This window comes from Crotalus tigris, unplaced genomic scaffold (genome assembly GCF_016545835.1).
Source record: "Crotalus tigris isolate CLP2741 ecotype Arizona unplaced genomic scaffold, ASM1654583v1 scf7180000017765.3138416, whole genome shotgun sequence".
NCBI lineage: Eukaryota > Metazoa > Chordata > Lepidosauria > Squamata > Viperidae > Crotalus > Crotalus tigris.
The window spans coordinates 345,729-417,817 of NW_024096620.1; positions in this window are offsets into that span (position 1 = coordinate 345,729).

Below are 72,089 nucleotides of genomic sequence, written 5' to 3' on the forward strand. Positions count from 1 at the left end.
CTTTTTTCTGTCTCTTTCTTCATCATCCTTAACAAGATAAAGGCTTTTAACGTGCAAAGAAAAAACTTTCTATAGCTCACTGAGGACATCTTGTGGCGAAAATATTTACTGCAATTGTAATGTCTTTGCTTTGGTGTTTGAAGATGGTTTTGACCTTCAGAAATTAACAAGAAGAAAAGATAAAGGCTTGGAAACAGCTGTGGGTTGTGTTTGTGATTTAAAAATTGTGGAGGCAGATGTATATGGACTCTTAATAAATATAGTTTCCACAAAAAGATTAAAAGACTTTTTTACTATGGAAATAGAAGACTTTTACCCACAGCTTGACTATGAGCTGATATTGTAAAAAATATTAGAAATAACAGAGGAGATGAAGTTGTGGAGAAAAACTAAAGATTATTTTGCAGAACCACAAGCTGAGCCTCAAACTTTAAAAGATCAACCTATAGGCCAAGAAGAAGCCTATATGCAACAGTGTACACAATCTGAGATGGAAGAAGAATTTACTGATCAATTGAATTCTGGACTGGATTATGAGCTGATATTGGAAAAAATATTGGAAATGACAGAGGAGATGAAGTCATGGAGAAAAACTAAAGACATCTTGTAGAATTACAAGCTGAGCCCCAAATTTTAAAATACCAATCTACAGGCCAAGAAGAAGCTTATATGCAACAGTGTACACAATCTGAGATGGAAGAACTCACTGATCAATTGAACTTTAGAAGAATTCTGGACCCAAAATCCCAGATTGAGGCTTTAAATGACTACTCTATAAATCAACTAACTACTACACAGGAGGATATTTCACAAGTCTATGTACAAACGGTGGAGAACTTTGAAGATAAAAAAATAATTATAAGTGAATTACTCCCATTGCTAAAATCAACAGGAATTGACAGCCAGACGCGATCGATTGAAAGTTATGACAACTTGGATAATCAAGCTGAAATTATAATATGGAATAAAATGGACTATATTGCTTACATGATATTGGAAGAAGGGGAAGAGAATTTTGATCAGATCGATTTTTTGATAAACATTAGTACTCAAATACTGAGATTTGAACATAGATGTGACATTACAGAAACCAGCTTGGTATAGAAAAAAAAGCCAGAGTTAGATTTAAAAATGTGATTTAAAATTTTAATTATTGGGTCAAAAAGGCTTTAGAGATTTGGACTGATTTGACAATCTAATTGAGTAAATGAAAGCAGTAAGATAATAATTGGTGTAATAATATGTTTGTCTTAGATACAATAGTTAATTTGGTTGAGATTTAAATTTTACTTAACAGGTCGAAATGATTCTTTTTTTGTTTTTTTTACTCTGTTTATATAGAAAACTATTTTGTAATAGCAGAAGAATTAGAGAGATTTATGATAAGAGAAGAAAGGGTATTAAATTAAGAGATGGAATATATGTGAAAATATTAGAATGTTATTCTTGGAATATTATGTGCGTTGTAGAAGGGTTATCCAAAGTTTTATTAATATGTTTGTTTAAGATTAATTGGAATATGTTAGTTGAAATTAGTGGAGCTTAAAAGCAGGAGTGATTTATGTAGATATAATATTAGGGATGATTCTGTGGATTGATTGAATTTTAAGAAGAAATAGATTAAACTAAATTTGTTATACCATGTGAGGGAAATAGAGGGGAATTTTTAAGGTATTAATTTTAGTTATATATATATATGACTTGTTTTGCTATGATTGATTACCCTTTCCCCACGGTGTTTTCCTGAGCACTTTGATGTAAAAATTAAAAAAAACAATAAAATGTGTATATATATAAAAAAGAAACTATAGTCAAATGTAGTAAAGAAACATAGACTCCATGGGGGGAGAAATAAGCTGACTTTGTATGATTCCCAGAAAGAAAGAGCACGTTTGTGCCAGTTTATATAGTCAAGGGCAAGATTAAACATACCTCATAACTGTTTGTCTATAATAATGTTTGGAATAAGATAATGTAAAATCTACAGGAAGATGATAATTATAAATATAATCTTTATACATAGCTTTATGGCAAGAACAAACATTTTTGATGAGGAAGGAGACCATTGAGCAAGGAATAACTTTAAAAGAATATACGGCTGAAGGATCTGACCTTCTTATACTACTTGGAGGAATAGGTTGCGAGTTTTAGGGCCTAAATGTAAGACCAATATGCTCAAGTGGAAGCTCTTAGAGGATAACAATCTGCTGTGTGAACATGGAAAGACACAGAGCCTGACCCATGTCAGCTACTACCAGAATCATGGACTGAGAATGACTTATTTTTGGCCCATGACAAAGCCAAGAAGGTGGCATCATTCTGGCAGTTTAAACTTTGATCTAGACACAGAAGAAGTAGATATACATGATATCTGTAATTGATAAAAATGCTTGCTTGGTTGTGAAGTTTGTTTTCATCTATGAGAGAACATCCTGTCATCATATTACAATACAATAAAGCAACTTCAAGGCACTCTTCGGCTATTGGACTGAAGTTAATTGGGAATAACCAAAAATCCTCTATATCATATTCTTTGAAACTTCTTTTCTGTCTACATGTTACAAAATAAACTTCATCCTCATTTTTTGTAGCATTCTTATGTGCATTTTCCTCTCATGCACAGTTTCCTTTATTTCATTATTCCACCAAGCATCTCTTTTCATATTTCTCATTAGTATAATTTCAAGTTACTTCTATGGCATCCAATAACATAATTTTGGCACTTTTGTTGCAAGCACTTTTCATGTCCTCTTTCCTTACATTCACTTTCCATTAACACTGTTGGGAATTTAATCCATTTTCTGATAGTTTTTCATACAGGACATTGTATATTTCCACTTCTTCCATTCATTCTGTTTTCATTCCAGTTTTCTTCACTGTTTTTATTTTGTTCCATATCTCCTTTTTCCCCAGATCCATTCTTGACAGTATGAAAAGATGATGCAATTTTAAATTCAACTTTGAAAGATCCCATGACATTTACCTTGTGAGTTCACAATTGCCAGTAAGAAACAAAACTTAATAAACTTTTATAAAATTTCCACATCTGGTATTTAATATTTATGATAAATGTAAAATGTATTCCAACCAATAATTTAAAATTTATTACATATAATTAGCAATACAGTGAATTTTAGCATATAAGGAAATTTGAGCCTTAAGAAAGATTACACTTTACATTGAGGCATAAGCACTCCAGTCACTGCAATGGGTTAATTAAGTACTGATTGTAGAAAGTTTGAAAATCTTACATTTTTGTTCTTGATTCCTTGAGTTTTATTGCCGATGACTGTAGTAGTAGTAGTAGTAGACTACTGTGAGGCAGGACACACAGGGCAAGGGAGTGAAGAATGAAAGAAGAAAATAACAAATACTTGGGAGGCTTTTATTGATAATATTAAGAACTGAACATACTTCAGAAACAGAAAGTCTACACTATATAAGTTTTATAATCAACCAAGAGGCTAGGAACTGATCAAGATGATCAAGAATGCAGTAATAGGGAGAAAGTCAACCTATACTCTGTATTTCCTAAAATAATTAAATGACTTGGGTCTCTGAATCATGTAGCGAAGGTGTTAAACAAACTGGGTGTCTTTCTTAATTATAACTAAATCATTCAACAGCCTTTCTTTCTTTTTTTTTTATTAAAAGTTTTATAAATTTTACAAAAAAGGAAAAAAACAAAACAATACAAAGACAAAAAACATATACAAGGAAAAAACTAAACATTACACAAAAAACCCTCCCTTCCCCAACCTCCCCCAAGCACCCACCCTTCCCCCCCCCGAGCTTCCCAGAGCAGAATATAGGCTTAATTAAAAAAACAATTAGAAAAATTATATTTTAATATATATATATATATATAAGAATAAAAATTAAGAAAAAGCTATATAATATGTTTTAATATCCATTTTAAACTGTATAAATTTTATCCATTTATCCCAAACAGCAAGAAATTTCTCTTGCGTTTGTTGCTTTAAAAAAGCCGAAATCTTTGCCATTTCCGCCAAATTAGACACTTTAAAAAACCATTCCTGCAGTGTAGGCAAAGATTCCTTCTTCCAATATTGTCCAACTAACAGCCTCGCGGCTGTAATCAAATTTAACATCAATATAACCTCCTTTGTATCACAATCAGTAACTATACCCAACAAAAATAATTGCGGAGTAAATTTTACCCTCCTTTTAAAAATTCTCTGGATATTCCACCATATCTTAATCCAAAATGCTTTTATCTCTCTGCATGACCACCAAATATGGTAATAAGTAGCATCCATACACCCACATCTCCAACATTTAGGTTGTAGGTCAGGGTACATAAAAGACATTTTTTGTGGATCAAGGTGCCATCTATAAAACATTTTATAAAAATTCTCCCTTAAATTCTGTGCTTGTGTAAATTTGACATTTCTAACCCAAATAGTTTCCCAGGTGTCCAATGGAACTGGCTCACCAAAATTCTGCGCCCATCTGATCATACAATCTTTAATTAGTTCCGTTTCTGAATCCAATTCAACTAAAACCCCATAAATTCTCTTAATGTGGGTTTGTCTTTGATCCTTCACTTGCTTAATAAAATTTTCATCTTCTCTAAGAAAACCCACCTTACAATCCACCTTCCATCTATCTGCTAATTGCCTGTATTGGAACCAAGAATAAATAATATTTTCTTGTGTTAACTCTTCCCGTGATTTTAACTGCCAGTTTTGTCCATCCCACCTAAGTAACTGTCTATAAGACACCATGTCCATTTTAGCCCCTCTTTTTATTCCTTCTATCGCATGCCAAGGTATAGCCCATAATGGTACTTTAAAATCACTTTTATAATATTTTCTCCAAGTCCTAAGTAAAGAAATTCTTAAAATATGAGATTTAAAAACCCAGTCGATCTTTTTATTAAATATTAAATAGGCATGCCATCCAAAAAGTAAATCCCATCCCTCTAGATGGAGTATCTCAGGATTTGTCAAATTTACCCAATCACTAATTAGTGTTAAAACCACCGCATCATAATATAATTTCAAATTCGGTACCTTGAGTCCACCCCTCTCACGAAAGTCTTGCATAATTTTAAACTTAACCCTTGGCTTTTTCCCTGCCCAAATAAATTTATTAAGGCCTTTCTGCCATTCACTTAAATTAATCTCATTCTTCAAAATCGGTAGCATCTGAAACAAAAAGAGGAACTTGGGTAGAATATTCATTTTTATCACTGCAATTCTTCCCATGAGGGATAATTGCAACTTCTCCCAATTCTTCAAATCATTCTGTACCCTAACCCACAACCTTTCATAATTATTTTTAAATAATTTTGCATTAGAAACAGATAACATCACCCCCAAATATTTTACCTTATTAACAATTTCAAAACCCGTCGAGATAGCCAAGGTCTGCTTCTCCTGACTAGTCATATTTTTAGGTAGAATTTTAGTCTTATTAACATTAATCTTGAAACCCGAGACCAAACCATAATAATGAATCAACTGTAATAGTTTTACTGCAGAATGAACAGGTTGCGACAAAGTAACAACCAAGTCATCCGCAAAGGCTCTTAACTTATATTCTTTTTTGTTAACTTCTATTCCTTTAATTTCCTGCGACTCTCGAATTTTAATCAACAATATTTCCAATGTTAAAACAAACAACAGTGGTGATAATGGACACCCCTGCCTAGTACCTTTCTCTATTGTAAAAACCTCTGACAAACCTCCATTAACAATCAGTTGCGCCGTTTGTTTTTGATATATTACCGTAAGAGCTTGTAATATATTTTCACCAAAATTCATCTCTTCCATTACTCTTAACATAAAATGCCAATTCAATTGATCAAATGCTTTTTCAGCATCTAAAAATATCAGCCCTGCAGAGACTTGGTTGTTCTTATATAAATATTCTAATACATTAATGATTTGTCTAACATTATTTTTCATATACCTTCCAGTTATAAACCCAGATTGATCTTTATGCACAAGATAAGGCACAACCCTCATAAACCTGTTTACCAAAATTTTAACAAATATCTTATAATCCACATTTAAAAGAGATATGGGCCTATAATTCTTTGGTAAAGTAAGATCTTGATCCTCCTTTGGAATCAATGATATAAAAGCACTACGCCATGAAGGAGGGATCTCTGAACCCTGTAAAATACCATTAAAAAGATCACCTAATGGTTGGATCATCTCCTCTATTAAAGCTTTATAATAAACAGCTGTTAACCCATCCGTACCCGGTGCTTTCCCTGATTTCAATTGTTGAATTGCTGACGCAATTTCCTCCTTAGTAATTATCCCATTAATTTCATGTTTCTGATCCTCTGTCAGTCTAGGGAAATTAACCTCACTTAAATATTTATTTATATCTAATATCTGCACATTAGTAGATTTATATAACTTTTGGTAATAGTCCAAAAAGGATTTCTTAATCCATTCCTTCTGAGAAACTATTTTACCCTTGTAGTTTATTTTCTCTATTATTCTCTGTCTCTGTTTCTTTCTTAATTGATAAGCCAACCACCTCCCTGGCTTATTGGCATTACAAAATGTATTTTGTTTCATAAACAACAAGTTAGTTGCAGCTTGATCTGCTAACAACATATTAAATTGTGACCTTAATAACTTTAAAGATTCTTTAATACTTTCATCAGAAGGATTTAAAATCAAGGACTTCTCTTTTGATTTAATTTCATCTTCCATTTCTTTACGTTTCTGAGTCTGCTTTCGCTTATAACAATTATTCATTTTTATCAAAACACCACGCATAAATGCTTTACCTGCATCCCATACCATTGAGATTGAAGTCCCCTTATACATATTCAAAACAAAATAATCCTTTAAACACTCCTTTAACTTTTGAACATTCTTCTCTTGTCTAAACAAATTTTCATTCACTCTCCAGGATCTTCTCTCCTCTTTTTCTTGAGTCAACTCCAGCCAAACTGGGCTATGATCCGTCAATGATCTAGGAAAAATCTTTACATTCTTTACTCTATTGTACAAGTCCGTTGTAATAAAAAAAAAGTCAATTCTTGAAAAGGATTGGTGTCTATCAGAAAAAAAAGTGAAATCTCTCTCCTCTTGGTTACATTCCCGCCAATAGTCCCTTAATTCCCAATCCTCCTTCATATCAAAAAAGGCTTTGGGTAATTTTGCTTGTTTAAAAAAAGGAGAAGAACCTTTCTTATCCCTTTGTATATCTAAGACACCATTCCAATCACCCATTAAAACCACGGATCTATAGTCCAGCAATGTTATTTTTTGATGTAACAACTTATAAAATTGTTCCTGTTGCTGATTTGGTGCATAAAGTCCCACTATAAGTACTTTCTTACCATATAAACCAAGTTCAAGCATCACATATCTTCCCTGGGGATCTGATTCCACCAGACAAGCTGGTAGATTTTGTTTAACATAAATAACAACTCCCCCCTTTTTCCCAGGAGCAGAAGATACAAAGTGAGATCCCAGACGAGCATTAACTAAATATTTCTGATCCTTAAGTAAAATATGAGTTTCCTGTAAGCAAATAACATCATTGTTGTGTTGCTTCAAATAATAAAAGATTTTTTTCCTTTTCTGAGGAGAGTTCAATCCATTAACATTCCAGGTCAGAAACTTTGCCATCACTCTTGGTCCGCAGCCTGGAGAAGACACCTTCAAGATCTGCCATTGCTGCATGTGTTGCATAACTCTTGGGTCTTGCTCCTCCCACCGGCGATGATGCACTTTCAGAAGAAGTTTCTTTAGCCTCTTTCTTACGTTGCTCCTTCTCTTTACGTCTATAAGCTGCACGAGTCATTCTCTGCTCTTTAACCTCCGTTTGGCGTTGCCATTCAGCTTGCAGCATCCCAGCGGAAACCAAACCTAATGCCTCGGATTGCTGCTCCACCTCTTTACCACTCAAAGATTTCTGAACAGGTAAAATTGAGCCTGCACCCAGGACCGTGTTATAAAACTCTCTAGCTTTATCAACCGTATTCAATCTGTGACGTGTCCCCGCATGGCTCAAAACAATACCCGTCGGGATTTCCCATCTAAATGGCATCAATCTAGCTTTAAGCTCATTAGCTAGAAAAGCAAAATCTTTCCTGCTTCTTAGAATTCTTGATGGGATTTCCTTTAAGATAATGACATCTTGGGCAGCGATCTGGAATCTTTTATTATAAAAGGCTTGTATAATCTCATTACGCAGAGACTTCTTTGTAAAATAAATCACCACATCTCTAGGCAAATTCTTCTGCTTAGCAATCCAAGAGTTAAGTCTATAAATTTTTTCCACTTCTCCACGCAATTCTCCTTTATCCATATTCAAAACCCCAGCTAAATCAGTAAGGACCACCTCCATCAAATCTTGATTCTTATCTTCCTTGAGGCCTCTGATCCTCAAGGCATACTCCATCTGTCTGTACTGAAACATCAAAATATCTTCTTGTGAAGTCTCCACCTTCCTTTCCACCTCTTGGATTTTGTCATCAAAAGAATCAACTTTATCTTCGACTTCCTCCAGTCTTGCATCCAGCTTCACCACCACCGTAGCCAAGCCTGAGACTGCTGCAAGTATATCTTGTCGCAAAATGTTGTTATTATCTTCCATTTGATCCTTTATCCCACTTATCTCTTCTTTAAAGTCAGATTTAATGTCTGATTTAATCTGTATAGCAAATTGCTTCATTTCCTCTCTCAGTTGAGCTACAGCATCTCCCATTATGCCTCTAACCTCTTGTGCTGAAAATCCTGGCAAAGGAGGAGAGGGTGGTGGCTGAGCCGGTGGTGCATGTTTAGATTGTTGTTGTGGTTGTGCAGTAGAGGTTATAGGAGAAGAAACCACCTTGGATATTGTAGAAGGCGGCTGTCTCTTTGAGGCCATTTTAAATCACTTCCCTTTCCCCCAAAAAAAGAAAGGAGGGGGAGAAAGAAAAAAAGTTTTTCCTTCTTTTAAAAGAGACAGCAAAAACACTATAATCCTTAGAAAGTGGCTCCAGAACATGATCATGTCAAATGATTTATTTCTATTTCAGCTGTTGTCTATTTGAAACCATTGTTGTCCATTCCTTACTTTTTTTCTGTCTCATCAACCTCTGAATCTGGACTTCAAATCTTTCAAAGAAAAACTTTTGCTTGATGCCTTTTCAGCTCCCCTTTTAGAAACTGTTTGAAGTGGGTTTTTTTCCTTGTCGGCAAATGTATACAACATCAAATAAACCTCTCTCTCTCTCTCTCTCTGTGTTTGTGTGTGTAAGCATTTATTTTATTTTCCTTTTCTATAAGAAAAGGTAAAGAGATTTTTTGTTACTGCTGGACCTGTCACAGAGGTATCTTTCTCAGCACTCTGAAGTAAGTAGAGAACAAAAGGATCTCATAGGGACTTTGTCATAATGTTAAATTTTTGAGAAACAAACTGAGAATGAGAAACAAGAGGAATGTCTCACATTGGTAAACCTCAACTGGCAACAGCATGCATAATATGTAGCAGATGTTTTATATATCTCTTTTACTTTCTGTTATGCTGGAGCATTGATAGAAATGTACTCTAAATCCTCTAGCTAAATTGGCTTTTTGAACTGGATCACATAGGTAAATACATTATTGGATCTCTCTCTATGTATTTTAAATATATGCTTGGTATTAAGATCTATGCTATACATCGTCAGAATTTGTTGATAATTGGGTGACCTAACTCAATTAAAAAGTATTGACAGATATTAGATATTAATTGATCTGTGATGATCCATTTACACAGTCCTCAAGTGCTGAACATACCAGCTTCAAGAAATTCAAGACTTCATGTTCACAAGGTGAATTTTTCTGCTGACCATTTGCCTTTCATAAGATACGGTAGTACCTGGGCAACAGTTTAGTGTAAAATAAATTAGCATGCATTTAGGAAATCCTGTGAATACTGAACAGGAGAGTGGGGTTAGGATAGGGAGGCCATAGCAAAAAAGTAATTAAAACATTTTAGTTAGCTTAGAATTGACAGTGTAGGGCATAAGAACATATATTCAAGTAATTTGGGATGGGGTGGGATGGGGTAGAAGGAAGGATGCATTATGACTTGCTTTTATGCCACATAATGGGACAAAATTCAATTTACAGCTATTGAAATAGGCATGTGAATGGTTAGACATTAGTGATTAGTAAGCGTGATTATTTGGAATGAAATAAGTGAATATTACAGAGTGTTATTTTCTTGGAACTGAAGATAAAAGTGGAGCAGACCTATAATTATCACTGTCTTACTTGAGGAAATGAGCAGAAAAATGCTAGATCATTTTGACCTACAAGAAGAAAAGTTATTTAAGCATTTTTTAAAGAGACTCAGTGACGGACCTTATCCTTGCTCCTTTTAACTTTTCCTAGTTCTGCAGCAGATGAAGCTCATGACCCAGGGCAACTTCTCTTCGTTGCTCTTATGTCCTGAGCCTTGCAAGTGGGCTCGGGGCGTTGCAGGCGGTCCTGGGCAGGTGCAAGCTGCCCGGGACCAGACAGGCTGTCGCCAGTGCTTGTGCGCTTGCGCAAGTGCTGGCATGCAAAAAGTAACACATTGACCCAGGAAAGTCCTATAAAAGGAGGCTGCGAGGTGTGGGCTTTTGTCGCCATATTCCAATGTAAGCTGAACTGAAGAATAAAGATTTCCTGAGAACTACAACTGCTTCTTGTGTCTTACCATTTCGCGATGGACTCAACAGTGGCGACGAAGGTGGGATTGCCTTACATCGAAGAAGAGAAGGTGTAAGCTTACCCGAGTGAGTCCGGAGTGGCAGGAACGGTGTTGACTTGGCAGCTACCCGCCAATCCAGCGTGCATTCGGGGTAGGCTGGCTGATAGACCCTTCCTGATACAAAATGGCGAAGATTGGAAGGCTTTCGGAATTCGACGTCTCACATCCAGAGAGGTGGGAGTCCTACGTAGCTAGGGTGGAAAACTACCTCAAGGTGAACCAGGTGAGGGAAGAGAGCTTGAAGGCTGCCACCGTGCTGTGCGTTTGTGGTCAAGATGCATTCGAAATTGCCGAGAATCTCACAGCACCTGTTCCTTTAGAGTCTGTCAGCTACACAGATCTAAAGAAGTTACTGAAGGAGCACTTCCAACCTAAGATGTCCGTCATCGCGTGGCGCCACACCTTCGAGCAGAGGGATGAACGACCCGGAGAATCGGCCAAGGAGTACATCGGTGCACTAAGGAAAGCCGCCAAACATTGCGAGTTCAAGGACCTCGAAGAACGACTGAGGGACTGATTTGTGTGCAGGCTAAGGCATCGAGAGTTGCAACAGAGACTTTTCGCCAAGGAGGACTTGTCTTCCCAAGATGCCTTGAGAGAGGTCACCGCAGAAGAAGCAGCGGGCGGAGCCATCAAGAACATGCGGCCGATCAGAAACAGTCCAGATGCTGCATCCGTGCACCAGGAAGAAGTCCAAAGGAACTCCGAGGAGGATCCGGACGAGGAAGTGTACCATCTCCACCCCACAAAGTAAGGAAAACCAAGAGGAAGCTCTTCAGCTCTCCCCAAGTGCATCGGTTGTGGAGGTCACCACAAGAGAGCCGACTGCAAGTTCCGCTCCGCTATCTGCCGGGCGTGCGGAAAACAAGGACACATTGCAGCTATGTGCCTGGGCCATCAGAAGGTACAACCTCAGGAAGAATTGCGCCTGAAAGGTACCAGGGTCCCCAGCCAGAATAGGGTGGGGTTTTGCGCTTCGCGAAGAAGCATCTACAGGACAGGCACACACAAGCCCATTAAGAAAAAGCTGTCACTTAAGGTGAAGCTACAAGGGGTTCCATTAAGTATGGAACTGGACACGGGGTCTGCACTTTCGATCATTTCTATGCACACATTTAGGAAGATTTGTTCCGGCAGTGGAACCCAGGCCAAGTTGAGGCCTTCTGACATTGTGCTAACGGATTTTCAAAACTCCAGAGTGTGTGTTAAGGGGGAGGCCACCCTTAACGTACAGTATAAGGATTTTGAGGGTCCACTAGACCTACTAGTAGTAGAGGGTGAACGAACGAGTCTCATAGGACTCGAGTGGTTTGAGGCCTTGGGGATACACATCACAGGGCTCAACAGCCTACAAACACTCGACCTACAGGAAGTCTGCAAAGAATTTGCAGACGTTTTCAGCCCCCAGCTGGGCACATTCCAAGGACCCCCTGTGTCATTAAAGTTAGACCCCACGGTCACTCCCATTAGAATTAAAGCAAGAAGGGTCCCTTTTGCTTTAAAGAGTAAAATTGACACTGAGTTGGACAAACTGATCCAACAAGGAATTCTAGAACCTGTTGACTCCAGTCCATGGGAGACCCCCATTGTCACGCCTCTTAAGGCAAATGGGGGCATTCGCATCTGTGCTGATTACAAATGCATTCTAAATAAGGCATTGCAGCAACATGCCTATCCTGTTCCTGTGGTCAGTCATATCCTGGCCTCCCTCAAGGGGGGGCGCGTTTTTGCAAAGCTTGACCTAGCTCAAGCATATCAACAGCGGCCTGTTGATGATGACGCTGCTATAGCTCAGACTATTATGACCCACAGAGGGGCTTTCAAGGTAAAGAGACTTCAATTTGTAGTAAATGTCGCTCCTGGGATTTTCCAAAGCGTAATAGAAAACACACTACGGGGTATACCAGGGGTTTGCCCCTATTTTGATGATGTCTTAATTGCAGGAGACTCCACACACATTCTAGCTGAAAGGCTAAGGGCTGTCCTGTTAAGGTTCAGGAAAATGGGACTCAAACTCAAGAAGGACAAATGTAAAATTGGAGTACCTTCTACTGAGTTTCTGGGGTTCAAAATTGATGCTGCTGGGATTCATCCTGCTGAATCCAAACTAAAAGCCATTATGCAAGCCCCTAGGCCAAAGTCTAAGGCCGAACTACAGGCTTTTCTGGGCCTTCTGAATTTCTACAATTCCTTTCTTCCACATAAGGCTAGTGTAGCTGAGCCTCTTCACAGGCTATTAGACAAACAGGCAGTGTGGCAGTGGTCTCAAACACATGAGGCTAGTTTCAATGAGGTCAAGGCCTTACTCACTTCTAACAGTGTACTTGCTCACTTCAATGAGTCCTTTCCTGTGTGCATCGCTTGTGATGCTTCCCCTTATGGGGTGGGTGCTGTACTGAGCCACCTCAGGGCTGATGGAACTCAGGTTCCTGTTGCATATTACTCCAGGACATTGTCTTCAGCTGAGTGCAACTATGCTCAAATAGACAGGGAGGCCTTAGCTGTTGTTGCTGGAATTAAAAAATTCCATGATTTTTTATATGAAAGGCATTTCACGGTCTTCACTGACCATAAGCCTTTGTTGGGACTGTTTACCACACGTAAACAAACTCCCCAAATCATCTCCCCCAGGATGCTCAGGTGGTCTATCTTTTTGTCTGCATATGATTTTTCCCTACTTCACAAGCCTGGAAAGGAAATGGGCCATGCTGATGGCCTCAGTAGATTACCCCTGCCGGTAATAGAGGCTGACCCCATGCCAGCCATCAATATTCTCTCCATTCAAGCCTTGACTGAGTCCCCCCTGAATGCCAGGGATGTAGCCGCTGAATCAGGCACAGATCACACACTCTCACGGGTCCTTTCTTGGGTTTTGTCTGGATGGCCTGAGCACTGCCCTAGTCCTGAGTTTCAGAGTTTCTGGTCTAAAAGGAACGAGTTGTCCACCTCTCAGGGTTGTCTGCCTTGGGGAAGCAGAGTTGTCATTCCCACCTCAATGAGGACTAGAGTCTTAGATTCCCTCCACGAGGGTCATCCTGTCATTGTACGAATGAAGGCTCTTGCACGCAGCCACTTGTGGTGGCCAGGTGTAAACAAAGACATAGAAGCTAAGGTGCATGCTTACCACCTTTGTCAACACTCATGCCCTGAAATGCCCCAAGCTCCTGTGCATAGATGGGAGGAAACACAGTCTCCATGGTCTAGGGTGCACATTGACTACGCTGGGCCCTTTCAGGGTCAATTCTTCTTGGTCCTCGTTGACAGCCATTCAAAATGGCTTGAGGTTGTACCTGTCTCTTCTACCACCACTGCAAAGACTATTCAGGTACTGAGGGGGATTTTTGCTGCACATGGGCTTCCAGACGTCATTGTGTCTGACAATGGCCCTCAATTCACTTCCTCCGAATTCCAAGCTTTCTTGCAGGCTAACATGATTTGTCATGCCACTTCTGCATCCACCAACGGTATGGCTGAACGCATGGTTCGCATCACCAAGGACGCCTTGAAGAGGCTCACCTACGGGGACTGGCATCACAGGTTGGCTGACTTCCTCCTTTCTTATCGCACCACACCGTCCACTTCTACAGGGAGGAGCCCAGCTGAACTTCGTTGGGGGCACAAACTGACTACCAAGCTTGACCGGTTGCATCCGGACAGACTGCCTCCTTCTGTCTCACACCCCAGGGCACCTAGGCAACTACTTGTGGGTGCCCCGGTTTGGACTCGTAATTACGGGCCTGGTCATACATGGGTCCCCGCTTCTATATCCAGAGTCACAGGTCCTCTATCCTACGAGGTATCCCTGGACAATGGTCGTGTCCTGCGTTGGCACATTGACCAACTTCGCCCTAGACGGGACATTCCCGCTGAGACTCCTGGGTCTTTTCCAGGGGGGGAGGGGGAGCCCTTTGGGCAAAGGGAGGGGCATGGAATGCTGCCCCTTACCAATGAGGGAGCCACAAACGGTCCATCCCAAAATTCCGCGAGTGCTCCAAACAGGAATTCTAGGAGCTTAACCAGTTATCAGGCATTCACACCTACTCCAGCCAGGGAGTCACCCCGGGGGCATGATCACTTTTCACCCGTATCACCCAGTACTCCAGTCAGAGAGAATACCCGGGAGCATCCCAACAATCCATTCCCTGCAAGAGAGCTGGCACACACTCCTCCTAGTTGGCCTGACTTTAACCCTGTCCCTAGAAGGTGGCAAACACACAGGGAGGTGGTCGAGGAACCAAATCCCGACTACAACACCTCTGACTACACTCAGGGGACAACTGAGTTTTGGGACAGTACTGAAACCCACACAAGCCCGGACACAGAACGGGATTCAGGGGATAGACAGCATCCTGACAGGTCTTGGACGGACCTAGGAGGTTCTACAGAAATGCCCAACAGTGACAGTCACTTAGAAAGGCCAGAGAGCCTACAGCTAGGCGGGACAACCAGGTCATACACTGGAAGAAGCCCTGGCCTGACGAGCCCGGTGGGCAAGCAAACAGGCCAGGCATTGGAGCACAGTCCTTGGGGATCACCAAGGCATAATGGAGGGAACAGACACATGTCACCCCTCAGTCAGGGAGTACCTAGCAAGCACCCAGAGCTTAGGAGGTCACAGAAAGCAAGGAAATCTCCTAAGTACTTAGAGGATTACATAACACTATTGGCTAAACAGAGCCAGTAGGAGGGTAGAAACACTGAGGCAATGGAAACGGGGGAACTCCGAACATGGAGGGGAGCAGAGCATTGTACTAAGAGTGGGTTGTGTATTATTTGGCATTGGTCGTAGTTTTAGCCCGGGGGAAAGGGGTGTTATGTCCTGAGCCTTGCAAGCGGGCTCGGAGCGTTGCAGGCGATCCCGGGCAGGTGCAAGCTGCCCGGGACCAGACAGGCTGTCGCCAGTGCTTGTGCGCATGCGCAAGCGCTGGCGTGCGAAAAGTAACACATTGACCCGGGAAAGTCCTATAAAAGGAGGCTGCGAGGTGTGGGCTTTTCCTGCCATATTCCAATGTAACCTGAACTGAAGAATAAAGGTTTCCTGGGAACTACAACTGCTTCTCATGTCTTACCATTTCGCGACGGACTCAACAGTTGCCATCTGACCATATTATGGCTTTGGCAGTAGGAGAGTTCAGACACTGAAGATGCCACCACGCATGTTCATTGTCACCCATCAGGGAATAGGTAGATTCCTTCTCTACCAAGTCTAGCAGTCCTGTGTTCTGGATTTGGATTTGTTCTCCCAAGGATCTCACTCTTAGAGTCTGTGTGGAAGAGCTGAAAACACTCAATGACCTTTAAAGTCACTTCTTTGGGATGTGGAAGAGTGGAGAGTTTGGAGGATTTTAGTGAGAGGAAGCTAGACAGTTACATTTTCTTTAAATAATATAATTATTCCAATCAATACCTGTTCAGGTTTTATTTTTCAGTAACAAATCTTGCCTAAAATATGGCAATGACATTATGCCTTTGCAAGGGCAATTTATTCCCCACAGTAATTTTGACTTCATTTGTTTTACATGGAGAGATATTTTAATCATCCTTTTGCTACTTATTGATGATGGTTTCTCTGCAATATGATGAGGATATTAGTTTAAAATTATCCCCAGCGAATTAGAAACAATAACAGGGAAATGAGCAGGCAGTAAAACAAATCAAGAAAAGTATTAGATTTAATAAAAACAATTTCATAATTCCTTGAATACATAACATTTTTATATTATTAACCATGGTAGGAAAGAATACAAAGAAAACATAACGTTACTTAATGGAAATTAATCAGGGAAGAATTTATCCATTTGGAATATAAAAGAAATGTATCAGAAATAGGACATTTTTTTAAAAAAAACACCACATGCTAGAATGTAAGTCACAATAGCCTACTTTGGAGGGCGGGATGCTAGCATTGGAATGTGTAGAAATTATCTGAAACAAGAAGTATAAACACTATTGGAATGAGGAAGAATTATGATTATGATATTATGATTATGATATTGGGCTCCAAAAGCCCAATATCAAGAGCCTCCCATCACAGTAAAGGGACAAAAGCTGCAAGCAGTGGACCAATTTACGTATCTTGGTAGTACCCTCTCCTGTGCAGTGACAATTGACATCGAGGTCAACTGTAGAATTGCCAAGGCAAGTTCTGCATTTGGCAGATTGCGGACTAACATGTGGGACTGCCGTTGAATAAGTCTTGCTACCAAGCTTAAAGTTTACCAAGCAGCAGTGCTAACTACCCTATCGTATGCTAGTGAGACCTGGACAGTGTACAGAAGGCATGTTAGGCAACTGAACTACTTCCACATGACTTGCCTTCGTAGAATTCTGAGGATCCGGTGGCAGGATAAGATACCAGACACAGATGTCCTCTCCAGAGCAGGTCTATCATCAGTTTACACTCTATTGATGAAAGCTCAGATGCACTGGGCGGGCCATGTTGTAAGGATGCCAGATCATCGCACCCCTAAACAGCACTTCTATGGTGAGCTATCTCAAGGAAAGCGATCACACGGGGGACAAAAGAAGCGATACAAAGACACGTTAAAAGCTTCTCTTAAGTCCCTGGATATTAACACCATCTCTTGGGAACTTCTGGAGCATGATCGACCGACATGGCGCACCTTGGTGTACCAGGGTTGCCAGACATATGAACACAGAAGGACAATCTTGACACAAGAAAAGCGAGCACTCCGCAAAGCTAGAGCTGCAAATGCTGAATTAACAGTGTCTACATTTCTTTGTTCAGTATGTGGCAGAACATTCCATGCTAACATCGGTCTTATTAGCCACCTACGGACACATCGTTGATGGCCCATAACCCACAAGATGTCAAGGTCTTCATCGAAATCGATGGACGAACAACAAGAGGATGAAGAATTTAGTTGGTTTGTTACTAAAATCCTTTAACTCTGGAATGAAAAATCTTTTACTGACTAGGAACCATAATTCACATTCTGGGAGGGGAGGAGCTACAATGTGTTAACAGCAAAAAGCAAATTGGGTGGACGTTTAAGTGCATTTATTCATTTTGAAATTATTTTATGCTTGTCTTACAGCTTACATGCAAATTTCTGTCTTGGTTCAGAATGGCAGGAAACTATACTATTAGTATTCGATAACTGTGCTGAGTGTGCTTTCGAGGGCTGTTAAAAAAAACAACTATGGAAGCTATGAGAGGGCAAACTTTTTTGGTTAAAGTTTATATTTCCTTCTCTGAAATATATTGAGAACTGCATTCTAGTTGTAGGCTGGACCACAACCAAAACAAAACAAATTCAATTCAGACCAAAGTGGGCAGAATTAACAAATTGGGTTGGACTTGTACATTTGAGCTGTGTGTCCTTGATAGTTTATTTAGTTAAAGATGGCAGGGCTTTAATCTGAAACTTAACAACTAATCAAGGTTTTATATCTGTGTTATGGGCTTTGTTCATCAGAGGTGAAGATGTCATTTCTGAATAAAGTCCAAAATGTGATGTTTTGTGTCAGCCAATTTTATTAATTTTCTTCTCTTCTTCTTGATTGTTTGAGAACAGATACAATCAAGTGAAGTTCTGCCGCTGAGTAGTAATCATTCTGCTGTATTTGCATAACCTTCTGAAAATTATTCTAAGAGCATGAGTGTAGCCAGTAGTAAGATTATGTATTTGTTAGAAAAATTATAATGTGCAGATGGAAACAACACATATGAATCTGACACAATGTCAGAAGAGCTACAAAGTTTAATTTTGTTGTTTTTCCTTTTCCTACATTTAACTGCAGTTAATTTTAAAATTGGGTTGGTGTCCTTTTTCACCTCCATGTATTGCTCTCTCTTATTTTGCACAAAAATGATTACACATGCCACTAATACTTTATTACTTCATTTGGTTCACTGATTGGATAAAGCTTGCAATCTTTATCAGTTAAACAGAAGCATTTTTTTAAAAAAAGTGCCTTATTAAAAATGAAATGAGTGGGAAATTAAGCAGATGAGATTTTTAGACCAAGGTGACTTCAAGATATTGCCTTGAAGATAAGAACTTCAGAAAGGATTACTGTAGATACTTTTATTTATTTCACATGCCATTACTTTGTATAAATATACTCATTGGTTTAAAGAGGTTGCCCACATAAACCTTCACCAATCCTTATGGGAAATACAAAGTCCAACCATAACAAAACAGAAATGTACAGTCTGAGGATGATGGCAAAATGTGACCTAGTTTATGTATTTTGAGAAGTAGGTAAAAGACAGCTGGTTAGGGCTCTTAATATGTCTCCATGTAGATACAGTCTTACATATCCTCAGGAAATTCTTTCACAGGTTGCTGTTATGGTGCTGTGGTTAAGATAATGGAACAGCTCATATTCCATGTATTCAATATCAGCTGGAATATCAGGTTTCATGTATTCAGAGCTATGCCACCTCTACTCCACCCTGCATGAAAGATACCACAAAACTTTTACAGTGACTGAAATCCATTGGCAACTGTCCCATAAACACAGTTTTAACTATTATGGATGTTGAGACATTATACACCAGCAATCCTCTCATTACACATGATTTCAAACCATCAGGAAAATCATTGATGTCAACACAGCATACTTATGTGACTTTGTATCCTCGACCTATGTCCACAATTGAGCTCCAAATTTCCATTGCTAAGCAAGACAGTTGTTAAGTGAGTTTTGCCCCATTTTACAGCCTTTCTTGTCACAATTGTTAAGTGAATCACTACAGTTGTTAAGTTAGTAATGCGATTGTTAAGTGAATCTGGCTTCCCTATTGAGTTTGCTTGTCAGAAGATCCCCAAAAGTGATCACATGACCCTGGGACACTGCAACCATCATAAATACATGCCAGTTGCCAAGCATCCAAATTTTGATCACATCACTACGGGGATGCTGCAATGGTCATAAGTGTGATAAACAGTCATAAGTCACTATTTTCAGTGCTCTTGTAACTTTTGACAGTCACTAAATGGATGGTTATAAATTGAGGACTGCTGCAATGCACCTTTAGCAACAAATAATATTTATTTATTTGTTTATTTATTTACAGGCTTTATATGGCTGTCTATCTCATATAATGACTCTAGGCAGTTTACAACTATTCATAAAACCATCGCTACAAACCAAAATATCCTTGACCCTAATCGGTACCACTCTGATCAGTGGCATTAGCATGAATATGTGGCTCCAGAATACGCTAACATCTTGGTTGGCTTAGAATGATACTTTAATTAATGACACTTTTATTATCTGGACCCATGAAAAAAGATCTCATCAAATTCCATCAAGATTGTAGTAACTTTCAGTTTCAGGCTTGGCTACTGTGGTGGTTAAGCTCGATGCAAGGCTTGAGGAAGTGGAAAACAAAGTTGATTCCTTTGATGATAAAATTCAAGATGTGGAAAGGAAGGTGGAGTCCTCACAAGAAGATATTTTGATGTTTCAGTACAGACAGATGGAGTATGCCCTGAGGATTAGAGGCCTCAAGGAAGATATGAATCAAGATTTGGTGGAGGTGGTCCTTACTGATCTGGCAGTGGCCTTGGATATGGATAAAGGAGAATTACATAGAGAAGTGGAAAAAATTTATAGACTTAACTCCTGGATTGCTAAGCAGAAGAATTTGCCTAGAGATGTGGTGATTTATTTTACAAAGAAGTCCCTGCGGAATGAGATTATACAAGCCTTTTACAATAAAAGATTTCAGATTGCTGCCCAAGATGTTATCATTCTAAAGGAAATCCCATCCAAAATTTTAAGTCGAGCAGCAATCTGAGGCATTAGGTTTGGTTTCCGCTGGGATGATACAAGCTGAAAGGCAACGCCAGATGGAGGTTAAAGAGCAGAGGATGACTCGTGCAGCTTATAAGCGTAAAGAGAAGGAGCAACGTAAAAAAGAGCCTAAAGAGAATTCTTCTGGAAGTGCATCATCGCCGGTGGGAGGAGCAAGACCCAAGAGTTATGCAACACATGCAGCTCTTTCAGATCTTGATGGTGTCTTCTCCAGGCTGCGTGCCAAGGGAGATGGCAAAGTTTTTGACCTGGAATGTTAATGGATTGAATTCTCCTCAGAAACGGAAAAAAATCTTTTATTATTTGAAGCAACATACCAATGATGTTATTTGCTTACAGGAAACTCATATTTTACTTAAAGATCAGAAATATTTAGTCAATGCTCGTTTGGGATCTCATTTTATATCTTCTGCTCCTGGGAAGAAAGGGGGAGTTGTTATATATGTTAAACAAAACCTACCAGCTTGTCTGGTAGAATCAGATCCCCAGGGGAGATATGTGATGATTGAACTTGGAATATATGGTAAGAAAGTACTTATAGTGGGACTTTATGCTCCAAATCAACAACAGGAACAATTTTATAAGCAGTTACATCAAAAAATAACATTGCTTGACTATAGATCAGTGGTATTAATGGGTGATTGGAATGGTGTCTTAGATATACAAAGGGACAAGAAAGGTTCCTCTCCTTTTCTTAAACAAGCAAGGTTACCTAAAGCTTTTTTTGATATGAAGGAAGACTGGGAATTAAGGGATTATTGGCGGGAATGTAATCAAGAGGAGAGAGATTTCACTTTTTTTTCTGATAGACACCAATCTTTTTCAAGAATTGACTTTTTTTTGATTACTACGGATTTGTATAATATTTGTATAATTACATTTGTAAAGAATGTAAAGATTTTTCCTAGATCACTGACGGATCATAGCCCAGTTTGGATGGAGCTGACTCAAGAGAAAGAGGAAAGGAGATCCTGGAGAGTTAATGAAAATTTGTTCAGACAAGAGAAGAATGTTCAAAAGTTAAAGGAGTGTTTAAAGGACTATTTTGCTTTGAACATGTATAAGGGGACTTCAATGTCAATGGTATGGGATGCAGGTAAAGCATTTATGCGTGGTGTTTTGATAAAAATGAATAATTGTCATAAGCGGAAGCAGATTCAGAAACGTAGAGAACTTGAAGATGAAATTAAATCAAAAGAAAGGGCCTTGATTCTAAATCCTTCTGATGAAAGTATTAAAGAATCTGTAAAGTTACTAAGGTCACAATTTAATATGTTGATAGCAGATCAAGCGGCAACCAATTTATTGTTTATGAAACAAAATACATTTTGTAATGCTAATAAGCCTGGGAGATGGTTGGCTTATCAATTAAGAAAGAAACAGAGACAGAGAATAATAGAGAAAATAAATTACAAGGGTAAATTAGTTTCTCAGAAGGAATTGATTAAAAAATCTTTTTTGGATTATTATCAAAAGTTATACAAATCTACTAATGTGCAACTGCTAGATATAAATAAATATCTAGCTGAGGCAAGTTTTCCTAAACTGACTGAGGATCAGAAACATGAAATTAATGGCTTAATTACTAAGGAGGAAATTGCCTCAGCAATTCAACAATTGAAACTAGGGAAAGCACCGGGTACGGATGGGTTAACAGCTGTTTATTATAAAGCTTTAATGGAGGAGATGATCCAACCATTAAATGATCTTTTTAATGGTATCTTACAGGGTTTAGAGATTCCTCCTTCATGGCGTAGTGCTTTTATATCATTGATTCCAAAGGAGGATCAAGATCTTACTTTACCAAAAAATTATAGGCCTATATCTCTTTTAAATGTGGATTATAAGATATTTGTAAAAATCTTGGTAAATAGGCTTATGAGGGTGGCGCATCATCTTGTGCATAAAGATCAATCAGGGTTTATAACAGGAAGGTATATGAAAAATAATGTTAGACAAATTATTAATCTATTAGAATATTTAGACAAGAACAACCAAGTTCCTGCAGGGCTCATATTTTTAGATGCTGAAAAAGCATTTGATCAATTGAATTGGCATTTTATGCTAAGAGTAATGGAAGAAATGAATTTTGGCGAAAAGATATTACAAGCTCTTACGGTAATATATCAAAAACAAATGGCACAACTTATTGTTAATGGAGGTTTGTCGGAGGTTTTTACAATAGAGAAAGGTACTAGACAGGGGTGTCCTTTATCGCCATTGTTGTTTGTTTTAACACTGGAAATATTATTGATCAAAATTCGAGAGTCTCAGGAAATTAAAGGAATAGAAGTTAACAAAAAAGAATATAAGTTGAGAGCTTTTGCGGATGACTTGGTTGTTACTTTGTCGCAACCTGATTATTCTGCAGTAAACTTATTACAGTTGATTCATCATTATGGTTTGGTTTCGGGTTTCAAGATTAATGTAAATAAGACTAAAATCTTACCTAAAAATATGTCTAGTCAGGAGAAGCAGATTTTGGCTAACTTGACGGGTTTTGAGATTGTTAATAAGGTAAAATATTTGGGGGTGATGTTGTCTGTTTCTAATGTAAAATTATTTAAAAATAACTATGAAAGGTTGTGGGTCAGGGTACAGAAGGACTTGAAGAATTGGGAGAAGTTGCAATTATCCCTCATGGGAAGAATTGCAGTGATAAAAATGAATATTCTACCCAAGTTTCTTTTTTTGTTTCAAATGTTACCGATTTTGAAAAATGAGATTAATTTAAGTGAGTGGCAGAAGGGTCTTAATAAATTTATTTGGGCAGGGAAAAAGCCAAGGGTTAAGTTTAAAATTATGCAAGACTTCCGTGAGAGGGGTGGACTTAAGGTACCAAATTTGAAATTATATTACGATGCGGTGGTCTTAACACTAATCAGTGATTGGGTAAATTTGACAAATCCTGAGATACTTCATTTAGAGGGATGGGATTTACTTTATGGGTGGCATGCCTATTTAATATTTAATAAAAAAATGGACTGGGTTTTAAATCTCATATTTTAAGAATTTCTTTACTTAGGATTTGGAGAAAATATTATAAAAGTGATTTTAAAGTTCCATTATGGGCTATACCTTGGCATGCGATAGAAGGAATAAAAAGAGGAGTAAAAATGGACATGGTGTCTTATAGTCAGTTACTTAGATGGGATGGGCAAAACTGGCAGTTAAGATTACGGGAAGATTTAGCGCAAGAAAATATTATTTATTCTTGGTTTCAATATAGGCAACTAGTAGATAAATGGAAGGTGGATTGTAAATTGGGTTTTCTTAGAGAAGATGGAAATCTTATTAAGCAAGTCAAGGATCAAAGACAAACCCATATCAAGAGAATTTATGGGGTATTAGTTGAAATGGACTCAGAAACGGAATTAATTAAAGATTGTATGATTAGATGGGCGCAGAATTTTGGTGTCCCAGTCTCATTGGACATTTGGGAAACCATTTGGGTGAGAAATGTCAAATTTACACAAGCACAGAACCTTAGGGAGAATTTTTATAAAATGTTTTATAGATGGCACCTTGATCCACAAAAAATGTCTCTTATGTACCCTGACGTGCAACCCAAATGTTGGAGATGTGGTTATAAGGATGCTTCCTATTATCATATTTGGTGGTCATGCAGAGAGATAAAAGCATTTTGGATCAAAATATGGTGGAATATCCAGAGAATTTTTAGAAGGAGGGTAAAATTTACTCCGCAATTATTTTTGTTAGGCATTGTTACAGATTGTGATACAAAGGAGGTTGTATTGATGTTAAATTTGATTACAGCCGCTAGGCTGTTAGTAGGACAATATTGGAAGAAGGAATCTTTGCCTACATTGCAGGAATGGTTTCTTAAAGTAGCTTATCTGGCGGAAATGGCAAAGATTTCGGCTTTCTTAAAGCAACAAACGCAAGAGAAGTTCCTTGCTGTTTGGGACAAATGGATAAAATTTATACAATTTAGATTGGGTATACAAAAATATCACATAGCTTTTTTATAAGTTTTATTTTTATATATATATATAGATATTTTTTTTATATATATATATAAATATAAATTTTTTAATTTAATTTTTTATTTTTATTTCTTAATTTTTAATTAAGCCTATATTCTGCTCTGGGAAGCTCAGGGGGGGGGAAGGGAGGGTTTTTGTGAGGGGTGGGGGATGGGTTTTTTTTTTTTTTATATATATATATGTAATGCTTAGTTTCTTTTTTGTATATGTTGCCTTTTGTTTTGTATTGTTTTTCTCTTTTTGTAAAATTTATAAAACTTTCAATAAAAAAAGATTGTAGTAACTTTCACCCGATCCTTAGCCTTAGTACTGACCTTTCTAAAGAACAAGTCCACTCTTACTGATGTCAAGGTAAAACTATACAACACAGAAACTAAATTAAACTAAATAATGGACCACATTATATAGGAAATCTATAGATTTTCATGCATGCAATCTTTGAGACTTGAAATTTGAAAGATTGATGACAGCCTTGTAAGGTAGTCCAGATAGAAACCATGCCCAGATGAACTAATCATATAATTGTAACATTTCATTAATAGAATCTTGGAAGTCTAAAAGTACATTTCTCCCCTGTTGCCTTTACAGCCCAGAAACTCTTCTGGGACGTTTGCTACACTCACCTTGCTTCTATGTTGCCTCTTATCTAACTATTCCCATACACTGTTATACCTTTAAACATATTCTCTATAGTTAGCCTCTATGCTACAACCACATTTGTTCTGATCCACTCAAAAAAGACGCTTTCCGGTGGAATTAAACTAGGCATTCAGAGACTAAACTATTCACTCAAAAAGATCAATAGATAAATTAATAGTCAAATCAATAGAGTCAATTTCATTTCCAGGGAAGACCTACTATAAGATAAACTTTAAAAAAGGATCTACAGCTCAGCTCAGGCCACTCAAGTATCTTATTAATAAGCCACAATCCGAACAACTCAACTACACTTCACTTTCTCAGGTATGGGAACCATCCATGACAACCATGCAACCCGAGACAGATTTTGATTAAGTAAAGAGAAACAACAAACCTATGATGCCAACACAGGAATCAAATCCTATAACCTAGGTATCTACTTTGCCCCAGAGCACTACCAGAGACCTCAAGAATTTCACACTGAAAAATAGAGGCCTCTTCACATAGAGTTTTCTTCCTCTAATGTGATAATTGCTGCCATTATCTGCCAGCAATACCAGGCTAGATTCTATATAGGACAAATGGAATGAACTTTGGGTAAAAAATTAATGGACACAAGTTTTACATCAGGACTCAAAGCAAGAACAAAGCAATATTAAAGCATTTTAACCTCCCAGGACACTGAATTAAGCTAGCTGTTTTAGAACAAAGAAATTTTACTTGCACCACTGAGTGAAAGATTGCTGAAGACACATACATCAAAAGTTTTGGACCATCTCAGAAGATACAAATGCAATGAGTTTTTAATATAATACAATGTTAATTGATAAATTACTTGTAATTTGTCTTACTTGTAGCCTGCATCTGTGTAAGCACTTATTCTTCTCCTTTTCCCTTGTCTCCTCCTACATCAGTTTATACATTCCATTTATCTGAGGAACTAAATTGTAGTTCACAAACATTATGCGTTTTAATAAAACTTTTTAGTCTTAAAAGGTACTACCAGAATCCTTCTGATCATATGAAAATTGCAATTGATTTTTACAAAAGAAAAAAACGAAAAAGGGTTAATAGTATCCTAGAAACTGTTATTCAACATGTTAGAAATGAAATCAACTTTCTCAACATTGCTAGTATTTCCTCCCCTTTGGCAAATAAGAATTTATTTTCTACATGACTATAATATTCCATATTTTTAATTACCATTCTGAAATCAGGGGAGCATTACCTTTTCTCCCTGTTGCAGCCAGATATCCACATATTAGTTGCTCTTAATAAATTAATTTTATATGTATTTGAAAACAAGACCATCCTCCCTCCCGATCAATATTTAATCATTAAAATAGGAAAACCATCTTAAATTCTTTTAGAACACACTAAAAGGGCTATGCAAGCTTCCCCCCCCCTCCTGAATCTTCTTCTTTCTTGGGAAGAGAACAATAACTCTCAGAACTTTTCTTCAATTGGTACAGTAAGGAAACAGATGCCTTTATTTAAAAGTGATAACCAATGCAGTTAACAATCACATTTCTTTAAAAATGCCAATCAATTGTCAACCTAATTATTACATTCCCTTAATATAATATTGAAAAGCTATCCTAAAGTAATGGACACCTTTAATATTGCTGTAATATCTGGAAGAATTTAAGAAAAACAGTCTAGGAAGAATTTATGTGAACTTTTTTTTTTTTACATTTAATTCGTTTGCTTTTATACAGTTTCTCAAACTGTTAATCTGTTTGTGGATACTGTTGCATTTTTATTATAATAAAAATATCATTGGTTCATGGTATCAACTATTCTTCTTGCTCCTTAGATAATATTTTCCTAACTTCTTATTACTTTGATTGCCTAACTTACATTTCTCCTAATAACTTTCATTGTTGTTACAAAGAGTGAAATGTTGCCTGAGAAGACTTGCGACTATGCAGTGAGATTTCTCTCCTTCTTCCAACCCTGCAGATCTTTATGGGGTCTTTGCTTTGGAGACTAGGAGAAGGGAAGGGAATTTGGAGGGCACTGAAAGGCCATTGGGAGGGGAACATCTGTCTTCTTCCATTCTGTCAATACAAACTACATTTTGTTAATGGGACCATACTGCTAGACTCTACTTTACATATATGTTTTGTTGCTTATTTCTCCTTTGAGATCTTCAATCTCCCATAACTTTCAGAATGTCTCTTCTTTCTCTATACTTCTTTGAGTGAATTATTTAATAAATCAGCATTTTAATTATCTATTATCTTTTTCTTTGTCTTTTCTCCTGAGATTTTCCTCAGTAAGATGCTTCTTATAAAAGCCTTTTGTACAGATGAAAGGTCACCAGATCTCTCAGTCCAGGATGCACAGATTAGTGTCAGTCTGATTTATTCTACTTTCCATTTTGCAGGGCAGATTTCTGCTCCATTAAATTTATATTTGGATTTTTAATAATATAACCTGTCATTAGTTCTTTGGTCATTTTAAGGCAGGGAAGGGTTTGCCTACTTTTGAAATCTTAGTTTTTGCTTTTTACAGCAGAAAGTCCACACTTTTCTCAGAGGCTGTTTCCCCTTGCTGGAATTCCTGTATGATGTTGTGACATTTGTACCCTTACGGAGTCACTTGGGGAAAAGAATCTGCTCACACAATAACTGTAGTTGAGGGAAGAGGAAGACCAAGAAAGTTGTGATTGGAAGCAATTGAAGAGTTTCCCAAAAAGGAAGAGATGAGAAATTTGAACAATAAAAGAGGAGATTGAAAGCAGAGTATGGACAAAGTGAAAGCACAGATGGTTTAAGACGGGTATAACTATATTTAGTGACATTTTCATAGCTTTACTTGAAAGAGAATAGGACGATGGGCACTGAAAGGGAATAGTATGATGGGCATATGATTAACCTGCTAGACTTTGAACAACTAAGTCTTCATTTTGAAGAAAAACGTGATTTTACTTTCAGAAATTTCAATGGTCAGGGTTATCTATATATTTTGCATTATGTTCAGTGATATGAAAATAAAGTTCAGTTCAGTCCTAGAACATGAATTGTGAGAATTAGAAAAGCAAGTGCTGTAGTTGGACAATAAAATCATACCCATTGGTCATCTTGGTTGGGGATGATAACATTTGTTGTACAACAAATTTTGGATGGAGCAAATCAGGTAATCACTTATTGAAAATGATGATCTATTCAATTATTAAAGACTTCTCATTATCACATTTCTGATTGTTATTCTTTCCAGGTAATCCTCCAAAATGTATATTTAGGCTGATACAGTTTATATATCCAGAAAGATATACCATAAACTGAACCTGTTTTATAAAATATTTACCAGTTATATTCTGAATTGTCCCAAATATTTTAAAATATACCTTTATTTAAGAAGGCAACATTTTTTTAAAAAAAAATCTATTAAGATGGTATTTCCTGTTTAAGAACATCAAAATCTCTATTTTCCTTTTTTAGAATAACTGTTACTGAAGACAATAAAACAACTGCTTCCTATTTTCGAGCTATTTAGAATATTTATGTCTTTTATTAAGAAAAGTCTAACTCCTAATGAAAAATCTTAAATTGCTTCATCTGCATAAATGATCCAAAAATGCAGAGGAAAAAAGTGGATACACACTTAAAATTTGGGAGCACACACACACACACACACACAGAGAGAGAGAGAGAGAGAGAGAGAGAGAGAGAGAGAGAGAGAGAGAGAGAGAGAGAGAGAGAGAGAGAGATTCTTCTGTGCTGCTGTGCACAGCACTTCTTCATATGTTGAGGTCCAACCATAAAACTATTTATAGGCAATTTACAGGCATATTTTGAAGATATCCCAGGTTCAGTTCCAGACCACTGCAATAAAGTAACTCATAAGAATTTCTGGGTTTCCCAGTGCCTATAAAAGTTATGTTTACACTATGCTATAGTCCATTAAATGTGCAGCAGTATTATGTCCAAAATCCTTCAATGTACTGTATATATCTTAATTAAAATATACTTTATTGCTAAAAATGTTAATCATCATTTGGGCCTTCAGCAAGTCATAATCATTTTGCTGGTGGAGGCTTTTGTAAAAAAAATGCAATATCTGCAAATGCAGTAAAGTGAAACACAATAAAATGAGCTACGCCTACATCTAATCTTGTGTCTACCTAGAAATGCAGGAAGACAATGAAAGAGAATGAGAGAGAAAAGATTTTAAGCTGTGTCTGGCCTGAAGTCTTTATACAAGCATGACTTACAACTGGAACGCCAAAGGACAATTTAATACTGTCTCATTAAAAGCTGAAGTCAAGATGAAGGTGGCATTGTGGGAAACAGTTGTGGATAAAGGGTTGCCAACACTTGTCAATACTAAGATTAGACTCAAGGGTGGAAAAGCCCTAGCAGTAACCTATGAGAGAACTAGGAACAATTTACAGGGAGCTGGAGAAAAATATTGAATGCAAAGTTCAGGAGTATTTGCAGATATTCGTGTTCATGTTGACAAAATTAAAGGTAAGACAAAGAAGAAGTTAACGTCTGAATCAATTAATGAAATAGAATTTGTAAAAGTTGTTTGTTTGAGAGTAATGGAAGAAGGGGCATTGATGGGAATGGTCAAAACACCCAAACCGATAGTTTACATGAATAAAATCATGAAAATTATTCTTGGAAGGCAAACATCCATGAACTAGTGAAAACCTTTTGACCCCTTAGCATTAATACATTTAAGCAACTTCTTTCTATGAGTGAAAAAATATTTTTCAGTTATTATTTTAAACTCTGAAAGAAGAGGGCCTTTCCTTCTCCTTTCTGGATTCAGGGGAGAGGGAAGAAGGGGAAGAAGGGAAGAGGGGGGAACTCATCATATTTGCAGAATACATTAAGCTGGAGGGAATTGGCAATACTTTGGAAGATAGACTCAAGAATGATCTTGATAGACTTGAGCACTGGGCCTTATCCAACAAGAGGTAAGGTCCTATACTTAGGCAGGAAATCCAGGTATAGAATAGGTGATTCTTGCCTCAACAGTAGTAACTGTGAGAGAGATCTAGGTGTCCTAGTACAGGGCTTTTAACCTTTTCACAGATTGTACCACTTTTAGGACATGACATTATTCGAGTACCACCAGTGCTTAGCAAGGTATCAAAACTTGATTAAAAAAAGGGGGGGGGGATTTGGGGCTTTACTGGTTAGATTCATTTGTTGTTATAGAAATGGCTAGTTTATAATATTATGGAAAAGTAAAAAGTTGAGGTTCAATGTTAATGCTTCCTTCCTACTGCAACAGTGGAATTCAGAAATCAATGCCTTTTCTTTTTCCCTTTTCCTCCTCACTTTTCCCCTTTTCTCACACCCTTCACTGGCAACCCCCACTCACCCTTTGCTAGTAAAAGTCTCTTGCTTGTTCTCATTCACTCACATGTTGCTTGCAAAAGCTTCTCTCTCACTCTCATTCACTCACACATTGCTTGCAAAAGTTTCTTTCTCGCTCCATTCACTCACACATTGCTTGCAAAAGCTTCTCTCTTGCTCTCATTCACTCACACATTGCTCGCAAAAGCTTCTCTCGCTCCATTCACTCACATGTTGCTTGCAAAAACTTCTCTCTTGCTCCATTCACTCACACATTGTGTTGCTCGCACAAGCTTCTCTCTTGCTCTCATTCACCCACACATTGCTCGCAAAAGCTTCTCTCTTGTCCTTTCACTCCAGCTGGTCTCCTCCAGGTCTGTGCGGTGTCGCTTTAGCTGGTTCCCTTCCCTGCTACACTTGGCTAGGGGTCATGTACCACCTGCCAGGTGCTAAAGTACCACCGGTGGTACGCATACCTCCGGTTGAAAAGCCCTGTCCTAGTAGACCACCACTTATGAGTCAGTAGTGTGCTGCAGCTGTTAAAAAAGCCAATGGAGTCCTAGGCTGCATCAATAGAGAGATGGCATCAAAATTATGAGAAGTGGTAATACCACTCTATACCGTACTAGTAAGGCCTCACTTGGAATACTGTATCCAGTATCTGGTCACTACAATAAAAAAAATATCGAGGCCCTAGAAACTGTGCAGAGAAGAGCAACAAAGATGATAGGGGTCTGGAGCCAAACTATATGATGAATGGTTAAGAGAACTATGTATGTTTAGCCCAATGAAGAGAAGATTAGGGATAACATGATAGCTGTCTTCCAGTTCTTGAGGGGCTGTCATAGAGAAGGGCTGTTGATTTATTCTGCAAAGCACCTGAAGGAAGGATCAGAAGCAACGGGTGGAAGTTTTATTAAAAAGAGATCCTACCTGGAACTAAAGAGAAATTTCCTGACTGTGAGAACAATTAACTGACGGAACAGCTTGCCTCTTGGAATTGTAGGTGCTCCATCACTGGAGATTTTCTAGAAAAGATTGGATAAGCATTTGTCCAGAATGGTATAGGATCTCCAGCCTTGGGTAGGGGGGTAGATTAGAAGATTTCTAAGGTCCCTTCCAATCCTGTAATTATAAGGAGAAGAAGCAACTACTTGAGACTGGAATTGGCAGGAATCCAAAGCTTTACCAAAATATCCAGCTCCATTGGTGATAATGGAATATAAGGATCTCAGACTTTTGAACCACAGATCATTCCTATGTTCAAGATTGTTGTTGTTGTTGTTGTTATTATTATTATTATTTTTCCAATTCAGCTGAAAATCATATTATAGCGACCAAAGAGTGCATTTATATATACCAAGGAGAGAAAGAGATCGAGAGGTAGGGTAAGAGTTACTCTAACCTCTCCTTTCCTGTTGGCTGACATAGTGAGCATTCAATCAGCTTAAAACATTACTTTTTTACTTCTACAGTCTTGCCCTCAGGCAACATTTGCAATTTTACAAGTGTTAACAAGAAAGAATGGAAGCAGTAAAAGGAGGCTTAGCAAAGATGCTGACAAAAGCTCATAAATGTCTCCTTCTGTTTTCCTAAGTTCCTACAAAGCCTCTCCTTGCAACAGCAGGCTACACATAACATTTATTATTTATCTAATTTACATCCCCCTTATTTTGCATAGGAGCTCAATGCACCATGTATAGTACTCCCTCATCCTATTTTTCCCTTCCACAAGGTAAGTTGCAGTAAGAGAGTGATGGGACCAAAGTTACTCTGTGTGGTCCTGTGGCTTTGGGTGGGCTAAAAGTAAGCTAAGTGCTTTAACCACTATACCACATTGGCTCTCATGTATATTAGAATTAGATTTATTTATTAACACACAAGAAATTTGTCTCCAGTGCATAAACTCTCAGTGTACATTACAAGAAACAAGTGATAAATCATGTTCATAATATAAAATACATTCATCATAAATCATAAGATACAACACTCAGTGATAGTCATAGTGTTGAGTCCGTGGCGGGAAAACAGACACGAGAAGCAGCTGGAGTTCTCAGTTTCATTTATTCAGTGTTCAGCTTACATGAAGATGGCTTCAGCCTCGCCCAAACGCCTCGCAGCCTCTTATATAGGCAACTCCCGGGTAAATGGGTTACTTTTCCCGCGCCAGCACCCGCGCATGCGCACGGCGCTGGCGACAGCCTGTCTGGTCCCGGGCAGCTTTGCACCTGCCCGGGACTGCCTGCAAACGCCCGAGCCGTTTGCAAAGGCTCGGGACATAACACATAGGATACTAAATAAGCAATCAACATAAATCATACTAGGATATTAAATAAAACAATTAATATAAATTGTAAGATACAAGCAACAATGTTATAATCATAAGAAGATAAGGAAATAGGAAATAGGAAAGATGAGAAGGAAAATAGAAATACAGCCCTACTAGGTAGTTTGACAGTGTTGTTTAAGCAGAGTGATGGCTTGGGAAAAAAAACAACTGTCTTTGTGTTTAGTTGTTTGGCGTGCAATGCCCTGTAGCATTGTCCTGAGGGAAAAAGTTGAAACAGTTTATGTCCAGGATATGTAGATATTTTCACAGGCCTTTTTCTGGCTTGTGCAGTATATACAGGTCCTCAATGGAAGGCAGCCTGGGTAGCAATTGTTTTTTCTGTAACCGGTGAAGTCTGTGTCTGTCTTGTTTGGTTGCAATGCAAAACCAGACAGTTATAGGGATGTAAATGATGGACTCAATAATTCCTTTGTAGAATTGTATCAACAGCTCCTTGGGTAATCTGAGCTTTCTGAGTCGGCACAGGAAGAATATTCTTTGTTATGCTTTTTTGATGACATTTTTGATGTTTGGTGTCTATTTAAGTTTTGAGATATTATAGAACCTAGAAACCTAAAGGTCTCTACTGTTGATATTGTGTTGTCTAGTATTGTAAGAGATGGTAGAATAGGTGGGCTTCTCCTAAAATCTATCATTTCTACAGTTTTGAATGTGTTCAGTTCAAGATTGTTCCAGCCTCACCACAAGGCTAGTTGTTCAACTTTCTGTCTGTATACAGATTTGTCGTTGTCTCAAATGAGACCAATCACTGTTGTATCATCTGCAAACTTCAGTTCTTTAACAGAGTATCCTTTAGGATGCAGTCATTGGTATATAGAGAAAAGAGAAACAGAAAGAGCACACAGCCCTGGAGGCCCCCTGTGCTAATTGTACAATTATCTGATGTGATTTTACCTAGCTTCACCTGCTGCTTCCTATCTCTTAGAAAGCTTAGGACCCACTTACAAGTGTGGTCAGGCACATCTACCTGAATCAGTTTAGTTAGAGGAATATCTGGAATGATGGTATTGAATGCTGAGCTGAAGTCCTTGCATAGGTCCTTGGAGATTCAAGATGTTGTAGAATGAAGTGCAGAGCCATATTAACAATATTATCTGCTGATCTATTTGTAAAATATTGTATGTGACAGCTTCCTTAACTATCCAATCAAGCGAAGTTATTTTTATTTACATTTCATCTTATCTATCCCTGTTCTGTCCTTACTTCATGTTACTGTGTGTGCAGCTTGACATGCAGCTAAACCCACTTATCCTCCAATAAAACAGATTGTGTTTGTAGATCTGAATGCTTTATTAATGGAACAGGATGGGTGAAAAAATATAAATACTGTTCTGGAACCTGAATCAAGATGCTTTGTAATTCTTTGGTGGAATATTCAAAAGATTTTTAAGAGAAAGATAAAGTTTACTCTGCAACTATTTTTGTTGGGTATTATGGTTGATTTTGATGTCAAAGAAATTAATTTGATGCTGAATCTTATAACAGTTGCAAGATTATTGGTGGGGCAATATTGGAAGAAAAACTCTTTGCCTACTATGGAAGAATGGATACTTAAGGTGTCTAACTTAGCAGAAATGGCAAAAATTTCCACTTATTTGAAGGACTATTCACAAGAAAAATACATTTCGGTTTGGAGAAGATGGATTGATTATATTCAAAAGAAATATGAGACTGAAAAGTATTACCTTGCTTATGAGTAGATTTTAGGTTATTATTAATAGTTTAATATGATTGAATTTATATTATTTTTAGTGTTATGGTTTAATTATATTATTATTTATGTTTTTAATTTGTTAATATTTGTTTTGAAAAGGAGTTAAAGTATGTTATGGTTTGATTGACAGTACAGGCGGGTAATGTTAGTTAGATTATGATTGTTTATTTGTTACCCTGTACTCAGCTCTGGAAAGTGGGGGAGGGGGAGAAGGGGTGGGAGGGGTTTGGGTTATATTGTATTAAATTCGTAAAACTTTTAATAAAAAAAGATGCTTTGTAATTCAAGGCCAGACAGATAACTAACGAAGATGGTTTTTAAACAAATATTTAATCCAGGAATACTTGGTCAGAACTCACGGTTTCTGTAGTTTCTTCTGGATATTGCATATTGTCCATTTTCATAGGTAAAATCATTAATTCCTTCACATCAACTTCTAGCGTGAATTAAGACCGTGTGTGTCCTCCGGTGATCCCATGCTTATCTCAGACAAAGACATTCCAAACTGGTATGCAGCCAGGATATCCTGTGATGAACTTAGTAGCTCCTCCTACTGACTCGTTAACATGGGATTTATTGAATAGCTAAACTACGTTACCTATAAGCCATCTCTTAAGGAGACGGCACTTAACTCTATAAATGCCAAACATTCTAACATATAGTTCTCATCTAACTGGCTGATCCAGAACAAATACATATAATAAGAATCCAAATGCAATGCTGTGTGTATGGGATGTGGGTTTTGTCCTCAGATGACCATGTGCCACAGATTAGGTTGGATTCTTCCTGATGCTTCTGCTTTCTTCCAAATGCTAAAGGAAATGGAGTCTGCCTTCCCAGTGTGCACTTGTTCTGGGAGTGAGAGTTCACAGGTTGAGTTAGCTTCAAAACAATAGACTGGTATTTGCTCCCCAGGCCACTAGATGGGGCTAGACAGCAACAACAATGTATATAGTGGGAACAATTATCAGTGGAAGATCTTGCCTCCAGAAATTATGGGTGCTCCATCGTGGGAGGTTTTTAAGAAGAGATTGGACACTGTTCGTCTGAAATGGCATAGTGTGGTCTACTTGAAAAGGGGTTTAGATTAAAAGACCACCAGGATCTCTTCCAACTCTGTTATTCTGTATTTTATATCTATTCATCTTTAGAAGATATCTAACATCTAAAACAGGGGTGTCAAACTCGCAATGTCACATGATGTGTCGCAATGTATCGTGATTTTTTTTGCCATTGCTGGCAATGGGGTGGGCGCAGTTTTGCTATGATGCATCTGGCCTGCAGGCCAGCAGTTTGACACTCCTGATCTAATAGAATAATAATAACAGAATGCAGAATGTAGAAGATGGCAGAGTCTGGTATACACTATTTTTGTATCTTATATGATTCTTTAGTACCTAGCTACAAACTGGAATTACAGTAGAAATATCTTCACTGCCTTGCCCAACCATTGATTTTTGGGTTAGGTCTTTGTTTTTACAAAACAGTGTCTTATTATTTACAAAACAGTATTTACATAAAAGTATCTTTATCTTATAAAATTCCCTGCGTCTTTCCTTTGATCTTATTGTTAACCCTTTTTTCTTTTCTGACATTTAAAAATATTTGTGAGAAAGTTAATGATATACATTTTCAACTAAAGACTAAAAATATATATCATTCAGCTAAAGATTGGGATTGCTTAAAACTATCTTCCTAAAAAAATGTGGTGCCCCCATTTCCCTTTCCAAGTAAGCCAACGAAACCAGCTAGAGGAAAGCAAACAAGATTAGAAAATGCAGCTAAATAAATAAAAATGGGATGCTACTAATAGCCATTTCCTAAGGGCTTCAGAGAGACAAATGGCAAAATAATTTTATTTGTTAAATGGTTTTTCTTTCTTTCCAAGACCATTGGCAACCCAGGAGATCTCACATGATTCTAAGCAGTAATAACTGTAAGGCCAATAGTAACTTGATTAGCTTCCTGTTGCTGAGTTATGTCTGAGCTGGCGATCCATAAAACCTGGTCTAGGGACCTAGACTGAGGCACCAGTTTTGCGTTCTTATTGTAGACACCAGGAAATTGCTTTGAAGAAGGCAATCAATCTTTCTCTAGCAGGCTAGGCTGAAGCGCTCTCAGTTTAATAACAATAATGCATTGAGATGCATATTCTTGACCACAGTCAGAGGCTGAAGAAGAGAATTTTGAAATTTCTTTTGCAAGCTGGAATGAGCTAGCATTTGGACCATGGAAATTGCTATCACAAGGTTTGGTGATGGTTCTCAACCTGAATGGCTTTAAAAGGGATTGGACAAGATCCTGAAAGATACTTCAGTAAATGACTTTCCTAGGAGCACTGAAGAAAATTTAAGACTTGACAGAAGAAAGGTCTAACACTCCTTCTACTTCTAGTGCAGGGCTTTTCAACCTTTTCACCCATTGTACCACTTTTAGGATATGGCAACATCTGATTACCACCAGTCGCCTAGCAAGGTGTCAAAAACCTGATGACCAAAAAAAAAAAAAAAATGAAAAAAGTGATAAAGTACAGGTAGTCCTCAACTTACAACAGTTCACTTAGTGACTGTTTGAAGTTACAATGGCACTGAAAAAAGTGCCCCCCAAGCCACAGCCAGGCAATACACCTGGCTGCCCACCCGGCGGCACTCTTCCTCCTGTCTGAGGTTTTCATTGTTGTGAGCATTTCTGTTGAGAATTGGTAGTGGGGGTGGGGTGGAGGTGTTTGGTTTTTATTTCCCCCGTCTGCTGGGTGGACACAGCAGGTTTTGGTCACTTCACATGACCTGGGGACACTGTGACCATCATAAATATGAATCAGTTGCCAAGCATCTGAATGTAAATCACAAGATCCTGGAGATGCTGCAACATTCCAGCTGATCGATGCTTCTTCTGGACTCAGCAGAAGTGCCAGGATCAGCGCTGCTTTCCAGATGATTGGTGCTTCTTCAGGGTTCAGCAGAAGAACCAGAATCAACACCAGGTTCCAGCTGGACCCTGGTGCTGATCCTGGCGCTTCCACTGAGCCCTGACAGCCCCGAAGAAGCGCCGATCAGCTGGAAAGCTGCACTGATCCTGGTGCTTCCACTGAGCTCTGACAGCCCTGCAACTCCAGCCATCTCTCGCTCAGGCTTGTGTGGTGCTGCCACCAGTGAACCATTCCCCTCCCTCACTACCACTTTTCTAGGATGGTTGTGTACCACCTGCCAGGTGCCAATGTACCACAGGTGGTACCTGTACCACTGGTTGAAAAGCCCTGCTCTAGTGCCCTGTATTTCTGTTCTTGATATGTTTTCTCCTGCATCAAATTTATGTTGCAAATGTGTAAAACATGAAGAGTAATTTTATCATGCCTGGTGAGCTTCCAAAAAACCCTGGAAAATGTTGGGTTCAAATACACTCAGCAATACAAAGAATTTTAAACATCAATATTAAACTGAAACCAGGGCTTTTCTTTCTGGGGTTAATGGACGAAAAACTAGAAAAGTCTTATGGATGATTGTGTTTCTATATGATAATAACAGTGAGATTATTATATGCACAAAGAAAGAAAAACTGAAATACCTACAATGGAGGAATGGTTGATAAAGATGACAGATTTAACAGAGATGGTAAAACAGACCTGTTTAATTAGAGAAAAGTCAGTAAATACATTTGTTAGTGACTGGAAACATGAATTTTTTTTGCTGAAAAGGGACAAAATATATATGTGATTTATGAGTATGATGGTTAGAAAGGTTAGATTATGGAAAGAAGAGAGCTATGAAGGTATCTTAGAAAGAGAGGATAAAATTCAAATGCATTTGTAACTGCTGTAAAGAAGACCCAAACTCATTTCTTTATATTTTGTCTTCCTTTTCTTTTTTTCTATTTCTTTTTTCTTTCATTTCTTTATTCTTTTCTCACCACTTTACTTTTACTTTTACTTATTTTCTTTTCCTTTTAAATGCTTTTATTCTATAAAATTTTTTTAAATACACCAGGCTACAGATCAGGAGACTGTGAGTTCTAGTCCAACATTAGGCATGAGAAACTGGTTTTCATGGGTTCTAGTCCCAGATTAGGCATGAAAACCTTGGGCCAGTCACTCTCTCCTAGCCCAACCCAGTTTACAGAGTTGTAGTGAAATAGGAGGAGGAAGGAGTATCAGGTATGTTCAACGCCCTGAGTTATTTATAAAAAAACAATAAAGGCAGGATAAAAAAAAACAACAGCAAAAAAGAAAGAATTTTATGACTGAATGGAGGACTCTTAGTTTTAATTCAGTTCTCTATTCTTTTTTTTTTTATTAAAGAGTTTTATAAATTTTACAAAAAATAAAAGACAATACAAAAACAAAAAACAACATATACAAATAAAAACAAACATTACCCAACAAAACTCCCCTTCCCCCACCCCTACCCAAACCCCCCTTCCCCCCCCCAGGGCCTCCCAGAGCAGAATATAGGCTTAATTAAAAAAAGTTAAAAAAATTATATTTATAAAAAAAAGAATATAAAATAGAATATATATATATATATATATAAAGTTAAAAATTACGAAAAAACTATATAGTATTTTTTTATATCAAATTTAAATTGTATGAATTTTATCCATTTATCCCAAACAGCAAGAAATTTCTCTTGCGTTTGACCCTTTAAGAAAGCCGAAATCTTTGCCATTTCCGCCAAATGAGACACTTTAAGAAACCATTCCTGCAATGTAGGCAAAGATTCCTTCTTCCAATATTGTCCTACTAACAGCCTCGCAGCTGTAATCAAATTTAACATCAATATAACCTCCTTTGTATCACAATCAATAACTATACCTAACAAAAATAATTGTGGAGTAAATTTTACCCTCCTTTTAAAAATTCTCTGGATATTCCACCATATCTTAATCCAGAATGCTTTTATCTCTCTGCACGACCACCAAATATGATAATAAGTAGTGTCCATACAACCACATCTCCAACATTTAGGTTGTAAGTCAGGGTACATAAAAGACATTTTTTGTGGATCAAGGTGCCATCTATAAAACATTTTATAAAAATTCTCCCTTAAGTTCTGTGCTTGTGTAAATTTGACATTTCTCACCCAAATAGTTTCCCAGGTGTCCAATGGAACTGGCTCACCAAAATTCTGCGCCCATCTAATCATACAATCTTTAATTAGTTCCGTTTCTGAATCCAATTCAACTAAAACCCCATAAATCCTCTTAATGTGGGTTTGTCTTTGATCCTTCACTTGCTTAATAAGATTTTCATCTTCTCTGAGAAAACCCACCTTACAGTCCATCTTCCATCTGTCTAATAATTGCCTATATTGGAACCAAGAATAAATAATATTTTCTTGTGCTAACTCTTCCCGTGATTTTAACTGCCAGTTTTGTCCATCCCATTTAAGTAACTGTCTATAGGACACCATATCCATTTTAACCCCTCTTTTTATTCCTTCTATTGCATGCCAAGGTATAGCCCATAATGGTACTTTGAAATCACTTTTATAATATTTTCTCCAAACCCTAAGTAAAGAAATTCTTAAGATATGAGATTTAAAAGCCCAATCCATTTTTTTATTAAATATTAAATAGGCATGCCACCCAAAAAGTAAATTCCATCCCTCTAAGTGAAGTATATCAGAATTTGTCAAATTTACCCAGTCACTAACTAATGTTAAAACCACCGCATCATAATATAATTTCAAATTCGGCACCTTGAGTCCTCCCCTCTCACGGAAATCTTGCATAATTTTAAACTTAACCCTTGGCTTTTTCCCTGCCCAAATAAATTTATTAAGGCCTTTCTGCCACTCAGTTAAATTGATCTCATTCTTCAAAATCGGTATCATTTGGAACAAAAAGAGAAACTTGGGTAGAATATTCATTTTTATCACTGCAATTCTTCCCATGAGGGATAATTGCAACTTTTCCCAATTCTTCAAGTCTCTCTGTACCCTAACCCACAACCTTTCATAATTATTTTTAAATAATTTTGCATTAGAAACAGATAGCATCACCCCCAAATATTTTACCTTATTAACAATTTCAAAACCCGTCAAATTAACCAAAGTCTGCTTCTCCCGACTAGTCATATTTTTAGGTAAAATTTTAGTCTTATTAACATTAATCTTAAAACCCGAAACCAAACCATAATTATGAATCAACTGTAATAATTTTACTACAGAATAAGTAGGTTGGGACTATATGCACCAAATCAGCAACAGGAACAATTTTATAGACTCTTACATGAAAAAATAAATCTGCTGGACTACAGATCCGTGGTACTAATGGGGGATTGGAATGGTGTCTTAGATGTACAAAGGGACAAAAAAGGTTCCTCTCCTCTTCTCAAACAGGCAAAATTACCTAAAGCCTTTTTTGATATGAAAGAGGACTGGGAATTACGGGACTATTGGCGGGAATGTAATCAAGAGGAGAAAGACTTTACCTTCTTTTCAGATAGACACCAATCCTTCTCAAGAATTGACTTCTTGATTACAACGGACTTATATAATAGAGTAAAGAATGTCAAGATTTTCCCTAGGTCTTTGACGGATCATAGTCCAGTTTGGATGGAGTTGACTCAAGAAAAAGAGGAGAGAAGATCCTGGAGGGTAAATGAGAATTTATTTAGACAAGAAAAAAATGTTCAGAAACTAAAGGAGTGTTTAAAGGATTATTTTGCTTTGAATATGTATAAGGGGACTTCAATGTCAATGGTATGGGATGCAGGGAAAGCATTTATGCGTGGGATTTTGATAAAAATGAATAATTGTCATAAGCAAAAACAGATTCAGAAACGTAAAGAATTGGAAGATGAAATTAAATTAAAAGAAAAGTCTTTGATTTTAAATCCTTCTGATGAAAGTATTAAAGAATCCTTAAAGTTGTTAAGAACACAATTTAATATGTTGTTAGCAGATCAAGCTGCAACCAATTTATTGTTTATGAAACAAAATACATTCTGTAATGCTAACAAGCCAGGGAGATGGCTGGCTTATCAATTGAGAAAGAAACAGAGACAGAGAACAATAGATAAAATAAATTACAAGGGTAAATTAGTTTCTCAGAAGGAACTGATTAAGAAATCTTTTTTGGATTATTATCAAAAATTATATAAATCTACTAATGTGCAAATTTTAGAGATAAATAAATATCTAAGCGAGGTTAGTTTCCCTAAATTGACAGAGGATCAGAAACATGAAGTTAATGGTTTAATTACTAAGGAGGAAATTTCGCTAGCAATTCAACAATTGAAACCAGGGAAAGCACCGGGTACGGATGGGTTAACAGCTGTTTATTATAAAGCCTTATTGGAGGAGATGACTCAACCATTAGGTGATCTTTTCAATGGCATTTTACAGGGTCAAGAGATTCCTCCCTCATGGCGTACTGCTTTTATGTCATTGATTCCAAAGGAAGATCAAGATCTTACTTTACCAAAGAATTATAGGCCTATATCTCTTTTAAATGTGGATTATAAGATATTTGTAAAAATCTTAGTAAATAGGCTTATGAGGGTGGTGCACCACCTTGTGCATAAAGATCAATCTGGGTTCATAACTGGAAGGTACATGAAAAATAATGTCAGACAAATTATTAATTTATTAGAATATTTAGATAAAAATAACCAAGTTCCTGCAGGGCTGATATTTTTAGATGCTGAAAAAGCCTTTGATCAATTGAATTGGCATTTTATGTTAAGAGTAATGGAAGAGATGAATTTTGGTGAAAAGATATTGCAAGCTCTTATGGTAATATATCAAAAACAAACGGCACAACTTATCGTTAATGGAGGCTTGTCAGAGGTTTTTACAATAGAGAAAGGTACTAGACAGGGTTGCCCATTATCACCGTTGCTGTTTGTCTTAACACTGGAAATACTGTTGATCAAAATTCGAGAGTCGCAGGAAATTAAAGGAATAGAAGTTAATAAAAAAGAGTATAAGTTAAGAGCTTTTGCGGATGACTTGGTTATCACAATTCAGTTCTCTATTCTTATACACAAAAGGCGAGGATGTCACAAGAAAAACAAAAAAGAATAAAGATATGATTAAGGCACTGAATCAAGATCAAAGGAATAACGTATAATAAAATAGATATTTACACTGAATGCGATTGAAGAAGTAGGTGGGATTGAAGAAAGCAGTAGAATGGGATTGAAGAAAGCAGTAGAAAGCCCAGATGTGCTGGGCAGTTCATGTTGTAAGGATGCCAGATCATCGCATCCCTAAACAGCTCTTCTATGGTGAGCTGTCTCAAGGAAAGCGATCGCACAGGGGACAAAAGAAGTGATACAAAGACATGTTGAAAGCTTCTCTAAAGTCCCTGGATATTAACACCATCTCTTGGGAACTTCTGGCGCATGATCGACCGACATGGCGCACCTTGGTGTACTAGGGTTGCCAGACATATGAACACAGAAGGACAATCTTGGTACAAGAAAAGCGAGCATTCCGCAAAGCCAGAGCTGCAAATGCTGAAGTAACAGTGTCTACATTTCTTTGTTCAGTATGTGGCAGAACATTCTGTGCTGACATTGGTCTTATTAGCCACCTACGGACACATCGTTGATGGCCCATAACCCACAAGATGTCAAGGTCTTCATCGAAATTGATGGACGAACAACAGGTGGGCTTAGATCCTTTTTTCCAATATTCTTCCCTTCTTGTCAGTTCTCTATTAATCTAGCTTTCTCCTTCTGATATCTGATTTAAATGTGCCTGTATCTCAATCTCATTCTCTAGGCTAGAAGAATTTTTTTTCCTTGCTAGTTTTTGCTAGCAGCTCAAACAGATCTATGTGCAGATGGCTTTTGAAATTAGACTGGGAGGGGCTAACAACATTAAGGCAAGGGCTAAATGACCCCCTGGGCCATAAGCTTTCCAGTTCAGCATTCAAAGGGCATGCTTTTATAGATGGAAGAAGACAGGAGTCATGAGGATGAATTGGGGACCACTGAAATGTGAAGATGGTTCTAGGAATTTATATGGAAAATTTACTTATTTATTTATTGCATTTATTTCCCACCACAGTCATTTTAACCGTCGGCATATTCCATGATAAATGAATGAATATGTAGAAAGCTGAAATACAGTGACTACAGAACTAGGCTAGTGAAGATGAATGGCTCAGCAAAGCTCTGAAAAGATGAGAGCTGCTGACATCAGCAAAAACGAACATCAATTCCGCAATTACTTAGCATGCTGGCTGTGGCCTGAAAGCCTTGAGTGCTTGCCACTGAATTATAATTTTTACTATGACAAAAGTCTAAAATCACTCCATGCATGGGGTGTAATTATATTTTTTAATATTTAATGAGTCCACTATACTTTTAATTATGTTAAATGTAAATTAAACCAAAATTAACACTAGTGTTGGCTCTGCTAACTTTGATATATTATTTATTTATTTATTACATTTATATGTTTCCTATCTCATTATCCAAAGCAACTTGGGCAATTAACAATACGATAAAAACAAATATAAAAAACAGTTAAAATTATTAAAGTTAAACCAAGACATCTGTCTATTCGTCCATCCATCCGTCCATCCATTCATCATTTTGGAGTTCTGGAGCTCTTGGATCTCAAAGAAAGAGAGCATTTTGCAATGCTAGTTTTACAACCCCTAAGTCCGAGAGATAGTTCATTACATTAAGGGAAGATGACAGATGCCTCAAAAAAAAAAAAAAAAAAGCACCAATTCAGTCCCTCCTTAACAGGAATGCCTTTAATTTGGGGTAACTGTTGTCTTCATCTTCTTATCTCTAATACTTTCTTGTCAGTTACAACTGTGGAAAGTCAGTTACAGAGAACTCTGGGATAAGATTATCTGGTACCTGACAGCTTGGTTTCAGGCTCAGGTGATGGAGAAAAATGCAATGGTTGCTCTTTTGGATGACTGTGGCAAGAGTTGAATCCACGACTATACATATTTACCTGCTGGAACATTCAGTGGCTTTTGATTCTTTTGGCTGCTATTCTTCTGGGTCACCTCTAAAGGTCAGAACTGGGATAATCAGTTTGATGGTGGTTCCGCTTTTTCTAGTGTATGACTATGAACTTCTCCATTTATTTGAATGTAGCTACTTCTGGGATATAATTAATATGCCAATGATAACCATCTATATATCTCTATCCCAGGCAGACTTAATGACGTAGTGAAAGTGCTAATCCAGGTTCTGGAACCTGTGGCTGTTTGGACTGGATGGGGAAAAATAGCTCATTTTCCATTCAAACAAGAGAGTGGATGTTAAGTCTGCTAACTCCAGAGCTTCATCACTTTTGACTCTTGACAACATTGTACTAGCTCTAAAAGAAGAAGTATGCAATCTGGGAGATTTTCTTGGACTTGTTGCTGCTGCTGAAGGCATGCTCAGAAAGAAGTGCTGAGTACAATCCTCCCTCCCCCCCTCTTAAGTACTACTGTAATTTACTTTACATAGGGCTATTTGTGATAATGCTTCAGAAAATTCAGCTGGTGCAAAATGCAGCTGCCCTCTCATAGCTCAGTCCTATTATTATCATAGTCTACTGATATTACTGAGGCAACAGTAGCTATCAATAGTTTACAAGTGCAGATGAAAATGCTGCATAGAACTATAAAACCTGATTTAGTGTGGGATTTGGGTAGCTTTGAGATTGTCTGTTGAAGATACAATCTGCCTACTTAATATGCACAAATGAAAAGGGCCTGTTGAGGATGAAACACCATCTGTTGTATTTATTACATTGATTGATCATGTTCTAAATATTGCTGTATTGTTATGTATTATTACTATGCATATTGCTTTATGTCTCTCAGAGTCGACTGCAATTAAAGTGGTCCAGAAGGTTCATTAATAAATAAATACGTTTTAAAATATCCTGATACATGCATTTTTGCAAGCACTTTCCTTTTAGATAATGCCTTTAATGCTTATTTTACAAATTTTTGCCATTTTATGCATAGCTTTTCCTAGTCTATATTTCAATTCCATTTCCATCACAAAATTCTGAGAAATATCAAGAGATATCTGGATTACATTTTGCATATCAATATAGAAAAATAAATAAATTTGCTAAGTTGTTACGCACACATGAACCCAACAAAATGGCTTTTCATCTCTTTCATTACATTATATCCTTTGCACATTGTTTTCATTCATATCATTATCTATTCATTGTTAGATTTATCTAGTGATAGCAGTTGGCTTTGAAAGCCAGATACTGAGAAAAAGTAAGAGAAAAATAGATATTTTTGAATTACCATTTTGGAAACAGTTATTAATAGTATCATGGATTGTGGGGGGGAGCAGTCAGTTCTAGACTAAATAAAAGCAGTCAACTACCTTGAGGCCACAATCAGAAAGAGATTAAATATTTGGGCTTGTAATGGGAGTGGCTGATGGGCTAGAAAAATTATTATGCCTGGCAAAATTGAAGGAATCAGAGCAAGGGAAGACAGTACAGAAGGTAGATAGATGGGAGCAAAGAGATTGCTGGAATGTCCTTGGAAGAGCCATGAATTATTTCTGGAGACAGATGAAAATGGCATCCATTTGTCCTCATAGTCACCAGGAATTGACCTGGACTCAGTGACACCACATTTACAGATGGATTTTGATTTTGCCTTCTATGAGCTTAAGGGGGCATCCGTAATATTCTCCAATTTTATTCTCATAACAACAGATTTGAAGGGTATATTTAGCTCAGAGAGAGTGGGTGGCCCAAAATCAGTGAGGCACTATTACTATGGACTTGAAACAGCTCCTTAGTTAAACCTCTTAAGCTCTACTATGTCATGGTTTACATCAAATATACCAGATACAGTACACACGACCTTCACCCATTTATTTACTTAAAAGTGCACATAGTGCTTTACGGAGTGAAGAGGACAGGTTTCTGCCTTGCAATCTAAACTGCTGATAAGGAACAACAAAGAACAGAAGAATCAGGAAACAATATTGCAAAAATTACAAGGGAGAAACTAGAACATGTTTGGTATTTTCTTGGGTAACTTTGCAAGTGTATTTATTTGTCCCTGTCCCTGGATTTATAAGTTTCCTATATATTAGATGATTATGGCTGGTTTTGTGGGGTATATGCCATTGTTTTCATTTGTCTTTCACATCAATTTCATCTCATTTATCACTCAGCATTCATTCATCTTCAATTATACATTGAATCTGTGTGATGTTTTAGATTGGGATTGATGTCCAGTGTTTGGTGGACATCTATGAGACCTTGATCGCCCATAAGCCCTTAATTAGGGGACAAAAAAGGCAAATCTATGGGATATAATTTCCTAAGCGCCTGATACAGGAGGAGAGTTTGAGCACAAGAAAGCCATTTGGTGGTGCTGATGTTACAAAATAGGAAACTATTGCTGCCTTTGCTTGCTGCCTTTGCTTTCAGACTGTGGAGGGATGAGAAGACAACAAGAAGCATAAATTACAGCATTGGCCAACTGGTAAACAAGAAAATCGGTGTGAATCAATTGTTTTGGATCTTTCTGCTGAACTTCATGTATCTACTGAACAACTGCTCTGTCTTGGCAGGAAGTGAATCCTATAAATCTTGAAGGGAGTTCTTGCTAACTAGTTTCAAAAGATTTGATGGGAAGATTCTTGGAAGATGATGTAGGTTATTGTACCTTAAAGAAAAAGATCAGGACTTGTATCTGAAAATATTCCCATGGTGGTGACATAACAGAAAGCTGGAATCCAAGACAAGGACCAAGACAGAAGAATTATGCAGGAACCAGAAGCCTAGTTATGGAGAAACATTCAGTACTGTCTTTCTTGTAGCTGGTGGATCAGCTACTTGTGAGAATGGAGGCACTAGATTCCAGCATGCCTCCCAAATTTTGGCAATTGCCTTTTTTGAGAATAAGCTTTTACTTTGAACCAAAGCTTAAGCATAAATGAAATACAAACCACAAGGAAGACAATGAAAGGGAATGGATGCAGACTGGAGAACTGGTGAGGCAGAAATGAGAAGCTGAGAAACAGGGCATCTAAGAGGCCTCTCTTGGGTCTATGCATGATTATCAGGGTGGCAACAGCTTGGCCACTGAATGATTGGCCATGTGGGAGAAGACCTTCTCCTGCACTGCTTCAAGGCTATGGATATATTTTTAGCCTTCACTTTCTCAGAATTTAGAAAAACTGTAAAGACCTCTCTTTTACAAAACTTCTAACTTTTAAACTTGCTTTTGTGCTTCCTTTAATGTTAATTTTTATTTGGATTTAAATTATTCATTTTTGTTTTTTAAACATTTTAAGCTAATACTTGTCAGAATAGAAAGGTGACATATAAATCAAATCAAATAAATAAATAAATAATAGAAGTGTCTGCAGGATCCAGTGTTTGTCAAAACCCTTGTGAAGCTGCCCCTTTTTTCATGCATGCAACTTCATGTTTATTTATTTATTTTATTTATTTATGAGACTTATATACCGCTTTAAGTGCAAGCACTCTCTAAGCAGTGTACACCAGTAAGCAATGTATATATATATTTACATTGCCCCCAACAATCTGGGTCCTCATTTTACCTACCCCGGAAGGATGGAAGGCTGAGTCAACCTTGAGCCGGTGAGATTTGAACTGCTGACCTGCTGAACACAGTCAGCTAAAGTGGCCTGCAGTACTGCACTCTAACTGCTGTGCCACCTCGGCTCTTATGTTGCACTTATGAAAGAGGTAGCAATTACATTGTACCAGCTGCTTTTATCATTTGCTCCTTTCTCAGTCCTCCCTGTCTACACCTCTGATAAATACTAAATAAAGTTCATGGCTGAGTGAGGATTTAAGTGAAAATCTCTCTAATCAGCCCAATATTTTAATTACTACTATACAACTTATGGGGAAGGGGAATGTAAGAAAACTACAATCTGATTTTTTTTTACTAGACAACATATGCCACTTTGTGTAAGCTCATGTTTGTGTGTGTTTTTAACTTCTTCAGCTGTTTTATCAAACTCCTCCAAAGTACGGAGTGACCTGATACTGCTTTTATAATTTTGACAAAATACTGGATCTTGCAGACACAGTTAGGAAGATGCCTGCAGCATTTTTAACTTTGATTTAAGTCTCACCTTTCTGACAAGGACTCAAGTGCCTAACACTTTTTTTTAAAAAAAAACAATAAAAGGAGAATATTACAAAATTACAAAGCAGATTAAGATCTGTTAAATCTCCTAGATAGATCAGGCAGGAAACACAACTAGACGAGCTAATTCTACTTTATTGCAAGCCTGCATTAAGAGACTCTTGCAAGTGTGAAGATACTTCCCACTCTCATTTTTGATCATCTGATCAATAAGGACATCCTTCCTACATTTCTTTCTTTGATCATTAAGCAACTGTGGGCTCCTGCCTCTCTTGTCTGCTTCCTAGGCAGTATCTTTTCCCTTGTTCCCCAAGGTCATCCGCACATACCATTATAAGAATCATTTTGCTCATTTGGATGTACATTCTTAGTTTATTTTAAAGAAAGTGAAGGAGTTCAGCCTTTAATTTTCTTTCTCTGGTGGATTGCTGATGATGAAAGTATTCATTAAATTCATACACAACACCTGGTGAGGGTTAACTGCAAGGCACAATATGACCTTGTTGTCTTTTTCTTTGAGAGAAAAAGAAGCAGGTTGGGAGGGACAGTAGGATTTAAAAATAGGAAAGGATTAAAACATCCTTTTAAAAAAGGAAAGGATTCAGCACACAACAGAAGCATTTTCTAAAAATAATGAAATGGAATTCTGTGAAATAATTAAAATCAGCTTTGTTGCTAATAGCTAGCTTATTAATGAACAGCCACTAAAAGCCTATTGTATGATAGGATGAAACAATTGAAAAAATTGTCCATTTCAAGAAATTCAGTCTGGTATTAAAAGGATGTTTCCACACAATATAGTTTTATTTGAATTATGTTCACCAAACTCTAAGAGTAACATTGAGAAAATAATAAATAAATAAAATTTCATTGGTTTTATTTCATGCTATTCCATTTATAAAATAGAGTATTGTCTTCTAAAATAGGCTGAAAATGGTACTCATTTTACAAATGTTTCATGAGAAGACCATGCACTTGAATAAGTACTACTTTGTTTAATTTATGTGCTGTTTTATTACCCATAGAGAATTCAAGGCATTTTCTAATAGTTCTAATAAAGTCATTATCTTGTGGAGGATTAGAGCCAGTGTGAAGTAATGAAGGGATTAAGGTGTTCAATTTGGATTTGGGAAACCCACATCCAACTCCAATAGCAGCTTTGGAAACTGACTGATTAATTTTGAACCAATCACTTTCTCTCCACTTAGCTTACCTCATAGACTTATTCTTATGGGGTAAAATGAAAGGCAATCCTCAACTAAGTCACACTTGGTCCTGCAAAAAAGGAAGGAAGTAGCACCAAATAAAACCATAGTATTATCCAGGGTATTTGGAAGCATGGAAAATGGGCCTTCTATGGATTGTGGTATTCTTTAAGTTGAATATGTAGCATATTCCAGAAACTAGAGTTTCATCTGTGGCCTTGGAAAAAAATGTGGGAGCTGGTGCAGATGCAGCAAGTTCATTTGAGGACAGAACATAACTCTTTAGAAGCCCCTCCAAAGTTATTACTATTATGGCTTTTTATGTATATATAAGTCAAGATGGCAAACATACAGTACCTAATACTTCTGTCTATTTTCTCCAAAGCAACAACCCTATGGGGTGGGTTGGGTTGAGAGAGAGAGTGACTGACCCAAAGTCAACCAAACACCTTTCATGCCTAAAGGAGATCTTGAACTCATAATCTGCTGATTCTAGGCCAGCACCTTAGCTTCTGCATCAAACTGACTCTATTTAATACCTGATCACACTTCCCATTCATACAATTTCCTCTAGGTGGCAATTCTGAATTATTTATTTAAAATTTCTGTATGCCATCCTTTCTCACACATCAGACCAATATAATTAATAATTAACTTAAATATCTAGTAGAGGCATAATTTCATGCACCTCAGGAAAAGTGTTTTTTTTTCTCATTTGCATTCATCTATATCCAATCCACCTCTTTTGCCTCTGCCTTCTCTGTTTTTTCAGTGATTGGTCCTTGAAGGATCTGCTGCTGAAAGGGAAAGTAGCTATATCCCGAAGAACCCTAACAAAGATAGCCTTATGTAGTAAGAAAGGAATTTGCCAAGGAGGAACAGACCAGAATTCTTTCAAAGTTATATGAGAGATTGATCAACAATTATTGAAAGTATTTGGTCACAGTTGTTAAACTAAAAATAATGCTACTTCCTGGATATAGTAGGAAATTACTTTTTGACTCTAGTTAGTATATTGCATATTAGATAGCTTTATTTTTGAAGTAAAGGAAACAAGCACAAAATCTATGGTGTTCTTGATTCACTTAGATTCTTTTTATATATTAGTAGGGCCAGGATGGAGCTCTAATGAGATTCAGTGGCAAATTATGCAAAAAGCCAAAAGGGAGCTGTTATGTCCCGAGCCTTTGCAAACGGCTCGGGCGTTTGCAGGCAGTCCCGGGCAGGTGCAAAGCTGCCCGGGACCAGACAGGCTGTCGCCAGCGCCGTGCGCATGCGCGGGTGCTGGCGCGGGAAAAGTAACCCATTTACCCGGGAGTTGCCTATATAAGAGGCTGCGAGGCGTTTGGGCTGAGCTGAAGCCATCTTCCTGTAAGCTGAACGCTGAATAAAAGAACCTGAGGACTCCAGCTGCTTCTCGTGTCTGTTTTCCCGCCAAGGACGCAACACTGGCGACGAGGATGGGATGCCTTGCACTACCTGGAAAGGAAGAAGTGTAAGCTTACCCAAGGAGTCCTGAGCGGCGGAAGAGGAACAGCGTCGACTCGGCAGCTACCCGCCAATCCGGTGCGCATTCGGGGGTAGGCTGGCTGATAGACCCGTCTCCTGAAGATCCGAAGATGGCGAAAATCGGAAGGCTTTCGGAATTCGACGTCTCACATCCAGAGCGGTGGGAGTCCTACGTATCCAGAATGGAGAACTACTTCAAGGCAAACCAAGTGAGGGAAGATAGCTTGAAGGCCGCCACCCTGCTTTGCGTTTGCGGCCAAGACGCCTTCGAAATCGCAGAAAATCTTGTAGCACCTGTTCCAGTAGAGTCTGTAAGCTACGCAGACCTGAAGAAGCTGCTGAAAGAGCACTTCCACCCCAAGGTGTCCGTTATCTCATGGCGCCACACCTTCGAGCAGAGGGATCAACGGTCCGGTGAAACAGCCAAGGAATACATCGCCGCGCTACGGAAGGCCGCCAAGCCCTGCGAGTTCAAGGACCTCGAGGAACGACTGAGGGACCGATTCGTGTGCGGGCTAAGGCATCGAGAGCTACAACAGAGACTTTTTGCCAAGGAAGAATTATCCTTCCAAGACGCCTTAAGGGAAGTCACCGCAGAAGAAGCAGCAGGCGGCGCCATCAAAACATGCGGCCGATCAGAAACAGTGCAGAGGGTGCGTCCGTGCACCAGGAAGACGTCCGACGAAACTCCGAGGAGGATCCGGACGAGGAAGTCGACCGTCTACACCCCGCGAAGGAAGAGAACCAGAAGGGAAGCTCTTCGGCTCTGCTCAAGTGCATCGGCTGTGGAGGTCGCCACAGAAGAACCGACTGCAAGTTCCGCTCCGCTACCTGCCGGGCATGCGGCAAACAAGGGCACATTGCAGCTGTGTGTCTGAGCCGACGAAAGGCACAACCCCAAGAAGAACGCCTGAAAGGTACCAGATTCCCCAGCCAGAATAGGGTAGGGTTTTGCGCTTCGCGAAGAAGCATCTGTAGAACAGGCACACACAAGCCCATGAAGAAAAAGCTGTCACTCAACGTGAAGCTACAAGGGGTTCCATTATCTATGGAACTAGACACAGGGTCTGCCCTGTCCATCATTTCATTGCATACATTTAGGAAGATTTGTTCCAGTAGTGGGTCTAAGGCCAAGTTAAGGCCTTCTGATATTGTATTAACAGATTTTCAGAACGCAAGAGTGTGTGTTAAGGGGGAGGCCACCCTTAACGTGCAATACAAGAGTTTTGAGGTCCACTAGACTTATTAGTAGTAGGGGGTGAACGAACGAGTCTCATAGGACTCGAATTGGTTTGAAAACCCTGGGGATACACGTCACAGGACTCAACAGCTTACAAACACTCGAACCTACAGGAAGTCTGCAAAGAATTTGCAGATGTTTTCAGCCCCCAGCTGGGCACATTCAAAGGACCACCTGTGTCCTTAAAGCTAGACCCCACTGTCACTCCCATTAGGATTAAAGCAAGAAGGGTCCCTTTTGCTTTAAAAAGTAAGATTGACACTGAACTAGACAAACTAATCCAACAGGGAATCCTAGAACCTGTTGATTCCAGCCCGTGGGAGACCCCCATTGTCACGCCTCTAAAGGCAAATGGGGACATTCGCATTTGTGCTGATTACAAATGCACACTCAATAAGGCATTGCAGCAACATGCCTATCCTGTTCCTGTGGTCAGTCACATCCTGGCCTCTCTCAAGGGGGGGCGTGTTTTTGCAAAGCTTGACCTAGCTCAAGCATATCAACAGCTGCCTGTTGATGATGATGCTGCCATAGCGCAGACCATTGTGACCCACAGGGGAGCCTTTAAAGTAAAAAGGCTACAGTTTGGAGTAAATGTCGCTCCTGGGATTTTCCAAAGCGTAATGGAAAACACACTACGAGGTATACCAGGGGTCTGCCCCTACTTTGACGATGTCGTTGATTGCAGGAGACTCCACACACATTCTAGCTGAAAGACTTAGGGCTGTCCTGTTAAGATTCAGGGAATCAGGCCTCAAGCTCAGAAAAGACAAATGCAAGATCGGGGTGCCTTCTACTGAATTTCTGGGATTCAAAATTGATGCTGCTTGGATTCATCCTGCTGAATCCAAACTAACTGCTATTTTACAAGCACCCAGGCCAAAGTCTAAGGCCGAACTTCAGGCCTTCCTAGGCCTCCTGAATGTCTACAATTCTTTTCTTCCACATAAAGCTAGTGTAGCTGAGCCTCTTCACAGGCTACTAGACAAACAAGCTGTGTGGCTGTGGTCACAAGCACATGATGCTTGCTTTAAAGAAGTCAAGGCCTTGCTCACTTCTAACAGTGTTCTTGCACATTTCAACGAGTCTCTTCCTGTGTGCATCGCTTGTGATGCATCCCCCTACGGGGTTGGAGCTGTCCTGAGTCACCTCAGGTCTGATGGAAATCAGGTTCCTATTGCATACTACTCCAGAACACTGTCTTCTGCAGAGCGCAACTACGCTCAGATAGACAGGGAGGCTCTGGCTGTTTTGATGCTGGAAATTAAGAAATTCCACGATTTTCTATATGTCAGGCACATTTCACGTGTCTTCACTGACCATAAGGCCCTCTGCGGAGGACTGTTTACCAACACAAAAACGTAAGCAGACTCCCCACTTCATTTCCCCTAGAATGCTTAGGTGGTCTATTTTCTTGTCTGCATAATGATTTTTCATTTACTCCACAAGCCTGGAGAAAGAAATGGGGCCTGCTGATGGCCTCAGTAAAGGTGGCCTCTGCCAGTAGTAATAACTGACCCCTGAGACCCCACCGCCCCCAAGCGCCAGCTGTCAACATTCTAATCAATCCAAGCCTTGCCCGGCTCCCTCTTAGTTGGCCAGGGGATGTTACCAGTGAAAACGGGTACATATCACACACTTTCACGTATCCGTTCCTGGGTTTTGTCCGGTTGGCCTGAGCACTGCCCTAGTCCTGAGTTTCAGAGTTTCTGGTCCAAAAGAAACGAGTTGTCCCTTTCTCAGGGTTGTCTGCTTTGGGGAAACAGAGTTGTCATTCCCTCCTCAATGAGGACTATGGTCTTAGAATCCCTCCACGAGGGTCATCCTGGCATTGTTCGTATGAAGGCTCTTGCACGCAGCCACTTGTGGTGGCCTGCTTTAGATAAGGATATTGAGGCTAAGGTGCATGCATGCCACCTGTGCCAACGATCTCGCCCAGAGATGCCCCCAGCTCCCGTGCATAAATGGGAGGAAACGCAGTCCCCATGGTCTAGGGTGCACATTGACTACGCTGGGCCCTTTCAGGGCCAGTTCTTCTTGGTCCTTGTTGACAGCCATTCAAAATGGCTTGAGGTTGTGCCCTGTCTCATCCACCACCACTGCAAAGACTATTCAGGTACTGAGAGGGGATTTATTCATGGCACACGGGCTGCCAGGATGTCCATCGTGTTCCGATCTACGGCCCTCAATTCACCTCCTCCGAATTCCAAGCTTTCTTACAGGCAAACCTGATTCGTCATGCCACATCTGCGCCTTTTCACCCATCCACCAACGGTATGGCTGAACGCATGGTGCGCATCGCAAAGGACGCCTTGAATAGACTCACCTACGGGGACTGGCATCACAGGTTGGCTGACTTTCTCCTTTCTTATCGCACCACACCGTCCACTTCTACAGGGAGAAGTCCAGCTGAACTTCGTTGGGGGCGCCAACTTACTATTAGACTTGACCGGTTGCATCCGGACAGACTGCCTTCATCTACCTCACATCCTAGGGCACCTAGACGACTACTTGTGGGTGCCCCGGTTTGGGCTCGCAATTACGGGACTGGTCATACATGGGTCCCCGCTTCTGTGTCCAGGATCACAGGTCCTCTCTCCTACGAGGTTGCCCTGGACAACGGTCGTGTCCTACGTCGGCACCTCGACCAACTTCGCTCTAGGCGAGACTTTTCTGCTGAGACTCCTGGGTCTTTTCCAGGGGGGGAGGGGGACCCTTTGGAGCAAAGGGAAGGGCAAGAGTTACTGCCCATCTCCCCTGAGGGAGCCACAAACGGCCCATCCCAGGGTTCCGCGAGAGCTCCGAACAAGAATTCCATGAGCTTACCTAACTACCAGGCATCCACGCCTACTCCAGCCAGGGAGTCACCCCGGGGGCATACTCACGTTCCACACACGTCACACAGCACTCCAGTCACGGAGGATACCCGGGGGCATCCCAACAAATCATTCCCCGCAAGAGAGCTGGCACACAATCCCCAAAGTTGGCCTGACCTTACCCAAAATCCTACAGGGGGTCAAACAACAAATCATTCCCCGCAAGAGAACTGGCACACAATTCCCAAGGTTGGCCTGACCTTACCCCAAATCCTACAGGGTGTCAAACATACACAGAGTTAGTCGAGGAACCAAGTCCCGACTACAACAACCCTAGCACAAATCAGGGAACACCTGAGTTTTGGGAAAGTACAGAAACCCACACGAGCACGAACACAGAATGGGGTTCAGGGAATGGACAGCCTCCTGACAGGTCTTGGACTGACCTAGGAGGTTCTACAGAGACGCCCAGCAGTGGTACACTTCAAGGGGCCGAGGGGTCTACAGCTAGGCAGTAACAGTCACAAGCAACAGAAGCCCTAGGCCTGATGAGCACGAAGCCCTGGCCTGATGAGCCCGGTGGGCAAGCAAGCAGGCCAGGCATCGGGGCACAGTCCTTGGAAGACACCAGGGCACAATAGAGAGAACAGGCTCACGCCTCCCTCCAGTCAGGGGACTTATGCCAGTAACCCACAGCTAAGAAAGTCACAGAGAGCAAAGAAATCTCCTAAGTACCTAGAAGACTACATAACATTGCTGGCAAGGCAAAGGCCAGTAAACAGTGGGAGCACTGGGGAGCAAAATGTCATATAAAATAAATGTTGTATGTTGGTAGTAGTTTTAGCCCGGGGGAAAGGGGTGTTATGTCCCGAGCCTTTGCAAACGGCTCGGGCGTTTGCAGGCAGTCCCGGGCAGGTGCAAAGCTGCCCGGGACCAGACAGGCTGTCGCCAGCGCCGTGCGCATGCGCGGGTGCTGGCGCGGGAAAAGTAACCCATTTACCCGGGAGTTGCCTATATAAGAGGCTGCGAGGCGTTTGGGCGAGGCTGAAGCCATCTTCCTGTAAGCTGAACGCTGAATAAAAGAAACTGAGAACTCCAGCTGCTTCTCGTGTCTGTTTTCCCGCCAAGGACGCAACAGGAGCCAATACTCTTTACGAGAACTATGTGTAGTTTTCAGCCTCTTGATGTTGCATCTATTTCACAAATGTTCAAAGCATATCTTGAAGATAAATTTTACAGTAGTAGTCTATACCAGCTAACTGCCAAAAGCTGCTGACACTATAAAACCATCTCTAAAATAAAAATAAAAAAGGAAATAAAATAGTTCAGTTATCTAGGAGCTAATGTATGCTACTAAATGCATCTTGGTATGGATTTCACATCATAACTATAAGTAAGATACATATGGAATATGTCCCCAGATTTCAAAGTTCTGCTATAGCTCTGCAAACTTTTTTTTTTAATATTAAAAGTACATTATATATTTCTACAGTACAAGATTCAGCCCAAATTACATGGTGAGTTTTACTTCCATGGTTGAAATAATAATAATAATAATAATAATAATAATAATAATAATAATAATAATAGTAATGGAGTTTGGCTTGGACAAATGTGCCACACTTACTATCAAACAAGGAAAAATAATGAAAACTGAAGGAATCAAGATGCCCCACGAAAATAACATTAAGAGTCTGGATGAGGAAGAGTACTACAAATACTTGGGTATCCTTCAAGCTGACAACATCAAGCACACTGAAGTCAAGAAAAAGATTAGAGGTGAATACATCAAGAGAGTGAAGAAGATCTTAAAATCCAAACTCAATGGAGGAAATACCATAAAGGCAATCAACACCTGGGCAATCCCAGTCATTAGGTACACAGCTGGAATAGTGGACTGGACTCAAGCAGAACTAAAAGCAATGGATAGGCAGACCAGAAAAATAATGACAATGAATCATGCCCTTCATCCACGCAGTGACATTGATAGACTTTATCTACCAAGGCAAATAGGTGGGCGTGGAATGCTACAAGTACATCAGATGGTTGAAGAAGAAAAAATGGCTTTGGAAGAATATCTGAAGAACAATGATGAAGATGCACTGAAATTAGTATATCAGGAAGGCTTACTAACTACTGGAGAGACCAAACTGGCCTTCAAGAAAGACCAAATGAAGAACAGAATAGAGGCATGGGAAGACAAAGCACTACATGGCCAATACATGAAAAAAATAGCTGGGAAAGCAGATAATAATAAAACCTGGCAATGGCTAAGAGCAGGAAAATTGAAGAAAGAGACCGAGGGACTAATTCTGGCTGCACAAGACCAAGCCTTAAGGACAAATGCATACAAAGTCAAAATTGAGAAGACAGCAACAGACAGTAAGTGCCGCCTATGCAAAGAAGCTGAAGAAACAGTGGACCACCTGGTAAGCTGTTGCAAGAAGATTGCACAGACTGATTACAAGCAGCGGCATGACAAAGTAGCAACAATGGTGCATTGGAAGATCTGCAAAAAATATCATTTGCCTGTAAGCAAAAACTGGTGGGATCATAAAATAGAGAAAGTCATAGAAAATGATAAAATTAAACTGCTCTGGGACTTCAGAATTCAAACAGACAAGCACCTGCAACATAACACCCCAGACTTAACAATTGTCGATAAGAAAGACAAAAAAGTCTGGATAGTGGACGTGGCAGTGCCTGGAGATAGCAGAATAGAAGAGAAAGAACTGGAGAAGATAACAAAATACAAAGACCTACAAATAGAAATAGAAAGACTGTGGCAAAAGCAAGCAAGGGTAGTACCAATAGTCATAGGCTCCTTGGGTGCAATCCCAAAACAACTGGAGCACCACTTGAACACCATTGGCATTGACAAATTCGCTATTAGTCAATTGCAAAAGGCGGCCTTATTAGGAACTGCTTCCATCCTGCGACGATATCTGTAATACCATCAAACATCCACATCTGCCTATCCCAGGTCCTGGGTAAGGACTTGATAGGTAGACAAAATGCCAAATCCAGTCTGAACATCTGGCTGACTGTGCGATGATCGATAATAATAATAATTTGTCAATGCCAATGGTGATCACAAATAATAATAATAATAATAATAATAATAATTATTATCATTTCAACCATGGAGTCAATTGCAAAAGGTGGCCCTACTAGGAACTGCTTCCATCTGCGATGATATCTGTAATATCATCAAACATCCACATCTGCCTATCCCAGGTCCTGGGTAAGGACTCGATAGGTAGACAAAATGCCAAATCCAGTCTGAACATCTGACTGACTGTGTGATGATCAATAATAATAATAATAATAATAATAATAATAATAATAATAATAATAATAATAATAATAATAAAGTTGGAAGGGACCTTGGAGGTCATCTAGTCCAACACCCTGCTCAAGCAGGAAGCCCTATACCATTTCAGACAAATGGTTGTCCAGTCTCTTCTTAAAAACTTCCAGTGTTGGAGCATTCACCACTTCTGGAGGTAGGTTGTTCCACTGGTTAATTGTTCTAACTGTCAGGAAGTTTCTCCTCAGTTCTAGGTTGCTTCTCTCCTTGATTAGTTTCCATCCATTGCTTCTTGTCCTGCCTTCAGGGACTTTGGAGAATAGCTTGACTCCCTCTTCTTTGTGACAGCCCCTGAGATATTGGAAGACTGCTATCATGTCCCTCCTCGTCCTTGTCTTCATTAAACTAGACATACCCAATTCCAGCAACCGTTCCTTATATGTTTTAGCCTCCAGTCCCCTAATCATCTTTGTTGCTCTTCTCTGCAATCTTTCTAGAGTCTCAACATCTTTTTTACATCATGGTGACCAAAACTGTATGTAGTATTCCAAGTGTGGCCTTTTCCGGACTTTCTGTTATATTTTCATCAAAAGAAGTGAAAATTATTATTTTTCTTTCAAATAAATTCTGTGCCTTTTACATTCTTTAGTACAATAATTTTCAAACTTAGCAACTTGAAAATGTGTGGATTCAAATTCCAGAATTCACTAGCCAGTGTGACTTTAGGTTGCCAAGCTTCAAAAATACTTTAGTGTAACTCATGAATAACTTTTGTATGAAACCAATAGTGACCCAGCTCATTAGATATCATAGTAAGTTTCTCAAGTGAAGTAAATCATCTTGCTGAGCAGCTAATTCACAGAAGACCCTGAACCTTAAGGAAACACCACTGAGTAAGCCCTTGGTGGGGTGTTATATGTTGGCTCTTGAACCTGACAGAGAGATACAAAGAGGATATTAAGCATTATTGAAGTCTTCCCACTCTGGTTATTACTTCATCATGCAAGAGACCAGCAGCATTCTTGATTTTTATTTTGGACATACCATCTCAAGCCAAATATGGTTGATCCAACTTCTAATTTGGGGCAGCAGATTAAACTGGGTAAACAGCAATGCTATGGTTTACTTCCCTAAGGAATTTGTCTTCTTTGTATTCTTTACTTGGCTTTGCTGATAAACTGCTTTGGAAGAGACAGATCTGTTACTTCTGAATGGTAATACTACCCTGAAAGATATTTTAAATTATTCTTTGATTGCAAACTTGATGTCAGCACCGCAGGCAAATGTGCCCACTCTGAAGCCACAAAATTCCTGAAGTGTATAAAACCACCATCTCGCACATATTCTATTTGCTTTATTATTACTAATGAAATTTGAAACTGTGCACCCATAGGCAGGGAAACACAAACAAAGTCTCTGTTAATTTAACTCACAGTGATGTTGCCTTTGAACATTCAGTATTGTTTTATTAATGGCCACTGCATTGCTTTCCAGTAGGAAGGGGCAAACTCAGAATGTAATATATTTAATTGCAATGATTAAAATGATAAAGATCTGAGTGTATGCCATTTTTGGCTCTAATGTCCCATCTCTGATTCTCTCTCTTTTCTGCTTTCTCTCACCATCACCAACTGCCATGTCCTACTGCTACAGGAAGAAAATGTATACAAATATAGAACAGTACATTTAATTACTGACATTAAGCAAAAATCTTTGAGTATTGCTGGAATAGAAATCTCAATGGACATGGATCTGAGAAAAAAATAGACTCTAATTAGCAAAGATGTTGAATTATATTTATTTATGATATTATACCTCTTTAATATAGTTAAGAAAAAGTAGTGCTCACTCAGAAAGGATTTAACCCTTACTTAGCTGGAAGTTTCCCCTGAAACTTGAGTCCATCTTCTCTGTTTTCTAATGGATTCCAGATTACATAAGCCGGGAAATGTGCTGAAAAAGCACCTGCTGGATATTTTAGAGGAAGGCGGGGGATAAATGGAAGAGGAATAGTATATACCCCTTCTCCACTTGTATATGGAGTACTGCAACAGAGAGAAGACATCTCTCTTTGGCTGATTCTAAATTTGGCTGCATTATCTTAATGTTCATTCTCAGTAGCTTCTAACAGCCAAAATTCCAGGTGGGAAGATTTGACAGAAAATAGTGACCATAGAACTAGTTTCACACTCTTCTGAGTGCTGCATAAAGATTCCTCAAGGTTCAGAAAAATATATACAAGGTCTTACCTCAAATTGAAGAGAAAAATAAGACAAACTGACTCAGGAAGTTTTCCCAACTATCTAAAATCAAGTGACATAGACAAAAGTCAAATAATGATGAAAGATACCCTATACGTGGGCCAGATTGTGGGACTGCTTCTCATGAGGATATCCACCCATCTTACTACTGTAGGTTGGATAGCATGGGTGTGCTCCAGGTCCCCTCTCTTAAATGTTGTTTCCTAATGGAAGTACGCCTTCTTGATGGCTGTCCAGACATGTGGAATAGCCTCTTACCAGACATTCAAGTAATCTAACCCTTTTTAGCTTTTTAGCCTTGAAGACCTGGCTTTTCCACAGCACTGGGCTAGGATAGGGGTTGAGCTGGGAGACTCTTTGATCTGCTTGTGGAGAAGGGCAGTTTTGTTCTTTGTTCTTATTGGTTGCTGTGAGCTGTCAAGTATCTTTATATGAGATCAGTGGCCAGATAAATAAACAACAAACAAACAAATAAACAATATTTATATAGTTCATCCTTATTTAATGACAACTTGTTCAGCAATTTTTTGAAGTTACAACAGCATGAATAAGGGAACTTACAACTGGTTTTTGTCATAGTTGTGTCTGTTGCAGTGTTCTTGCAGTCATGTGATTGTGATTCTGCTGCTTGGCAAGCAGCTGGCAATTTATAACTGTCACAGCATCCCTGTCATGTGTCTGATTAATGAAACACTTCAATGAACTTTCAGGCATTTTTTTTAGCCTAAAAAGCCTTTATTAGTATTACAGAGATGTCAGCACAGCATGGTAGAAATGCTAAGATCTGAATTTCCCTTCCTTTGCACATAACATTCCAGGCATTTCCCTTCCCCTATTTTGGGGTCATGATTCACATCTTCCAACTAACTTGGAGGGCAAAGATTCACTTCCATTTCTTTTTCCCGGGCTTTCCTTATATTCTCCTCCCCTTTCACTGTCAACTGATTTAACTTTAAAAATACCAGACAGTTCTGCATATATTGTCAAAGCAAGAATATTCAATATTAGCAGCATTGACATCCGGCCCCCCTTACAAAAAGGACAAATCCTATAATGTAGCCAAAGCACATGTTAGTGACTAGTTCTCGGTTTGTTGGAGTATTTCTCATGAAACCTTTTCACGAGCCTGTCAGCTTTCACCTCACTGGATTTCACTCAGGTGGCTTTAGACAATGGGTATCCCTTCCATTGTACTAGGTACTGCAATTTCCCTTTAAAAACTCTAGAGTCAAGAATACGTTTCACTTCATAGTGGGTCTGTCCCGCAACTACGAGGGGCCCAGGTGCCTTCTTCGGGGGAGGTCTTAGAGTGGAGCCCTGATAAGGTTTCAACAAGGCACAATGAAAAACTGGGTGAATTTTCCCTAAAAGTCCAGGGAGTTTTAGTTCTACTGTGACTGGGTTGATGATCCTTACTATGGGGAAAGGCCCCAAGAATTTTGGTCCCAATTTCTTGCTGGGCAATTTGAGGCATAGATATTCAGTTTATTTATTTATTTTATTTTATTTTATTTTATTTTATGAGACTTATATACCGCTTTAAGTGCAAGCACTCTCTAAGTGGTGTACACCAGTAAGCAATGTATATATATATATTTACATTGCCCCCAACAATCTGGGTCCTTAGTTGACAAATAAACTTTTTCCCCAACTTGGAATGTTCTTTGGGGAGCTCTCTTTCTATCAGCCTGTTTTTTATAGGTTTCAAAAATCTTTGTTAAAGCAGTTTTTGTGTTTCTCCAAACTTCTTCCCACCCTCTCACCCATTGGTCAAGTCTCTGGGAATCAGAGGGCACCTGAGGGTATTCAGGTATTGGGCTGAACTCTTTTCCTGTGGCCACTCTGAAAGGCATGTAGCCAGTACTGCTGTGCACAGAATTATTGTATGCCATTTCCACAAAAGGGAGGAGGTCAGTCCAGTTTGTCTGCTGGTAAGAAACGTAGGATCTGAGATATTGTTCCACCATTTTGTTTGTCTGCAGCCCCATTCATGGCAGGATGAAAAGCAGATGATAAACCTTGAGATGATCCAATTAATTTAAGGAAACTCCTCTGAAACTTCGCTGTGAACTGTACCCCCCTGTTCGAAATTATTCGCTTAGGGGCGCCATGCAGCCGGTAGATATGTTTCAGGAACAATTTGGTCAGTCGTTGGGCAGATGGGAGTCCTTTGCAGGCAATGAAATGAGGCTGCTTTGAGAACAGGTCTATGTTGGAAGAGTGAGTGTTAGCCGCCCAGAGTCCTTCGGGAGTGGGGCGGCTTATAAATTTTAAAATAAAATAAAATAAAATAAAATATTCCCACAAATGATATGATTATGTACAAAATCTTGGAATGAGCAGAAATGAACAAACTTAAGTTAGAATTAAAAGACAAGGAGGCGACAGAATTTTATGAAATTTGGAATAAATGTTATAATTGGCTAGAACAGAGAAAGAAAAAGACATATTGATGTACATAAAATGTAAATAAGATGTAAAGAATGCTTAAAATGTAGAGTACTGTTCTGTTAAAAGAAAAGATTTATGTTTATGTATTTTAAGTTTGTTTTGGTGTATGGTGTATGGTGAAAAATAATAAAAAAAATTAAAAAAAAGAATAGGAATAGAAATGAGGTTAGTAATGGCAAATAGAACAAAATTTCCTAAAGCTAAGAAACTGAAAACTGGTATTTCATCTGGAGGAGTGGAAACAAGAATAATGTTCTCATGACCATGCCTGAATAGTACCCTGGATAGTTGTTTTTTAAACATGATTTGGCAAAGAACAAGGATTCTTGGTAGCAAATATCAGTGGAATTTGTGCTTGGAAGCCCTTATACCTACCATACTCGGAGAGGATATTTTGGCCTAATTGCTCCTTTTACCTTAATTTCTAGACATGAACCTTTTGGTACGATTCCTATACATGTGAGGATGAGCCTTACCAAATAAGACATTTTTCTGAGGATTGTTTTCCTCAGGGTTATTTCTGCATATATTCAAAACACATGTTCTTATCAACTGAGGTTTAATAGAAGTGTAGGGTCCTAAGAATTATTTTATTATATCTTTGTTTCTTATAATCATTGTGTGCTTCGGTTTGTGCATGTGTTGTGTGTAGGAGGGCTTGTTACTTCATGTAGACTGAAGCAAATGAGATAATTAAGTATAACACAAATGTGGTGGAAATTCAATAATCACATATTTCCACTGTAAATGTGTAATTAAGTAATTATCACTACCAATTAGCTGTTACTAAATAAGAATGGCCTCATAAAAGCCTAATTAAACTAAAAAAGTGTCCATGGCATGCCACAGGATGTCAATCATTTTAAAAAGTTTTTATCTCACCTTATGTTATTTTTCCGCACACCCCATCAGCTTCTTTTAAGGAAAAATGAAACTGCAAGAGTTGTTCTTGCAAAATTCATGATACATAAAGAAGATATGGCAAGCTGCTCTTTACCTGCTATTGTCATTCTCTTTGTAGATTTAGAAATAACAAAAGTTTATTTTTTTCTTTTTTATTACCCTGTCAAGCTATCTTCGTGGGTTGTTGAACAACAATTCTTGCTGCTGAAATTGTTAATTAAATGTTGCCCTTGTGAAGGCAGCATTTGACAAAAGACAAGAAGACAGATCGCTGCCTTGAGAGGCTCACTATCTGGAAAGTGATGGAGAAAAATTAAAAAGAAACATACATAGTTATCGTAATGATACCTTCCTAGCCTTAGTTACAATAAAATCAAGGAATGGCAGATACGCCTTTTGGAATATTTCGTTGCCTTCTCCTTCCATGCCAGTGCAGAAAAATTTTAAATTTATATTTGGGAGATGAATGTAGACTGCTGTCCAGGAACAAAGCTTGAGGGGAGAAGGACTTTCACCAAGAAAGATGGTAAGAGAAGATTTCTCCTTTGTAAGAAGTATGTTCCAGATTTCCTTATGATAGAAAGAGGAATGTTGGACTGGAAAATGTCATTTCTTACTTTTTCCTTAATCCCACGGCATACAGTCTGATTTCCCTGCATTTCCCACTTTCCTTTCAAACAGAGTGATTGGACATTTTATCTTCAAAACAAGTATATCTGAGTTAATCTATACTGCAGTTTGAGGACAGCATTAATGACCTCTATGGTGGACATTGTGATGGTGAGTTTGACATTGGTGAGCTTCACGTTCAAGTAAGGCATCAACAGTATTAGGGCATAGCTTACTTACTATTTAAGATATTCCTCTCCTGTACTTACTTTGGCTTCATTCCAAGCTCTTGTAAGAGAATCCTGTCTAGGTTGAGACACTTTGACAAAGGCTTGAAAAGTATTCAGTCTGCACAGCAGACTATAATATCCTACCATTAGAAAAGTCCTTCCTTCCATGCTCTCCCATCATTCTCCTTCAAGAAAGTTGCCAATATCCAGATTCCCTAAAAAAAAATATTTATAAAGAATTAAAGCATTAAAATGCACACATATGAAGGCACAAATCTGTGAGTTAAGGAGGAGGGTGGAGGAGGAAAGTAGCTGAGCCCCTGCTGATTGGACCTCTATTGCATTTAAACTGCCCAGAGGTTGCTGAGAAGAGCTACAATCTGTGAGTTAAGAAGGAGGAGGGTGGAGGAGGAAAGTATATCAAAAACAGCAGCGGTACATTCAGGCCAAGTGCGTCTGAGATTCCTTTCATCTCAGAATGTCTAGCTTAGTTCAGTGCAACACTTGTTTTGCAGTTGTCTTTCGCAGTACTCTTTTCAGACTTGGAAACAATCATATCAGCAAACAAATCACTAGTCTACAAGGACAGATTATTTATCTAGGGTCTGTAATCTGTGCTCTTCAGGCAGAAATTAGGTGTCCAGTTCAGCCCTTCTACTCTATTGAGCCTCTATGCTATCAGCCCTCTCTACCACAAAAATCCTGCAGGAGAAAGGCAGGGTGGATAATCATGGGATCTGGCAGGGTGAGAGCTGTGAACCATAAACACAAAGCTTTCGCTGTGTCCCTGCATAACAGATACAGTGCCCTTGCTGATCTTAATAGGGACATTAAGGAGACAGGTCAAGGTAGTTGTGATGATAACTCAAATAAGCAGGAGATCGTGGTCCAAGATGAAAAACTTGTTTTTGACAGGGAGAAGTGCAAATCAGGTATTACACATCAGTCATGCAAGAAGAGAAAGGCATCCAAAAAGAGAAGCCACCATCTTGTAAGGGATGTAAATTTAGGAAAGGACACAGAGGTTTTGAAAGAGGTCTTGTGTCTTCCAGGTGCTACAGCCAGTAGAGACAAGAAGCGAATTTTTAAAATAGTCAAGAATGCCAGCAAGGACTGTGATGTGGATGCTATTGTACATCTTGGTACTAATGATCTGTCCCCAAAAAATGTACTCTCTGTGCAGAATGATTTCCAGAGCTTGGGGCAGGAACTTAGCAGGATAGCTTACTTTTTCAGAGGTTTTACCAGTGTATAAGGAGCAAAATGGAAAAGGCCAGCATATAGCAGAATTCAATATGTGGCTAAAGGAGTGGTGTAAAGGGGAAAGCTTTGGTTATATTAGTCATGATGTCTGTAGCTAGTCCAATGAAAAAATGTACGAAACAGATGGTTTACATCCATTCAAGAAAGGGACTGAGGTACTTGGCAATAAATTTACAGATTTTCTGGAGGAATATTTAAACAATGGGGACAGTGAGTTAATTGATACAGAACATCCCTGTCCCCAGCAATCTAAAAATTATAGGGTTATCAGTGCATGTAACATAGATATGTGCGTGGACAAGAATATCAACCTTGCTGTCAAGCTTTTAAATAGCGAGTGCCACACAAAGTGCACTAACCAAATAGGTGTTAAGAAAATAGGGAAACTCAGGCACCACACAGGTTATGTAGAAAGTAAACACAGGGTCAGTCATAAAGGACTCAAATGTCTATACACCAATGCACAGAGTATGACCAGTAAACAGGGTGAACTAGAAATTCAGGTAAATGAGGGCAGATATGATATTACAGAAACATGGTGGGATGAAACCCACAAATGGAACACACCGCTAGAGAGATTTAAATTATTTAAAAGGAACAGACCAAACAAAAGAGGAGGTGGAGTTCCTGTCTATATAAGAAATAACTACATGTCTACAGAAATAGAGCACAACAATGATGAAAACTGTCTTGAATGCATTTGGATCAATATAAAAGGGGAAAAATGACATTGCCATAGGTGTATACTATAGACCGCCCAAACAAACAGAGGAAATAGATGAACTTTTTGCTAGTCAACTAACTAAGGTATGTAGAAAGCACATCATATAGTAATGGGGGACTTTAATTACCCTGACATCAACTGGGAGACAAACTCTGCACCAAGTGGAAGATCAAACAGATTCCTGACAAACCTAGCAAACAACTTTGTCTCCCAAAAAGTAGAGAAGGGAACTAGGGAATTATCCATATTGGATCTAATCCTCACTAATAGAAATGAAATGATAGAAGGTATTGAAGCCACAGGAATCTTGGGGGGAAGTAATCATGCAATATTAGGATTCAACATTATGGAGCACAAGCAATAGAAAACAGTCAAACTAGAGTCTTGGACTTCAAGAGAGCTAATTTCAAGAAACAGAGATAGAGCTTGGGTAGGATTCCATGGATGAGAATCCTCAAGGGGAAAACAACTCAAGAAGCTTGGGAAATTTTGAATAGTGAGATAATAAAAGCCCAGTCAAGCACAATACCAATAAAGAAGAAAAATAACAGCTCTCAAAAGAAACTAGCATGGCTGCATAAAGAACTCTCTGATAAATTGAAAGATAAAAAAGGCAAGTATAAAAAGTGGAAAGAGGGGCACATAACTAAGGCAGAATATCAGCAAATAGCCCAAGTCTGCAAAGATGAAGTGAGGAAAGCTAAGGCTCAAAATGAACTAAGGCTTGTGACCAAAGTCAAAAATAACAAAAAAAAGCTTCTTTCAACATGTAAAAAACAAGAAAAAAGTTAAGGAAATGATTGGTCCATTAGTAGGGGAAAGTAGAAAGAAGGTGACAAGCAACAGGGAGAAAGCAGAACTATTTAACTTGTTTTTTGCATCTGTCTTTACACAAAGGGAAAAAACAGTCCAACCTATGAAAAACATTACCATAAAAAACAGATTAGAAACACAAGTTAAGACAGGCAAGAAAATGGTAAATGAGCACCCATTCAGCCTAGACCAGTTCAAATCACAAGGACCAGATGGATTACACCCCAAGGTTCTCAAGGAACTGGCAGATGTGATCTCAGAACCACTGAACTATATTTTTCAAAGATCCTGGAGCACTGGGGAACTACCAGAGGACTGGAAAAGAGCCGATGTAGTTACCATCTTCAAAAAGGGAAAAAAAGTGACAAAATTAGTGGACCAAAGGAATGCTGTGGATATAATTTACTTGGACTTCAGTAAGGCATTTGATAAAGTAGATCACAACCTACTACTTTATAAGATAGAAAAATGTGGGTTAGACAGCATCACCACCAGAGGATTCGTAGCTGGCTGACCGGCCGTACTCAGTATATGGTCCTCAATGGAACTACATCTACATAGAGGGAAATGTGAGGCGGGTGCCCCAGGGCTCTATTCTAAGCCCAATGCTCTTCAACATCTTCATCAATGATTTGGATGAGAGGCTAGATGGGGAATTCATCAAATTTGCAGATGACATCAAACTGGCAGGAGGATCTGGACAGACTTGAACACTGGGTGCTATGTAACAAAATGAAATTCAATGGTGAAAAAAATAATGTTCTACATTTAGGCAAGAAAAACCAAATGTATAGTATAGTAGTAATTGTGAGAGGGACCTTGGAGTCCTAGTGGACAATCACTTAAATATGAGCCAGCAGTGTGCTGCAGCTGCCAAAAAAGCCAACACAGTGCTAGGCTGCATTAACAGAGGGATAGAATCAAGAGCATGTGAAGTATTAATATCATTTTACAATGCCTTGGTAAGGCCACACTCAGAATATTGCATCCAGTTTTGGTCACCGTGATGTAAAAAAGATTTTGATATTCTAGAAATAGTACAGAGAAGAGCAACAAAGATGATTAGGGGACTGGAGGCTAAAACATATAAGGAATGGTTGCTGGAAATGGGTATATCTAGTTTAATGAAAAGAAGAATTGGGGTGACATGATAGCAGTATTCCAATATCTCAGTGGTTGCCACAAGAAGAAAAAGTCAAGCTATTCTCCAAAGCACCTGAAGGCAGGACAAGAAGCAATGAATGGAAACTGCTCAGGCAGGAGAAAAGTAACCTAGAACTAAGGAGAAACTTCCTGACAGTTAGAACAATTAACCAGTGGAACAACCTGCCTCCAGAAGCAGTGAATGCTCCAACACTGGAAGTTTTTAAGAAGAGACTGGACAGCCATTGAAATGGTATAGGGGGTTGGACTAGATGACCTCCAAGGTCCCTTCCAACTTTATTATTATAGATCATTACATGGTCAGCCAGATGTTCAGACTGGATTTGGCATTTTTGTCTACCTATTGAGTCCTTACCAAGGACCTGGGATAGGCAGATGTGGATGTTTGATGGTACCACAGAATGGAAGCAGTTCCTAGTAAGGCCGCCTTTTGCAATTGATTAATGGCGAATTTGTCAATGCCAATGGTGTTCAAGTGGTGCTCCAGTTGTTTTGGGATTGCACTCAAGGTGCCTATTACTATTGGTACTACACTTGCTTGCCTTTGCCACAGTCTTTCTATTTCCATTTGTAGGTCTTTGTGTTTTGTTATCTTCTCCAGTTCTTTCTCATCTATTCTGCTGTTTTCAGGCACTGCCACGTCTGCTTTCCAGACTTTTTTGTCTTTCTTATCAACAATTGTTAAGTCTGGGGTGTTATGTTGCAGGTGCTTGTCTGTTTGAATTCTGAAGTCCCAGAGCAGTTTAATTTTATCATTTTCTATGACTTTCTCTATTTTATGATCCCACCAGTTCTTGCTTACAGGCAAATGATATTTCTTGCAGATCTTCCAATGCACCATTGTTGCTACTTTGTAATGCCGCTGTTTGTAGTCAGTCTGTGCAATCTTCTTGCAGCAGCTTACCAGGTGGTCCACTGTTTCTTCGGCTTCTTTGCATAGGTGGCACTTACTGTCTGTTGTTGTCTTCTCAATTTTGACTTTGTATGCATTTGTCCTTAAGGCTTGGTCTTGTGCAGCCAGAATTAGTCCCTCGGTCTTTTTCTTTAATTTTCCTGCTCTTAGCCATTGCCAGGTCTTGCTATTATCTGCTTTCCCAGCTATTTTTTTAATGTACTGGCCATGTCGTGCTTTGTCTTCCCATGCCTCGATTCTGTTCTTCATTTGGTCTTATACTAATTTCAGTGCATCTTCAACACTATCCTTCAGATGTTCTTCCAAAGCCATTTTCTTCTTTTTCAACCATCTGATGTACTTGTAGCATTCCACACCCACCTATTTGCCTTGGTAGATAGAGTCTGTCAATGTCACTGCGTGGATGAAGGGCATGATTCATTGTCATTATTTTTCTGGTCTTTCTATCCATTGCTTTTAGTTCTGCTTGAGTCCAGTCCACTATTCCAGCTGTGTACCTAATGACTGGGATTGCCCAGGTGTTGATTGCCTTCATGGTATTTCCTCCATTGAGTTTGGACTTTAAGATATTCTTCACTCTCTTGATGTATTTACTTCTAATCTTTTTCTTGACTTCAGTGTGCTTGATGTTGTCAGCTTGAAGGATACTCAAGTATTTGTAGTAATCTTCCTCATCCAGACTCTTAATGTTATTTTTGTGGGGCATCTTGATTCCTTCAGTTTTCACTATTTTTCCTTGTTTGATAGTAAGTGTGGCACATGTGTCCAAGCCAAATTCCATAACAATATCTTGGCTATATATACGGACAGTGTTGAGCAGCGATTCTATTTCAGATGATGTTTTTCTATATAGCTTCAGATCATCCATGTAAAGGAGGTGGGATAGTTTGGCAGATGTTTTTGATGTTTAATAGCCATGTCCTTAGTTATTCAGTATTGTTGACACAGGAAACAGTGCAATAAAAAATAGTAGTGGTGATAATGAATCTCCTTGAAATATTCCTCTCTCTCTTTTTCTTTTATTGAAAATTTTTAAGTTTTACAGAACAATTCCCTTCCCCGAACTCTCCCAACCCTCCCGTACCCTCCCCCAATCTTCCCTGAATACAGGCTTAATTAAATTTTTAAAAAAGATCCTAAAACACATATAAACCATAAGCAAATCTAAATACATTAATTAAACAAATTATAAAATAGTTAATAACAATATATATATATAAAAAGAAAAAAAATACAAGAAGGAAGGAAAAAAGAAACAGAAAAAGAAGAAATCAGATAAAAATAAAATTAAAAAAAAAGAAATATTCCTCTCTTGATATTAACCTCTCCCAGTCTCTCCCCATTGACCTGCAACTGTGTCTTCCATTGTGCCATCGATCTTTGCACAAATTTTCTGATGTTTCTACTGACTCCTGTTATTTCTAGGCACTTGATTATCCAGTCATGTGGCAGAGAGTCAAATGCCTTTTTGTAGTCAATCCATGCCACATTCAGGTTGGTCTTCCTTTTCTTGCAGTTTTCCAAGACCATTTTGTCTATTAGGAGTTGCTCTTTTGTTCCTCTGCTATTGGGTCGGTTTCCTTTCTGTTCACGTGGAAAGAGATTGTTTTCAATTAGATGCTGTTGTACTGCATCAGCTACCACATCAGTTAGCAATTTGAAAGTTGTTTGTAAGCAGGTAATTGGCCTGTAGTTGCCTGGTGTTGCCCCTTTTGCTGGATTTTTCATTATTAGATAGGTTTTCCCAATTGTTAGCCACTTTTCAATTTTTCCTCCTTGTAGTATATTGTTGAACTGCTTGGCAATGAGTGGGTATATAACAGTTAGATGTTTCAACCAAAACCCATGCAGTTCATCTTCACCTGGTGCTGACCAATTTTTGATCTTCCTTGCTCTTTTTTCTACCATTTTTGTTGTTATTATTAGTTCTTTTATTTCAACTTCTGTTTTATTTTCATCCACCTCTTTTAACCAAGCTGCATCCTTGTTGTATTTCTTTGGGTTATCCCATATCTGCTTCCAGAACTGCACTGTTTCTTCCTTGTCAGGTACTGACTGATTCCTTGCAG